This window comes from Notolabrus celidotus, chromosome 24 (assembly GCF_009762535.1).
Source record: "Notolabrus celidotus isolate fNotCel1 chromosome 24, fNotCel1.pri, whole genome shotgun sequence".
Classification (NCBI taxonomy): domain Eukaryota; kingdom Metazoa; phylum Chordata; class Actinopteri; order Labriformes; family Labridae; genus Notolabrus; species Notolabrus celidotus.
Window position 1 is genome coordinate 3,342,568 of NC_048295.1, and position 70,580 is coordinate 3,413,147.

General features: G+C 43.9%; 4 protein-coding genes across 5 annotated transcripts in view; all 4 read left to right on the forward strand.

Moving 5' to 3' along the window:
* Positions 1-15,851: 15,851 nt before the first annotated feature.
* Positions 15,852-20,593, forward strand: lancl1 (LanC antibiotic synthetase component C-like 1 (bacterial)). Of its 2 annotated transcripts, none has more exons than XM_034677301.1 (10): positions 15,852-15,974; positions 16,297-16,418; positions 16,519-16,636; positions 17,353-17,563; positions 17,668-17,815; positions 18,038-18,184; positions 18,298-18,480; positions 18,856-19,032; positions 19,648-19,720; positions 19,947-20,593. In XM_034677301.1, the coding sequence occupies exons 2-10, from the start codon at positions 16,332-16,334 to the stop codon at positions 20,021-20,023; spliced, it is 1,221 nt and encodes a 406-aa protein (XP_034533192.1). In that variant the 5' UTR covers positions 15,852-15,974; positions 16,297-16,331; the 3' UTR covers positions 20,024-20,593. The 2 variants fall into 2 exon arrangements, with proteins under 2 accessions (XP_034533192.1, XP_034533193.1); XM_034677302.1 differs by having other exon boundaries at positions 15,879-15,980.
* Positions 20,594-20,702: 109 nt separating this feature from the next.
* On the forward strand, positions 20,703-26,729 carry mylz3 (myosin, light polypeptide 3, skeletal muscle). The gene is made up of 6 exons (XM_034677303.1): positions 20,703-23,093; positions 23,560-23,587; positions 25,101-25,244; positions 25,739-25,909; positions 26,031-26,108; positions 26,200-26,729. Exons 1-6 carry the CDS (start codon positions 23,091-23,093, stop codon positions 26,226-26,228), a joined length of 453 nt encoding a protein of 150 aa, XP_034533194.1. The 5' UTR covers positions 20,703-23,090; the 3' UTR covers positions 26,229-26,729.
* A 1,234-nt stretch (positions 26,730-27,963) lies between these two features.
* acadl (acyl-CoA dehydrogenase long chain) lies at positions 27,964-32,663 on the forward strand. Its single transcript, XM_034677668.1, has 13 exons — positions 27,964-28,208; positions 28,488-28,627; positions 29,196-29,375; positions 29,756-29,893; positions 29,971-30,135; positions 30,224-30,290; positions 30,375-30,539; positions 30,627-30,728; positions 30,844-30,957; positions 31,113-31,240; positions 31,325-31,411; positions 31,520-31,609; positions 32,645-32,663. Exons 1-13 carry the CDS (start codon positions 28,194-28,196, stop codon positions 32,646-32,648), a joined length of 1,395 nt encoding a protein of 464 aa, XP_034533559.1. The 5' UTR covers positions 27,964-28,193; the 3' UTR covers positions 32,649-32,663.
* A 19,420-nt stretch (positions 32,664-52,083) lies between these two features.
* LOC117808137 (microtubule-associated protein 2-like) overlaps positions 52,084-70,580 on the forward strand; it is a 28,808-nt gene continuing 10,311 nt past the window's right edge. Inside the window, exons 1-5 of the mRNA XM_034677667.1 lie at positions 52,084-52,158; positions 59,717-59,782; positions 65,427-65,602; positions 66,428-66,502; positions 68,860-70,580. The exon at positions 68,860-70,580 is cut by the window's right edge and continues 838 nt beyond it. Coding sequence (XP_034533558.1) covers positions 65,464-65,602; positions 66,428-66,502; positions 68,860-70,580 — 1,935 coding nt within the window. The 5' untranslated portion in view covers positions 52,084-52,158; positions 59,717-59,782; positions 65,427-65,463. The remainder of the gene's footprint in view (positions 52,159-59,716; positions 59,783-65,426; positions 65,603-66,427; positions 66,503-68,859) is intronic.

The window sequence follows — 70,580 nt, forward strand, 5'->3', positions numbered from 1 at the left end:
CCCAGTGGGGCGGCAAGCATCCACTCTGTCTGCCTGATACTGGTGTCACGGCTGCAGGGAGAAGCCCACTGCTCATCGCTCTGACCGCCAGTTCAGTGGAGAAGACCAGCTTTTAATACCTGCACGTGTACACATGAGGTGTTGTGACAGACTATTAAAGTTAAGAGTCTTAATTGTTGGTATACAGCTTTTAAAAAGTTAGGTTGTTGCATCCAGCTAAAGATAACAGCATCCAACCCCTGAGACGAGTATTTTGAAGTCCTTTGACACCCTGAGACGAAAACAAACCTTTAGTTTGTCTCCATAGTTGATGCATTAATTTTTTACCCCCCAAAAATCTTTATTAAGATAATTAAAAACCTGATCCTGCTCTAAACCACATGCTGGAAATTCATTATCTCCAAACAGAGTGGCAAAGCAAACACGTCTCAATCATGCTGTTAATAGTGAGCAGTTCAATAATTTTAATGAGTAAATTCTGATGTTTTAAAGACATGAAGTGTGTCAGGAGGCATCAGTATTTTAACTTGTTTACAGATTTTGTTGTGTCTGGCGTATTTAATGTAATATTTGTTGTTAATGGTTCTCTACTGGGAATAGTTGGTGCTTGAATAAGAAGAAACTGGTGCAGAATTTTCACCCTGCAATTTGTTGTAGTCCACTTAAAGCTCCCATTTGCCATTTTTGCCTACTCAAAACATCACGCCTGTCTCCTTTAACCTTCCCTTTGAATGGCGCAGCTGCTGAACACCACATCCCAATCCCATCTGAGGCCGTGTCTATGAGTCAGACCAAACAACTTTCCCCGACATCGCAGCCTGTTCGGACTGTAATCAGGGACAGAGCCTCTGAAGCACAACCCCCACTTCAAAACACTCAACGTAAGAGCCGTAACCGGGTAGAGCGATTCCTCGCGCTGTCTTCGCCGCTCAACGCCGAGGCCACAACCAGCAGGACGGTGGCCCCTCCGCCGACGACTCAGCGTGGGATAATCAGAGAAAAGCGGCTGCCGGGATTACGGTGGGAGGAGTACAGCGGGTGTTGTGGGCTGTGGGTGAGCAAGGTGACGGCGTGTGGGAGAGGAGGGGTTCTCCCGGCCATCAGCAGACGCAGCGTGAGACGTGATAATCACCGACCCACCGTGGCCCCCAAAACCAGGCCGCTAACCATCCCTTATTGAGTGCAATCACGAAGAAGGGAGGCCCATCAGGACGAGAGGAACAAAAAGACACATCTGGGCTCACTTTTTGTTGTGAGAGAACACTTTTGGGGTGAAAGAAAGAAATGGAGAGTTTCTGAGTTTTGCAGAAGCCAAGAGGAAATCTGTAGGGTATAGGGACAGGACAGGAAGACACATTTCATGTTCTGGACCAAGAGAGAAGTAGTGACCATGTGTTTTGTTTTCATGATAGCTATCTTCTGCACACAATATATTAACTTGTGCATGCAAGATTATTAATAAATTATGATTAGATAATATATTATTTATATATTACAGGTTGATATATAAGAAATATAACTTTTCTGACTTCAGGGCTCTGTAGCTTAATAACATACGTATCTGATTTTGGCTTATCTGTTGCCTTGACATAAGCCTAAACATAGCAAGTGTAAGTTTTCCTTTGAAAAGCACTGAAATCCCTCACACAAGAGTTTTTTTTCTCTCCTTTAATGTACCTAATTGCATCGCTCTTCCCATCTGAATGCACACAATAAGAGCCGTTTTGTTATATAACCGCCAAACGTACAATTACCAGTCCCATTAACATCCTTTTGAAAAGACTGTAGGTGCACAAAAGAGATGGAGTGAATATGAGAGACTAAATTACAGACAGCAGATACCCCTTCACATTGATTGTCACATTAACACAATGAAGTCTTAAGTAGTTTCACGGGGGAAACTAAAGGAGAGGTGTTTCTATCTCTAGAGGTGACCAGGCAGGAAGAGGTGGGGGTCATTTTAAATCACACTTTAATTCAACAGAAGATGACAGCCATTGTCAACATGCTTCGTATCCAGTTTAATCCCTGCGAGGGAAAGTAATTTAGTGCCTGGGCATGCTCGGGGAGGCGAGTGGCTGATTTTTTATTCACTGTATGTGTGGTAAGTGGGCGGTGGTGGTGGGAGATGCTTTAAAAGTCTTTGAGTACAGGCATCTATCAGTGGCTGCAGGGATACTTTACATCCAGCTTCTAGTGTCTGCATGATTCAAGATGAAAGAAGACGAAAACATAGGATATAATATATATATATATCACACACTGTATGGAATAATATTAGGCTACTGAAACCTTTGAATTTAATTCATCAGGGTTTGGCTGTTTTTTTTCTTTGTAGGACATCAATCAATCAATCAATCAATCAATCTTTATTGAGGATAAACTTCCTTTAACAGGCAGGAACATCAAGCAGGACCAGACTCATGTTACACAGCCATCATGCATTGACCGACTTGGGTCTTGAAAGAGGGATAGAGGGGAGTAAGAGAGAGAGGTGATAGTGATGAGACGAGTAGTAGAAGCTGTTGCCGCTGGAGGCCAGGACGTCCGCAGCAGGAGGATGCTTACGGCAGCTCAGAGGGACCTACAAGACAAGGGAGCTCAGGGACTCCAGAAAGGTCTATGGTTAGTAACTTTCTATGGGACAGGCAGAGTTAAAGTAAGTGATGAAGGGTCGGGGGGATGATTATATCCTCAGTAACAAGGAGTTAAAACAACTAAACTTAAAGCAGCAACTCACCTTCAATAACACACAGCAGTCTAAGAGCTACAAAGAGTCGAGATGCTGACGCAGAACAAGAGCAAGCTGCACAAAGCTGCACAACCTCATGGGTGTGTTTGCACTTGAATGTCCTTAGCTCAGTATGTTTTGTCCATGTTGACACTCGAGCTGTTTTTCTCCAGAATATCTTCAAACTTTGTTTCTTATTGTTTTGGCAAAGTGGCTCTTCTCTACCTTTTTGGAGGGGAGTCTCATTTGAGTGCGTAACAATTGTTAATGTGCACATGTATTCACACTGTGGGATTTGTGAGCTCTTAGTGAGCTGAGTCATCTCCTTAATTCCTCTTCTGCTAGTTATTTCTTTGTGATTGCACTGCTTTCCTTCAGTGAATCATGCCTGTTGTGGGAGCAAGAATCCAGAACATTTCTTCCTTAGGCGCATTTTCTTAGATGAACTTTCAGAAAGTTGTACTTGTTGTGTGTCTCAGGATATGATCATGCACTCATACTTCCTGACCTGATGTGCGAGTTGACCTCTTTTTCTGCAGCCCTCATAATATAATTTAGAATGATTAACCTCACAGTGAGATTTGTCAGTGTGGATGCAGCAGCTCAAAATGCCACTTTCACCTGTTTTAAATGCGGCTTCTGTAGCGATGAGCTGTCTCTTTTTCTATCCTTTCAACTGTGTCTGCAACAGTGTCTGAATAACTTAAGGACATATCAAAACATCTGCAGGATTTGGGGTGTTGACTTTGGGAGAAAATATTGCAGCGTTGTGAGCTGAAATTAAATTAAGTATTGAGTCTGAGAGCAGGTATAGCAGAGGTCGGTTATGTTGTGCCGGACTTTATTGTTGAGCTCTAAAGCATTGTGGGTTTAAGCCAGCGAAGCATCTGTGAGCCACACATGAAAAGAGTTTCTGAAAGGAGGAATAAGGTCTTTGAAAGTTGGAGGAAAATGGGCTCAAATGTCCTGAATTGAATAAGCAGGGATGGTGGTCGTGATAGGGTCAAAGTCGGCCGCATCACCAGTGTCCAAAAAACAGATTAGACCTTGAGAGAGATGCGTGTGTGTCAGTCTCTATTTGGTATTGTGAGCTCTCTGTGTGTGTGTGTTCGTTGTTGCAGCAATTTGTTCCACACAGAGAAATATTAATGAATTCTCATCGCATCTTTGGCAACAAACCCAGGTTTAGTTTTGTCGTGCTTTATCAAATATATGTGGATTTGAAGTGAGGTATTATACTCTCTGCTGACATCAACATGTCTCATGTAAATGCTCCAGAGATGCACATATTTCTAGTCTGGGCTACACCTTTAAATCAAGGCAGTCAGTTCTATATTTTGTCAGGTTTTCAGAAGCTCCAAGAAGAAATTATCTGATCTGATTCCCCAAAAAATGACTCCCTATAATCCAGGGATGAGAATTAAAATGATTAGGCAGGAAATGAGAAGAAATATAACTCCGGACAGCTGGTGCTTGCATGAGATGTATGAATTATGACAGGTCAGTCCTGCTCTGAATATGTCCAATTGAATTCCCATCATTCCCACAAAGTGATGGATTTCCCTTCCTTTGACTACATTTCAGAGACCTCCTCGTATTAAGTCTGGTTTGCTTCTGTTGTGAGACACTCTGTATGTCACCTGTGCTGCCCTTCATGTAGCACACCCTCAGACAGTGTCTCTGTCTGACAGCAGAGATAAGGCTCCTCCATGTTGAGTTGTTTTTGTATCAGTATGCATCACTTTCAGCAGGCTGTGTTCTCACAGTGGAGGCAGGATATCAAACGGCTCAACCTGTCCTAAAAATGAGTACAGACAGGGCTAAGTGTGGGGAACAATCCCCTCAGTGGTGATGCTGAAATACACTTTGACTGTAGGTGTTTGGTCGTGTAGCTTTAATGGAAATTGAATGAAAAGCATCAAACTCTGAAGTATGATTTGACCTACTTAATCATACTTCTTTGTAAGTGTGTACTAATCTTCTCATCTTTGACTTTACCTCATCATTCAAATTCAGGGTACAGTATTGATCCCTCTTTCTCTCTGATGATGCTCCTTTAGAAATATCTTCCCAGAGGATGTCTTAGATATGAGGCACATTTGTTGTCTCTCTTACATAATCCTTTCATGAAGCCAAACCTTTGAATTTTCCGTGAGTAGGTCAAATTTCCACACACTCACATCCTCATACAGCAGAGAAAAGAAGAGACAGGACCACACCTCATCCTCGCTCATTATTAATGAAGGGGGTCAGCATCGACATGAGCGCTAACCTCCACGTAACACAAAGTGAGAAAACATGATATGAATTATGAAAAAGTGAACTGACAGAGTGAGTCGAGCTGGCTGCGGTGAAGCAAAGCGCTCAGACTAATGAGTCGTCCTGTGCTGCTGTAACATCACTGTTTCACATGCTGTGATGTGTGTTTGGTCAACACGCCTGGAAAACTCATAATTGGGCGAGTTGGTGCTTGTGAGGAAAGATAACTCCAGCTGAGCCGGGCTCTCGGTGCTCTGCGGCTCCTCAGCAGATAATGAGAAGTTTGTAGGGAAAACAAGTTGGGGCCAATTTTTAATGAAATAGTACGTTTTGGGAAAGGGTTGAGGTTTGCTGTTCTTAAATTAGACGAGTAAATAAATAGACTGAATGTTTGATGGTTCAGTTGAATACTAGCCAACATACACTGATAGTAATCCACACACTGATCAAACTTTCTCTCAAAGTAGTAGTAGGATAACTCACTTTATGTAACGTGAAGTTGATTGTCCACAGACTCTGGTGACAAACAACACGAGGGTCCTTTCCCCCTGCATGCTAGCAGGGGTCCTCTTCTCTGCTTGGTACGTTGGCTGAGAGTAAACCTCCAGTCTTATAATTCCCCCCACGTTCTTCAGATTCACAGCCACTCGCCGATCAATAGCGCTCTTTGAGCAAAGCAGAGGCCCTATTGTGGCAGCATTTGCCAGGGCCAAGCTGTTGGGCCGCCCATTGGTGTAGCTAAACCATGACGGATTCATCCCGGCCTGCTTCTCCCATTAGTCAGCCACTACGGGTGAAAACACGGACCTGAGGGTCCCCTAATGGGAATTTAATGCACTTCAATGTACCTGCAGCCAAATAGAAAAGAAAACCGCCGCTGTTTCTCCTCCGCAGATGATGACTCACGGCGGATATTAGATCTCCGCAGTCAGCGAGGCCGGCATGTATCATAAGCGGGGCCGTCTTTGTGTGCAGAAGCGGCTTCAAATTGTGTGCACCTGTGTGCCGCCGTTGGGAATATGGCTTAGTGGATGGATCGTTTCTTTTACTGGGAAGGAGGAGTGTGTTAAATGTGGAAGAGGTGTTGTTTTTGTATGAGAGTGTGTGTCAAGGTTTACCTCTTTGTTACACGTGCATGTCCTGTGTTGCACAAATTAACCTTTACCATGAGTTTGTGTAACCTGACATGCAGAATAAGCACAACACTCCTCGTTTCCACAAATGTTTCCCCATTCTTTTCAATTTGGCATACAGCATATAAATTATCTACACGGATTAAAGCATCACTCCGCACATCCTTAGTGTATCAACTGTGTAGGCTTTCCCTTTCTTCACATAAGAAAGATCCCCTTTCTGCCTGAGGCCTTAATTGATCTAATTACTCGCTCAATTTGACTTTTCCGATCCAAGCAGCCATTGAAGAATCCGTCTTTTTTTTGTCGGATGTTTTAATGGTGTCCTGGTTTGAGCACAGAGGCGAAAGTAAACAGTGTTTGTAATGCTAAATACTTAGCTGCTTACAAAGTATTTTATACCCACAGACACTGTATGCTCATTTGCGAGGTGCAGCCTGGGATTTTGCAGAGCAGAGCGTCTAAACAGGCTAACGAAAAATTAGCATTTTAATACTTCCTGGTGTTTAATTTTGTTCTTTGCCAGTTCTGTTGCACTTTAATGATGTTTGGAAAGTGAGAGGGAAATTACAGTAGTGGCGACATGGCTAAGAGCTTCATCCCAGTACATTTTCTGTCTGTCAAATGTTGCAGTAGGAAGGCTAAATTTAATCCTTCAACTACCTTTTCATGCTATTATCACCTGATCTTCATTAACATCTCCTGTTTCTGCAGAGGAGCTATTGATAGTCACCGGATAGAAAGCGAGGCTGCTTTATTTTGTGCTCTGTTCATGTTTTAGAAACCATATTTACTCAAATCCTAAGATGTGCAGACAGGCCTTCCTCACAGTGCTTTGGCCCCTTTGTCCCAAAAACCACGACCCCAACCCTCCAGCCATTAAACAGGAAGACCTAGCTAGTGGTCATAACCCCTGGACACACACACACACATGCGAACACACACCAACCCTGCAAAGACAGATATAAAACATGACAGTATCGGCAGGTTCGGGGATGGCTGCGCCTCCGAGGTGTTGGGATTCATAATGACCCTGTTCTCTTCTATCTGATGTGTATTGAGCGCTTGTGACACATAAAACTGTCGCGGCCGTGATGAGAAATAACCACTGTCAGCACGCATCTGCGCTTCAAAGGATTTAAGCATGGATGGAGGATGGAGGATGGAGGAGAGGGGGGAGGCAAAGGGCAGTCCGCATGGCAACGCAGCGTGATTCATACGCCCGGCTGCAGGACACAGGCGTCTTCAAAAAACACACTTCTGTTACCACGGCTCCGTCACTGCTTCTGAATGATGCTGAAACAATGATCAGGACGACAGGATGTCCGGTTCATGGGAACACTGCAGAAACTCAAATCTTAAGAAATGTATGGGTCTCATTTCTGGTCATAAATGTCCCAATAGAAGTCAAGATGGTGTGGCGTGGGGCAGATGCACAGCTGAGCTTTGTGCTCGTCCTCTTTGTTTAGTTTTCCATATTTCTGCATGTTTTCTGGAAGCTTCTGGACATACAGCACTACATGAATGATGGAGGCAGTTTTGAGCAGTGTAGCCAACATTGTATGAGTATAATTATACCTTAATCTGGACAAATGATTGGTCATCTCAGTCGTGGTTGAACCAGACTCTTCTGAATGAGTTCAGTAAAGCAATGGTGGATGTAAGTTAGAAGTTAGATGGTATAGACACAAATACCAGTGTCTGTCCTCTCATTAATAGTAATGAAGGCCACAGTCTAATTTCCTGTGCAGCCGTTAAACATGAAAACAGTCAGCCATAGTTTGTGCATCTCATTTAACACGGTAAAGCACAAACAAACAGCCTCCCATTCTCTCTCCTTCCTCCACTCTTTATGTTTTCAGGCACGGCAGACTAATGTGATTTTGAATGATGAGACACGCTCAGTGTGTGGTCCAACTCACAGAGGGGGTTTCGGGTAGTTCTACCTGTTAGCCGGCAGTTAGCCTAAGTGTCTGAGCGGACCGCCCGCCAAGAGGCAAGAATTTCAGTCCGGCAGGGGAGGAGCGGAGGGGAGGCGAAGGCGATTAGAATCGTGTGCCGCCTCCCAATCGTGTCATCAGTCTTTTGACATGAGGGGAGGTTTGTTAGACTCTGCACAAGTCAGACCAACTACATGCCTGAAATGTGAAATGTGAAATGTTATTCATGGATGTTTTCATTTTCTGTTTCTTTTTCAATTTAATAAAGATGTCTAACGAGGACTTCAGACCTTTGTGGAACAAAAAGGTTTATTATCAAACTTCTACAGGATTCAAAGTCACCACTCTGACTTCCCTGTTACCCTGTGCTTCAAGTATAGAAAGATAAATGCTGGTTCTCTTCTTATTTACTTGATGACATGTGTATTATGAAGTTTGGAGCCAGGCCAACATTATTGACATCTCCGTTCCTTCTTTATCCAACATTATGGAGACACATGGAGTCGTAACGCCTTCGAAAGGATGCAAGTGTCCCCTGATGCACTGTGGGTAATGTATTTAAGGTGCTGTTATGAGCTGCAAAGAGAAACAGTCATATGGAGAAGACAGGAATGGGTACTGGACTGGCAGCTGGTAAGAAGTCCTGGACACAGAAGCCTGCTGAAAAGGTCCCCACAGGGTTATATTCGCCATAACTGCTGTTACCTTATTGCACACACCTCCACACCCCTGCATCATGTCTTGACTTCATCTGCTTCTTAGTTCTCAGAGTAACTTTTTAACTAGTTTTGTGTCTACATCTTTGTTCAACAGAAGAGGATCTCAACCCCTCCCTGAGCTTGCTTCTGGAGCGACTCCATCCCTCCCTCGACGTTCGAAACCATCCCGTGGTTGCTGAGTGAGCGAGGAAACAAATCAAGGACAGGAGGCATGCATGGTGTTGTTCGGATGGGTGCTGTTGTGGAGGTAAGAAGGGAAGGGGGGGCGGGAGGCACCAGGGGTCTCATGCCTCTGCACAATCAGAGCGGTGCCTGGTTTTAATGAGGCGCCTGTTTATTAAGTCCACTCAGGGAGGCTGTGCAAGTGCTTAGCATTTGCTCTCTAATTAGGAAAGCTAAACAGTCCCTATTGCTGGGGATCAACCATTTGAGGAGGGTAGGGGAGGGGGGCTCGGTGAGACTGTGCATGGGGTGCAGATTGCTCGGCCAAAACAAATGAAGGAATGAAGGGAAGAGGAGGAGGAGGAGGCGAAGAAGGGAAAGACGAAGGGAAAAATAAATAGGTTTTTGTCTTTGCAAACAATAGGCTTAGATTTTGTAAGGAAGAGGAGAATTGATTTTCACACTCGAGGAATGATGAAGAAACCAATAACTTGGAGCGTTAGCAGGTGCTCCTATATGTGGAGGTGGATTCAGCATGGAACTCACTGCAAGGAGTCCCCCTAGTGGTCATTTAAAGAACTGCACCAGACAATCTCTTATTTTTTTACTTTCTTTGTTTGTCTTTTTTTCTTTTGTTCTGAATTCAAGCAGATTTGAAACATTTCATCACCTTCATTATGCACAGTTTCCTAAAACATGTGTTAACCACCAATAACTATGGAGTGACCATATTTCCTCTAAGAGTGTGTGTGGGCGAGAAAAAAAGTGTTTCCAGAAGCAGCACGACAGCCATGATGAGGATGTTGACAGGGAAAACAACACCATCCTGCCACAGCTCCTTTCCATCCACACAATAAATGCCTCCCTGATTACGCGCCTCCCCGCCTCGCAGATTGCTGTTAAAGTGCAAGAGGAGACGGAGCGTCTTTTTAGATTAAGACCCTGATCAAATTTTCATAACTCAATTTTAGTTCAGAGGAGGGGAGGGGGGATTTGAACGTGTGTGTGTGTATTTGCTGTAATCAGTTTTTCATTTTATCCAAGGCAAACTGTGTCACTGATGACAGAGTCCTGACAGACTTCGGCTTTTAGAAGTCAACGTAAGAAAGCAGAGGAGATTATTTAGTTTGAAAATGTGCATGAAAGTCACAAAAATAAACTCTACCTAAAGGATCACTTTATGTCATCAAACAGGGACTCATCCCCTCACACATTATCATTTCACTAATATTTCATCTGCCCTTTAATCAAGGTGAATGCTGAAGAGAGTAGTAATAGGCCAATATTTGCATGCCATGATGCAGTGTGATGAATAAAGCAGTATTTGTAGAGTGCTGCACGGTCTGAATTCTGCAGAACTTGAGACCATAGTTGAAATATCCAGTGTGACATGAAACCACACCTCCAAACAACACTACATTGCCAAGATGTGTGCGCATGTTTTTGATGACGATGGCTTTAAATGCATCAGAAGTCCACAGGAGGAAAAACACAAACATGACCCTACCTGTCGCTCCATTTTTCTTTCTGTCTCAGCATCTGCGTCCTAGTCTTCGTCAGTCAGCATGATGCTCAGTCTGTGTCAACCTTGAGATAGACAAACACATCAATGGAAACCATCGAGGGGACACAGTGTGTTTGTATATTCTTCCAATTATGGCTCTTTCCAAAACTAAAAAACACAGGCAACCACATCAGACGGTCTGTAGATTTTCCAGACTAGACTGACTTAAAAACATCTCAGCACATGAATCATTTTATTGTTTTTTATGGGACGTACTTTAATGACCCGTACCTCCAGGTTAAACCGGACTGTGTAGTCTATTTAAACAGTAAACACCTCCATTACAGTATTGCTGTATTGACTGGCAGTGCATGACCTTTCAGGTTGTAGCAGTGTGTGCTAATGGGAGTTTACACTTCATCTAATAACTGATCTTTAATGCCTCTTAACATCCACTCTCCATCTCTATCTCTAAAGCTTCGAGATGTGTCTGTCTCTGAGTCTGTCACCTCTCTCTCTCTCTCCTCCTCCCGCTCTCTCCCAGACAGTCGACTGGTATGGCGACACCACCAGACTGCGTGTATTTTTAGCCTGGCCACAGATGGGGGCCGTGGCAGCATGTCAGGGACTAGAATGTTCTTTATCTCAGCTGTCAGGCCAAAGCGGACCCTGTTCTCTTGGGGGGAGAAGATGAGAAAGAGGGGAAGCTTCTTCTTTCCCTCCCCTCTTTTCCTACACACTTCAAATTGAGGGGTTTAATTGGTCTTAAATAACTCCTTCTGTTCTGTTCTGAAATGGAGATGCTAGCAGTTGCTGCATCAGCTTCAAAGTGGGAGCTGAATCCAAACCTGTGATCAAGCAGAGGTGAAATTACAGGCCAGACTCTCTGAAAGGGCCGAACAGAGCTGATATGAGGACAAATTACCAGGTGATCATACTCTAGAATTACTGCCTGGTAGTTGTATGTCTGTGCCAACCTGTGAAGTTGGAGTATATAACAATAGGAAGACCATAGATGCAGACATGTTTGTGTATGGAGGATCATTGTATCAGTCTTTTAATCCGACTGCATGTTGTGCCAAATTTGAAAATATTCCCACTAGCAGATCATCTTTAAAGACCGGGACAGACGGACATCTTGAAGACAAAAAATACCCAAACATGCCACAATATGAGGAGAAGCAAGTTCCAGTTTTTCTTGTACTTGTGATATTTTCATTTCAAATAACAGCTCTGTCCTAAGCTGTGACAAAACTTGCTCTTAGAAAACCGAGTACACTTCCAACCCAGGCTTTAGTCACGGCCCAAATCCTGCCTCTGCTCTTGTATGCTCAAGACACCCCCCTGGTAAAACACTCAGCTGGTAGAATAACCATTTGATTCCCTCACGTCCTCCAAACACAGAGCAGGATGGCAGAGAGCAGTAACCGGGCCATCCAGACGATGAAGGCTTTTTTTTCCCTCTGCAGAGGGAGTAGAAATATATGCTTCAGGCTACAACTGCGGGTCAAGTGCTCGGCTTTGTGCATCACAGTTTGGAGTCTGCTGAGACTCTCCTCTGGCAGCGTTCACACACTCCAGCAGCAGGCCGGCTGTCCGCGTGAATATCAAGGAGGGCTGGGAGGGAGACGGGAAGGGAAGAGGAGGCTGACAGGGAGGAGGTGGTGGTGGGAGTGAGTAATGGAGGAGGTGGGTGGGTGGGAGAGGCAGGGAGAGGTGAGGGTTGAGAAGTCAGAAATGATCCAAGGTTCGGTTTGTCGGGCTGTCAGGTTTGGTTTAGGTGCAGTGAGCAGGTGTGTGAGAGGTTAGGAATGACTTCATATCACCTTTTTTACAAAATCAAGACAAAGAGAATTCACACACACGGAGTACTACCCAGAATGTGGAATTACAATGCCTCTTCTTAATGCATTTCTTATCTCATCAGAATGTAAACACCCACAATACATAAGCTAGTCTCTCCTGAGGATGTCTGTATGTGTTGACTCTTGATGCTCTGACACCAGCCTCAGTCCTTTCCTCACAAAGTTTACCAAGGTCTTGAATTTTCTTGACAGTCCTCTCAAGGCTGCGGACATCCTTTTTTGCTTTGCACACTTTTTCCCCATCACACTTACTTTCCCTTCCAGTCAATTTTCCATTGATATGCTTCACTACAACACTCTGCGAACACCCGGCCTTTTCAGGAACGACCTTCAGTGGCTTACCCTCTCTGTGGAGCGTGTTGATGCTTGTCTTCAGGACAGCGACAAGTCTTCCCTTTAAATGTAGTAGACCGAAAGAGATATAACTCTCTGAAACTTTAATATTCTAGTTGTATTTTATCTGTAGGCCTGAATGGAACTTGTGCATGATATTCTGATGTGTTGAGATGCATCTGTTTTAATATCTGCAGCTGTCTCCTTCAGAAGTCTGACTCTCAACAATCACTTCAGCCTTTAAAAAACAAGAAAAGTAAAGTGTATGATTTGACAGCAATCTGCAAGATGTGGCCTGAGCTTGGATGTTTGCTGTGCTAGGAAGAAACGATGATCAATATCACCTCTAATTAATATTTTTTTCCCAGCGGCGCAGTCGGAGTCAGACTCGGTTCAATAACGTGTCTTTCAAAAAGCGAGCTCTAATCAAGCCCGAAGGTCTCCCTCTGAATTTTTTTTGTTTGCATTTTGAGCCGCATTTCCATTTCCCGTCCCTTAAGGCAAGGTAAAACAGTCCCAAGGTATACCAGTGAAAGCTCCATACTCTGTACCGCATGACTGGCCTTCACCTGCAGCTCGGTCAATTGATATGGAAATGACAGGAAGTCAAGTTCCCCTGACTGAAGGCTAAATAATCGAGTACAAACGCAAACAAAACAAAAAGCAGAGAGGTAAACATAAAAAAAAAAAAAAGAGGAGTGACAGTGATGACTGCAGCAGTTGTGCCGCGTTGGCCGATCTAATTGTCAGCTTCATTTGCACTTTTCAAACGCAAGGTTACACCTGTCATCAGCGAGGGGAGCTTCAAATGGAAACCTGCAAATAAGCAACTCAAACTTTTATACATTAAAGTCAAGAGTGTTGACACAAACTTCACACTTCAAGGTTAGAGAGGCTTCAGTGTCATCTTTAAAGAGTCAGCAGTAAACACAAGTGTTATTTAAATAGTAGTTCTGAACCTGTGGGCACGGCTTTAGGAGGGTTTAATGGATCAAACAGGCCAGAAGCTCTGCCCCCCTTATTGCAGCTTGCAGGGTTGACAGGTGGTCTGCTCATTTATATGGGGTACCTGTTTAGAGCCTGTACCCTTCTTTACTTCATGCACATCACTGCACTACCTCTGGTCCTCGGTAATAACCCGCCAAATTGATCACATGAACATTTCTCATGTTCTGCACAGAGCACAGAGAAGCTGTAATTAGACTACAGACAAAGATTTCTTTTTTTCTATTCTCTCTCTCTCTTTATCCACTGAAGGTTGTCTTCATGATAACACGGCTACACTCACACAGTTGCCTTTTTGTAGGGAGACTAACATATTTAGTCCAGAGCCGTTTAATTAGGACTCAGTTTTGATGATTTTTTCCAAAGAGAGAAGCAGAAAAGCATCAGAGAATCAGAATGAATCATGGGAAACAGAAGGAAGAGGAAGCAGTTGATGCATATTAACAAAGAGAGCCGTAATCAAAGCCTTCAGAGGATGTATCCCATTGCACTCTGGTTTGTCAATGTGAGATGTCTTGCTGCCACAACACTGTAATACTCCTTCTCTTTATTGAGCCGTTCACAGGAGCAGAACAGTCAAAAACGAGGAGATTACAGGGCTGCTGCAGCTCCTATCTCTGCTATGAGTGAGGAAGTGGAACACCAGCAGGGAGACGCGGCAGTGTGCCAATCAATACCGGCCCCATGTTCTTCACGACTACACCAATTATCATCACCATCCACAGGAATGACACGTTGTTTGGGGGCTTTGCAGAAGGTCAGCGGCAGATTGGTGACACATGATGTTTCCATGGTACAAGTGTGTATAAATGATCCTCCGCTCTGTGATCATGAATTTACGCTTGTGTATTTGTTTACTAGTCATTAGCATCACACCTGACAGCGGAGGAAATGCTCATGACTAAGATTAGACACACAGTATATGACACAGGGCTCATATAGGACCAATCTGTGTCTATGTCTATACACACCTCTTTAAATGATCCTAATGTGTGTACCAGAGCATGGATCAACACTGTATGACTCATGTTACAGTTAAAAGCTCACTAACTTTACTAACTTACTGTCTTGTTGTTTCCTTACTGTCTTGTTGTGTCCTTACTGTCTTGTTGTGTCCTTAATGTCTTGTTGTGTCCTTACTGTCTTGTTGTGTCCTTACTGTCTTGTTGTGTCCTTACTGTGTTGTTGTGTCCTTACTGTCTTGTTGTGTTCTTACTGTCTAGTTGTGTCCTTACTGTCTTGTTGTGTCCTTACTGTCTTGTTGTGTCCTTACTGTCTTGTTGTGTCCTTACTGTCTTGTTGTGTCCTTACTGTCTTGGTGTGTCCTTACTGTCTTGTTGTGTCCTTACTGTCTTGTTGTGTCCTTACTGTGTTGTTGTGTCCTTACTGTCTTGGTGTGTCCTTATTGTCTTGTTGTGTCCTTACTGTGTCCTTACTGTCTTGTTGTGGCCTTACTGTCTTGTTGTGTCCTTACTGTGTTGTTGTGTCCTTACTGTCTTGTTGTGTCCTTACTGTCTTGTTGTGTCCTTACTGTCTTGGTGTGTCCTTACTGTCTTGTTGTGTCCTTACTGTCTAGTTGTGTCCTTACTGTCTTGTTGTGTCCTTACTGTCTTGTTGTGTCCTTACTGTGTTGTTGTGTCCTTACTGTGTTGTTGTGTCCTTACTGTGTTGTTGTGTCCTTACTGTGTTGTTGTGTCCTTACTGTGTTGTTGTGTCCTTACTGTCTTGTTGTGTCCTTACTGTCTTGTTGTGTCCTTACTGTCTTGTTGTGTCCTAACTGTGTCCTTACTGTCTTGTTGTGGCCTTACTGTCTTGTTGTGGCCTTACTGTCTTGGTGTGTCCTTACTGTCTTGGTGTGTCCTTACTGTCTTGTTGTGTCCTTACTGTCTTGTTGTTTCCTTACTCTCTTGTTGTTAAGCACCAGTGTTCCAATCACCACGTCAAATTCCTTGTGTGTGCAAGCTCACTTGGCAATAAAACTTTCTTGAATCTTGAATATTGAATAAATCAGTCATGCATTGTAATTATTTTTTTACCTTCAAAATACTTTTTAAATTAATTGTATTTTGCTGATTTTTTTTGTTTAGTCAGGAGTATGTGTTAATTCTATTCTGTAAAATATTTTAATTTCACCAACTACTATTTCCAGTGTTTTTGTGGGAGCCTTCTTTTAGCTCCTCCTGCTGAATTTCATCATTTCATGTGGAGCTTGCAGTACCACCTCCGAACCACTAGGGGGCAGCAGCGTGCCAGCTGATGCTACGTTACTTATAGATAATTACATCGACGAGGAGTTCCCATCCCCAGAGCAGCTCTTCTAGAGGTAAATGTGCGTGTTTACATGTCCAGGCTCGTGCACAATCTTTCATTTGTGTGTGAAATTTATGAATGAAGTCTCTGATGTCTCATTTGGTGATAGTAGGAGCATCAACAGTCGTTAGCCGTTAGCTTGAGCTCTGCAGCTAAGCTATTGTAGCTCTGCAGCGAGCTAAGGCTGTCAATACTTAAAGTGAGGGGGTGTGTGTCCCTGCAGAGGAGCGTATAATGTCTCTGAATGATCTCCTCATGCATCCCCTTTGTGTGCATCATGCTCCAGCGCCTTATATTACCTAACATCCTTGTACACTCTTTCCTATGTGACCCAGATTAATCGCAGTGCAGCAGTGAAGCTGTTGAAAAGATGGACACAAGAGCGTTGAGGAATCCTTATCATGACTATGATGGGAACCCTGCGTCCACACAGGCTCTGTTCGACGGTCACGGGAAGGTAAGTGAAACATGCATATTGCAAGTGGACGCATGTGTGTGTCGTGGAACTTTCCTGATGTTGATTTATTTATTTATTTATTTATTTTTTGCACCCTCAGCTCACATTGGAGTTTGCTCAGAGGCTCAGCAGTAAGGTCAGTGAGCTTCTGGCTGTCATGGAGAATGGACTGAAGTCGGCTGACCCCAGAAATTGCACCAGTTACACCGGCTGGGCAGGTGATGAATGCACCATTGCACATCTAATACAACATCTGACATCAGTGACAGCATATGGTCCATTGCAAGGAAACACACTAACCTGAATGAGCAGCAACAACATGTCAAGGAGGAAGGCTGTGCACATGTAGGTGTCACACTTCTTAGCCTGCAGATATTACAGATGACCATCACATTTAGAAAATAATGACCTTTCAATCAATCAATCAACCTTTATTTGCATAACGCCAAATCACAACAAACCTTATCTTAAGACTCTTTTACAAACAGACCAGGTCTAGACCACTCTATGTCAAATTATGAACACAGACCCAACACCAAGACAGGATCAGACTCAGTCTGACCCCACCTTAATCCAACATGAGCATTGCACCTTGCAATATTTAGCCAGTTACAGTGGCGAGGAAAAACTTCCTTTTAACAGGCAGAAACCTCGTGCAGAATCATGCCATCATGCTTCAACCGAGTTGGGTCTGGACAGAGGGATAGAGGAGAATAAGAGAGAGATGGAGTGGTTATAGTGACCTTTAAGGTTCTGGAACACATCAGGGTATTTTGCTCCATAAAAACAATAAATAGAAGTCAATATATGTTGTTTTCACAATATTTTCATTCCAGTCTATATGCTTCTTCGAGTATCCGTACTAAAACATGCAGCTGTGCTTCAGGTTACTGCACGCTGAATTTTCAAACAATGCTGATGCTTCTCTCCACAGGCATAGCTCTGCTCTACTTGCACCTCCACAATATATTCGGGGACCCCTCCTTCCTTCAGAGAGCCTTGGAGTACGTCAGCCACAGCCTGAAGTGTTTGACCAGACGTCATGATGTCACCTTCCTTTGTGGGGATGCTGGGCCTCTGGCTGTGGCTGCTGTGGTCTTCTATCGCCTGCAGAGGGCGCAAGAGAGCGACGAGTGCATCAACAGGTCAGTGTTTGTTGTTTGTTGTTGTCCTCACTCTGAGAGTCTGATTCCTTCACATCTCTTCAGTTTGTGATTGTAACCTTGTGCCCCCTCTCTCTCTCACACAGACTGCTGCAGTATCACCCCTCTGTAGTGAAAGGCGCAGGCGGGCTCCCCGATGAGATGCTTTACGGGAGGATGGGTTATCTTTACGCCCTCGTCTTCATCAACCAGCAGCTGGGGCAGGACAGGATCCCGCTGCAGTACATCCAGCAGGTGGGACAGAAACAGGATCATCTTCTTATAAGTACACTGCACCTCAAAGCAACATCAAATTAAGGTGCTGCAGGATAATTATAATCTTGATAAGCTATTGGGCGCTCATTTTCTCGCTCCTCTGCTTAACCATGTCCACTTGCAGTCCTACGTCTCTATTGATTCCTCACAATCCTACAGACTGTGTTTTTGAGGCTTTATGTGTGACCTGTCCCTCCTCAGATCAGCGAAGCCGTTCTGGCGTCCGGGGAAAACCTAAGCAGGAGGTTCAGGGTCCAGAACCAGAGCCCGCTGATGTACGAGTGGTACCAGGAGCAGTATGTTGGCGCTGCACACGGCCTGGCAGGAATCTACTACTTCCTCATGCAGGTAAAACATCTCTCTGTTTCCTGGAAGCAGCCTGAGTCTCCTTTTTGCAGCTTTTTAATATGAAACTATCTTCGTCATCCTCTGTTAAACTTGCGTCATTGTCCTCCTCACAGCCGGGTTTCGTCCATGCCGAGGACTGGGTTCACAGGCTGGTGAAACCCAGCGTGGACCACGTCTGCCGCCTCAAGTTCCCAACTGGAAACTACCCACCCTGCATGGGAGACGACCGGGACCTGCTGGTGCACTGGTGCCACGGATCCCCCGGGGTGGTGTACATGCTGCTGCAGGCACACAAGGTAAACTGGGGAAGATGACTTCTTGAACTCTTCACTTTGGATCCTTGATGTGTTCCTGAACTTTAGGGTTCATTTGTAGAGTCACAGTGCCCTCTAGTGGTGACATCACGTCATGGTTTGTTTACGTTGTGCTGCTTGAAATGTCAAATACGTCACGAAGGATTAACAAAGACCTTGCGGCTTTCTTTGTGCCTGTCTTTCCTGGAATTAAAGGGCATTGTTGCAGAAACAGCTTTGTTCTTACACTTGATGTTTTTGTCTATCATGCACATCACCTCAATTATACTTTCACTTAATTACACTGTTGCATCTTCAACTTTCAACCAATGTATTTGCTTTTTGCTGAAACTCTTCTCCTCTTCCTCCCGTCCTCAGATCTTTGGAGAGGCTCAGTACCTGTCTGACGCCCTGCAGTGCGGCGAGGTGGTCTGGCGCTACGGCTTGCTGAAAAAAGGCTACGGCTTGTGTCACGGTGCGGCAGGAAACGCCTACACCTTCCTGGCTCTGTACCGGCACACGCAGGACCCCAAACACCTCTTCAGAGCCTGCATGGTGAGAGTGACATCACGATGTAATACATGCTCATTATTCACACAGTGCAGCAGCCAGTGAGTGACTAAACACAGCAGGTATTCATTAGTGGCTCTGCAGTTTGACACTGAGGAAGTTTGTATCCTTAACTTGATGTTTTTCAGGAATTAGTAAACATTTATTTATTTCCTTTTAAGATACAAACTCACAGAAAACATCCTGCTTTGTTTTCACACTTGTTTTGAAATCTTAACCAGCCTCAGCAGAGTCTGCCTCTTGCCAAACTTAAATCAAAACTGATTGTAGACACAGAAGCCATCAGAGCAGCCCCTCCTTGGATCCACTCCAGGTGGCAGCGGTCCCACGTGTACCTTTCATTAATATGAATCTATTCATAGCGGATGGAAACAGACTCCTCAGATGTCTCGCCTGGGCTCTGTTACCCGGCATCAGAGCAACATTGTGGTCCTAATGTGAGACCTCGACAGATGCTCGGATTTCACCGAGCCGAGCGCAATTTTTAGCCGTTGTTGACATTGCTCGCTGTTCTCCTGGGATGGCTTAAATAAAGTTCACTGTGACAGACGTGTTATTATGAAACAAGCTCACTCTGTGCTTCTCTTTGTCTCTCTGCAGTTTGCAGACTGGTGCATGAACTACGGCAAGCATGGATGCAGAACACCAGACACTCCGTACTCTCTTTTTGAAGGTAATCACATGACAAACATGCTCAAGGAGATTTATGTGTCAGCTCTGATGTGTCCACTGTAGGAGCTTTCCAGTCAGCACAAGTAATCAAAGATATTCACTCACCTGTGCAGACTTACATTATCTTCATTAAGATTAAAGCTGGAGCTGTTGGATGATTTAAAGTGTCACCAGTCAAATAAAAAGCCTCCAAAGCATCACTCTTAAGGTCCTCTCTGTCCTCACAGGCATGGCGGGCACCATCTACTTCTTGGCCGACATCCTTCAGCCGATGAAAGCGAGGTTCCCCGCTTTTGAAGTGTAAAAAAAAGTCGTCACAGGTACTCGTCTAACACACACTGCACGATCGTTACAAGAAGACAACAAGAGGAAACTCTGGGGACTGACTGTGACTCTGGCTTTGGATGTTGTGCCATATCTTTCCTGCTCTCTGTTCTGTAACTTTACACGTTATTAACTATGAATCCTACGATTACATTTCAACTATTTCAAAAAGGTGTTTTGAAGAATGAGAGCTGCTCTAGCTTTTTTTTTGTGTATACATCTAACTCCAGCTATCGCTCAGCTTGTGACGTTTAAGCAGATTCAAACAAAAAGAAAACATTGACCTCCAGTTCAAGGCTGCGAGGAGACAGAACTGTGATTCTTTTAGCACTTAAAACGTTTATATCGTCTCTGACTTTATTGAAATGGGCGCTTTAGTTTGCTATTATGTTTCTTTATGAGAAAGGTCAACAGCAAAGCTCGATACAATGCACTAAAAATACTACAGTACAAGCTCTGTCATGTGTTAAGGGATCAACCCCTGAGTGTAAACTGTGGCCCGTCCTTTGCACTGTCTGAGCAATAAATCATGAGTCTTTGTACAGCTGTTCCTCTTGTTTGGGCGTTTTTATGCAGTTACACAGAAGAGCCACAGGGGGGCAGCAGAGAGCTGGAGAGCTGTGGATGAAAGTCTGACTTCCACGGGGGCAATTAGGCACATTAGGTCGGTCAGCAGGGATAGAATCACATTGAAACTCCCTCAATTTGTATTTCACACTAAATTTCAGAGACACAAATTTAAAGACTATCTCTAATTTGATCGGATTTGGCGTCACGTTGTTGAAAATGCAGCCGAAGTCCACATTTGCTGCTAAACATGCTCTATTTCTGCCTCAAGCTTGCAACCGCAGCCAAATATTACACCATCAAGTGACTCAAAATCCTCCGTCCAGCCCTCCACGGGGCCACTTGGCTCGACCACTCTGGTCTCGATTCCAAATAAGGCTCACGTAACCCCCTCTGAAAGCAAGCGGCGACACAATGCCACGGCTCTTTTTTAAGCCCCTGGTCCATGCGTCTCTATGACCTGACGCCAGCTGAGGGGAGAGAGGGGGAGGGCTTGGTTTGCAAACGCTACAGAGTGAGAGGGGGTGTAGCTACTGTAGCAGAGTCTTGAGAAAGCAGGGGCGTTCATCGGTTTTTCTCCACCCCCCATCTCTCAAGCGTAGGAGAAACCCAACACCTCAGGCAGGAATGGGAGTAAAAATAGAGCTTTGGGGTGTGGTCTCCAGTCTCACAAATGTCCTCCAGGGCTTTACCTCTGCACTCAAACATTACTGCTGTGTGTTACAAAGCTGATGACAAGACAGACTGAGCCTTGGATGCATGCAAACAGCAGCTATTCACGCTACAAGGCGATTATATAATCCTGGAGTTTGTCCGTGTGATTTGTGATGATCCTCCTCTCAGCTGTGATTTAAAATCAATGGAAACAAAAGGACACAAAAGATACTTTAAAAATATAAACACTTAATCTTTTGACATATTTTCTTAATTTTTGTTCCTTAAAAGACATCAGAGAACGTTGTTAAGTGCAAAGAACACAGTAAAAAAAATCTCTGCTCAATATCAGGCAATATCAGCAGCCTTCACATTTTTAAAAATACATGCTGAAACAGTTCTTCACTGCGTACGAGGAGGCCTCTGTGTGGGAACTAATCATTCACTGCAGTGATATTTGTGACGCAGACTGCATCCCAAACATTCAGTGCAGATAAAAATCCAGCATATGGTCCAGAGACATAAAAAGGAGCAGTTTCAGAAGAAGGGAAAGACAAAGAAAGACAGGGGAGGTGAAGGAAGAAAGACTTTTACCTCCCCCTGAAGGATATCTCGTTGACTGACAGAGTCTGGATGTCATTCCCAGTCTTTCTCCTTGTACTTGGTGCTGTAATAAATGTACGAGATGCACCTTTAAATCGCTTTGCAGAAGACGAAGAAGAAGAGTGGAGTTGTTGTGCATAGAATCATTTGTAATGAGACATGTTTTTGATGGTCATACTCATAATGCATCACATCCATCAGCTCCACAGTACGGTCAATTAAAACCAAACTGAAATAAACGTGCAGTGTCTTTCTTCTGCACGCCTCTGAATGTGTGTGTGATGGTGTTGCAGTTCTGTTTTTTATGCATGTACTGCTTTAATAATGCACCCTTTATCCACGCTGCTATCAGCACCATGGAGAGCTCTGATGGAGACAGAAAGGTTAGTGAAGCAGCGCGGTGCTCCGGTCATTAAACCTCTATTGAGTGCTCAGCTGAGTCTTAAACTCTGCACAATATGACGTATTAAAATCATTTTCCACCCCTAATTTCACCCCCATTAACTCTCTTTAAATCCAGCTTCATACTGAAGGTGTAAAAGTCACTGATTTATTTTAAGGTGAGGTGTTCATTACACTGCTCAGGTTAAGTTTTCAGGACCTGTCCTTCAAGAAGTCGCCAGAATCCTCCTGAAGTTCAGATCTTGACTAAGCCGAGGACTTCTCATTCACATATCTGACCGGAACCAACTTTCAGGCTGATTTTGCTCCGCTGTTATTTAACCATAAGAGGAGGAGCAGGGTTTAAAAATACCAGCTTGTAAATGATCTCTCTGGGATTGGAGCCCCTCTGAAGCGGGACACTAGGTAGCTGAGTTTCTGCATTTTCTCTGCTACTGCAACCATGCCCCTCCGCCTTGAACCGGACCCTTTAAAATCAAATCAATTAAGCGTACTTTCGTTAATGGGAGTGAGTTCAGAATGAGTTTTAAATCTTAAGACTGAGCTCACAGTCTTGACACAGTTAGTCCTCAGTCTAAATTTAGCCCCGTCCCCTTCTAAAGGCCTACTCCCACAGCTCCGATGGCGCGCAGCTCTCCTTTCCGTTTGCCCTAAGAAAGTTAAAGATGTTCCAACGTGTCATCTGATCCGCCTCATTAGCATACGTGACATCACATGCCCGGGATAAATAAGAAGGGGGCTCCAACCATGGCTCAGGACCACTCTGTCTCGGGAGTCAAGCTTCTCTTCTTCTCTCTTTCCTCCAGTGCCAACTCTCCAAAATGGTGTGTACAAAGTTGTGTGTTTTTGGACCTCTTGGGGGGGCGGTTACCGGTGGAGTTACTTTTTTCGGCTTATTTGGATGTTTGGATATATATCTCGAAAGTTGCCATTTGTTGGCAACACTGAAACCAACTAACTCATAACTTCCAATGTTTAAAAAGCATGTTTAAGGAGTGTTACATTGACAATCACTGTTTTATGATGGCTGCATGTGTCGCCACATATGTAAAAACATGATGTTGCATTTAATTACATCCAATTGGTGCAGCTTTGGAACATTTACAGCAACAAAACTTTTAAATTATTGAACATTTGAAGACATTCTGCAGGATCTGTATTCTGTCTGTGTTTCATTTCTCATCACTCATGTGTTTTTTATTCATCTCTCTGTGTTCTGTGTGTGTCTGTGTTTGTGAATGTGCAATTTGTGTGTCTATATGTGTGTTCTTGTGTGTTTCCACGTGACAGACTGAGTTCTCAGCGGACCAGATTGAGGGTAAGTTGAGAAACATCACAATTAATCATAACCCCTTTCAAATATCTCAGCATGTAAAGAATCCCCTTTCTGCTGCCATCCCACTCCTGTTTTCCTGCAAGAAACTCTCCCACAGTGCTCCCACTAAAACAAACAGATCACAGAGTTAAACCGTTAGTCCACATGAAACACTAAAAGGTGGAAGTAGGGGATGAAGATAGCTTCAGACTCAAGATCCTCCCGCCCCTTGGACATGCTGTGCCACGGTCTTGTGCAGCTGTCGTGAAGGATTTGAGAAATGTCTATTCTAAGCCGACCTAGCCTTGTCTTGCAGCTCTTGCAGAGCTGAGGTGTAAATTGCCGGGTCAAGGTTTAAGATGCGTCCAAAATGTAATCCCTGAGCTTCATCGCTGAGGCTTTTGTTCACTGTGAAAAGACGTGTCCTCTATAAGTGGACTGTGTTTTCAGTAGAGGACGTTTGTTTTGCTCGTCCTTTGGGTTGTAGATTGGAAACCCAAACCATGCAGAGTCCTCCACAAAGCTTAATCTGTGATTGTTTGACACATCTGTGTTGGTCTTCTAATTGGTGCACCATTTTTAGGCTTGTCCTGAGCAGGGATAGATAAACTTTGTTGTGACACACGCCAATTTTGAAGACCTGTATTTCAATATGTCCCAACCTGGTGTGTTAGAGCTGCAGATAAAAGCTAGTCATGATTTCCCAGGAGAGTATGTTTGTAAAAATCTGCCATAAAAGCACCCACAAATGTAAAAAATGCCACTTCTGCGAGTTCTTGGACAGCTACAAGAGTCACTTACAGTCTACAGTGCAGGACCCAGTTTTGATTACGTCGCGGTCAGCATTCTTATGTTTAACTCACCCAGGGCCACGCTGTCATGCCTCTATATGGCAGGGGTTACTCTGTCCGGGGTGTATCAGCTTGCACCCTTAAATTCCTCCCCAATGCAAGTGGAGGCAGGACTGGGTGGGGGTGGGGGTGGGGGGGTACAGCTGCTCCTGCTGTTCGGAAGCCACACCAGAGCAGTAATCCATCAAAAAGGTCACTTTGAGGCGGCTCCCCTGGTAGGATACAGAGACCCTTGTTCAGGCCCCAGTCTCTACCTTCCTCTACGCTGCTGCTTGGGTTCAGCTGTCGCCCCCAGTGAGCCGGGAACAATGACAGAAGTATGTGGCTTCTGCTGACTCTGATCCTCCAGCACATGGCTTTCTTAGCTGACTAAGATCCCTGATATAGAGAGAATATAAAACCCCAAAATGTTCTGCTAGCACTGGTGTCAAACCGGATACCAAATATAACTTCTTGATGGCAGCATGAAAGGGATTCTTTCCTCTCCAGTTGTGACTGTACTAAGGTCTTTTTCCAAAGTACCTTGTCTCAACATGACCTCTAACTCTCTTGAGCGTGTGGAGCCTAGAACACTTTTTATGACTCTGTTAAATTGTTTTTCCAAGCGATATCTGCCCGTCTGTTGTAACTCACAAAGTTCTCTCGCTTCTCTTCTTCCCAACCAGACTTCAAGGAGGCTTTCGGTCTCTTTGACAGAGTCGGTGACAGCCAGGTGGCCTTCAACCAGGTGGCTGATATCATGCGTGCTCTGGGCCAGAACCCCACCAACAAGGACGTTGTCAAGATTCTGGGCAGCCCATCCGCTGATGGTAGGACCCCCGATGCAAACACGCAATGTCCAGACAAAGACAACGCTACGGGGCAGTTATAAGCTGTAGAAAAATGATTTTATAAAGTAGAAGCACAAGAAGAGAGTCCTGAATTCTCAGGCTAAGCAAGACAGTAAGAACCCTGAGTCTGTTTTTATGTGGAAGTCAGTCAAAATGGTTTTACAATGCCGCCAAAATGTGGTCAGCCATCAGTCTACCTTCACATTTTACACACTGTGAAGACAAAATAGCCCAAGCAAGGTTATAGTAAAATGTGTGTACTGTAAAAACTGTCCAACACTGTCCTTTGTTGCGCCAGAGTATCACATGAAAGCTTCAACAGGTTAAAAGAAATTCTGAAACACCAGAAAAGGTTCCTCAAGTTAGCAAACCTTGAAGCTAGAATGTCAAAAAGAACTCCGAGTCTACGTTCTTGCATGTAGATGGCGTTTATAGCTAGGCTGTATTTGAATCTGTAAAAACCGTGCCCACAGACATGGCCAACAAGAGGCTCAACTTCGAGGCTTTCCTGCCCATGCTGAAGGAGGTCGACGCCATCCCCAAGGGCTCCTACGATGACTACGTTGAGGGTCTCCGCGTCTTCGACAAGGAGGGCAACGGCACAGTCATGGGCGCTGAGCTGCGTATTGTGCTTTCCACCCTGGGTGAGTCTCAAGTCACCTTCCCCAAATATAGAGGCGCACAAATATAGCTTGCTTAGCATGCAGAGTATGCTAGCATGTGAGTGAAATACACCTCCTGACATGGACACTCGTGAATCCACAGGAGAGAAGATGACTGAGCCCGAGATTGAAGCCCTCATGGCCGGCCAGGAGGACGAGAACGGCAGTGTGCACTATGAGGGTGAGTCTTCACTTCTTCCTTTGCCTTTCTCTTTTCTTTGTGAAGTTATTTCTTTCTTATATTTGAACATGTTATCTTTGTTTCCCTCCAGCTTTCGTCAAGCACATCATGTCTGTGTAAGAGGCCAGCAGGAAGAGTGCTGAAGAAACTGTAGCTCACCTACAGACAGCCGACAGTGTTCAGGACATCGACGCTGTTGTCAAAGACCAACCAAGGAAAGACAAGGACTATGTACAAGGGATGTTGACGCAAACCCATCTTGTTGTTTTATTTTGTTTTCCTTTCTATTCGTCTCAAACCCTCCTCTATCTCGGGACAACGCCATCTCTCCAATGTAGACCCCCATCACTCGGCCTCAACTCCCCCCCACCCCCGGGGCACGTCTCCACTTCCCGCATGAGGTGAGGAACGGGGGAGAAGGGGTGACCGCTCATCAAGTGAGGGTAGATCCCTAACCTTCCCACCGCCACCTCATTCAGTCACGCCATCACTGGCCCAGCAATGCCAAAGGTGCTGGAGAAAGTTTGTGGATAGACCGCCAAACGTCTCCCACTTCCCTGACAAGTTTTATTTATTGTCACTCTGTTCATGTCAGAATAAACTTTTCCAACGTACATCCCACCTGAGTTGGTTCTTGATCTCTCATTGTTCACAAACAACCGTAGAAACACTTTAATACAGATGCTGAATGTAGAATATTAAAGCTCCTGTGAGGCGGTTTTGACTGGTTATGAAACAGACTGAAATTAACAAGGATGCCTCTTTATGAAACCATTAGAAAGAAAATTGATCATTTAGTTTATGTATTTGTGAATGCATGTAATGCTGCAGGAGGGTAGGTGTCCGATGATGCACTATACAGCTCTTAAATAGGTATTCTGTGTGACCTTTAAACACATAATTAATCTTATCTGTTGCAGGGTCAGCTGCAACTCTGCGAAAGTGCACTGTGTAGCATTAAAGTGTGAAACTTAATCATAAATATAACTTGGAAAAAAATTTAATATCCTTATAACACTGGCTCCTGATGATAGACGGAAGAAAACACCATAGAATAGAGATTAACCTCCATCTTTCACTGCTGCGTCTTGTGTTTAATGATGTAATTGGTGCCTTCTAGGATCTGCTTAAGGGCATATATTGTGTCTAAATTGATTATAATGCAGGTGATGCCAATCTAAAGTGACACATATATATTTTCATGACAGAAAACCTAACTCAAGGGGTCCCTACATTTAAAAAAAAATGTAACCCAAGTGTGTTTGACATCAAATTATGCATAATGCTGTCTTTTGTGCCTCTTATTGCTCATATATTAAAAGGATGTATGGAGACATGCTTCGGTTGATATTGGAGAACCTATATCTTCATTAATCCTTCACTTTCTGCAACCCTTGCTCATCAGTGGCTATGTGGATGAGCTGCAGGAGGAATTCTGCCATGCATACACAGGACTCTTGCAACCTCAAACAGTAGCCTGTAATGTGAAAAGAGACTTCCCTCTTGTGGTGCAATGAGAACACCATCAGAGTACACCCTGTTCCTTTTTCAGAACACTCCAGAGAAAAGCAAGAAACAATTCATGTGGTTTTAATTTGCAATCTGTTATCAAGTCATCAACATTAATCAGTCCAACACACCTGCATTGGCACCTGATTGTCTGCCACACCCACACTCTGCAGGGTTGCACAACACTACAGGAACAATTCACATCAAATATGACCCAGGTAAGTTCCTGAATACATGCTGTTGTACCTTTATATATCCTTAGGGTTTTATATTTGTCCTGTTTAGACACATGGTGATTTTAGTGCCTGATTTTTTAAGCTATCTGTTGAAAGCTGGACTTAATGTGACTGTGCTCAGGTATTTCTGTGCATCTTGTGCTGCAATACCTGAGTTTCACCACGTGGTGTCACTAGAGAGCAAGACTAGAATTAATTCAAACGTAGAAGAAGAAACGTTTGCATGATGTCTCACTCTGCTGCTTTTTTCTTGGACGAGACTTTCTGAGAGTTTATTGTAGATTTTCTCTGAAATAGAGATGTAATTACATTTAAATATTAACTCAAGCACTTATTAGACATGTGTTTACTGAAGGTGAGTATTTTTGATGTTATGTAACTTTATGGTTTAAGCAGTGGTGGAAAAAGTACACAGTTTTATTAGTTGCTTAAGGTAAAGTAAAGATACTCCAGGTCAAATAACTCAAATAATAACCTGACAGAGCAACTTTCACTTGTATTGGAGTAATATTTGACCTGGAGGCTCATAACTAATGAAGGTGTGTACTTAGTCCACCTCTGGGTCTAAGTACCTGGAAGGAGGAGCTACAGATTTAGGTACCAAGTAACCCATCTCCACATCCTTTTTCCTCAGAGGATCTTTGTCCTGTTTGTGTGTTTCAGTCTCCTTGCTACTTTGTCTCCATTTCTCTCTGAAACAATGATCAAAACTGGACTTTTGGGGCTGAGGAATGTCTTTGGACGTGGACAGGTGCTTTCTGCAGCTGCTGCGAGGTAAAATACAGAGATTTATTCATGTTTTTTGAAGTCATATGTCGCGTGGAATGCAGGAATGTGTGACATACAACAAGGGAAGTATTCAGTTTGAATGTTATGCATGTTTTGGTTTAGTTAGATTGAGTAATCAGCCAAGTTAGCTCACCTTTCTTTAAGACATATTACCTGTTTATCATTGTACTCAACGACCAGCTAACCCTAGTTGACCTTTGGCACACTGTCCTCCTCTGAGGGGCCAAACTGCTATAAAAACTTTATACATGTAACACAATGAAGGAAGGAATTGTGTAAGGTGTGTTGACAAGGTCCCTAAGGGTATTTACCTTACCTACTATGTTTCAGACTTACAAAACCTAAGACAAACACCTCCACTTTTACATAAGAGTACTCCTGTTATGAATGCAAGTGCCGTAAGTCAACATCAGTCAACAAACAGAAGGTTAGAGTCTAAAAATGTGCCTTTAATCGCCTTCTTCTTTTCAAAGTGAGTCTCTTTGTCATTTCTCTCAATCAGGCTTCTCAAAGGACCACAGTAGCTTGACCTAATTCCTCCTGTCTCTCTTAGATCCTTGCACAGCCAGGCCCAGCCCTCAGGAGAGCATGTCCCCCCGGCACGTCCAGAAACCTCCAGCGCCAGGTCCATGATGGACTTCGGGACCCGCCGGATCTTCAACGAGGACCACGATCTCCTCAGAGAGAGTGTGAGGCGCTTCTTTCTGGAGGAAGTGGTTCCACATCACAAGGAGTGAGTTGGATTACTGATGAACCAAACATTTCAGAAATGACTAGAAACCAACACAAGAGACTCAAATGGCCACTCAATGCATGAAAAATGACCACAGATATTTAAGAAGGGGCACAAAGCATGTCTGGAAACAACCACAGACTCAATCTGAAACATAATAAGACCACAAATGGACACAAAGCTACCTCAAAGAGATGATAATCGCATTCACAAGCACAAACAGATACACAACAACCATAAGCACAAGACAAAGAGCACACAATGAATCTAAAGCACACCCTGAGAGATGCTTAATGGACACTAAGGGAGTGAATACATCCACAATCAGCAAAAAGAAGTGTTCAAACAGGATATTTTATGCCATCTTTTCTCCTCTCCAGGTGGGAGAAGGCCGGCCAGGTGAGCAGGGAGGTGTGGGAGAAAGCCGGTGAGCAAGGCCTCCTGGGAGTGATGGTACCAGAGCACCACGGCGGCATTGGAGCTGACCTGTTTTCTGCTGCGGTCACATGGGAGGAGCAGTGAGTGTCTCAGCCACACATCAAATCAAACACTTATAAGTGGCTTTGTTTTGTTAATGGGGTTTTGTTTTTTGCAGGATGTACTCCAACTGCACAGGCCCGGGTTTCGCCTTGCACTCTGAGATCGTCATGCCTTACATCGTCAACTACGGCAGCCAGGAGCAGATCGATCGCTTCATTCCTAAGATGCTTTCTGGGAAGTGCATCAGCGCGATTGCAATGACGGAGCCAGGAGCAGGAAGGTTAGGGATTCAAACTTCAATCATGACAGTGCAGAAATCAGCAAAGTGTATCCCTAATGACCCCTTCACCTTCTTTTTGTTTCATCAGTGATCTTCAAGGTGTCAGGACCAACGCTAAGAGGGACGGCAGCGACTGGATCCTCAACGGCAACAAGGTGCAGAGTTGTTCAAGTTGAAACATCACATCGCACCTCAACATCAGCTTGAGCTCTCATTCATTTTTCGTGTGACTTCTTCAGGTGTTCATCACAAACGGTTGGATGGCGGACCTTGTCGTGGTGGTTGCTGTGACGAACCGTGAGGCGAAGACGGCGGCGCACGGCATCAGTCTGTTCCTGGTGGAGGACGGCATGAAGGGATTCCATAAAGGACGCAAGCTGGAGAAGATCGGCCTGAAGGCGCAGGTACATTATTTTCTGCTGTGCAAAATGACGACATGAGGATGCTGTTATTTATGTGGTTTCACAGTTTTCTTCTCCCGTCTCTTTCAGGACACGGCTGAACTGTTTTTTGAGGATGTGCGGCTTCCAGACAGCGCCCTCTTGGGAGGCCTCAACAAGGGTTTCTACTACCTGATGAATGAGCTGCCTCAGGTACAAACAATGATCCTATTCTTCTTGTTTAACAAACACGTTTTCAAACTCTGGGAGTCGCAGGGGACACATTTAATATGTGAACTTGATGGAACCATCATTTTTTTGTCTGTAGGAGCGTCTGATGATCGCTGACATGGCCATAGCGAGCGCTGAGTTTATGTTTGAGGAAACCAGGAACTATGTGACGCAGAGGAAGGCTTTCGGCAAGACGATCGCTGACCTGCAGGTCTGTGTAACGCCTCATTTAGTTGTCATAGTTTGCTCATAAACTAAGTCAGTCTTTTCCCTCCAAGTGTTGATTTAAATCTTTTCATGCACTGGAGCAGAAGTCACAGTCTTCTTTAGGAGGAGAAATATCATAGCATCCATTTTCCTCCTCAGACTGTGCAGCACAAGCTGGCCGAGCTGAAAACAGAGATCTGCGTGGGTCGATCCTTCCTCGATAACTGCCTTCAGCTCCATGCTGAGAAGCGTCTGGACCCCAGCACAGCTTCCATGGGCAAGTACTGGTAAGAATCAGTTCTCATGTTCACCACTTTAAAAAGACCGGCCTCATTTCTGCAGTGTGATATCACCTGTTATCTGTTCTCCAGGGCATCTGACCTCCAGAACAAGGTGGCCACTCAGTGCCTGCAGCTCCATGGAGGGTGGGGCTACATGTGGGAATACCCCATTGCCAAGTAAGAGGCATCCATGTAACCTGTGACATATTAGTTGAATGTGAAGCTTGCTTTGGTGTTTCAGTCGTTTTAACAAGTTCCTGATGTCACTTTTCTCCATCCATTCAGGGCCTTTGTGGACTCCCGCATTCAGCCCATCTACGGAGGCACCAACGAGATCATGAAAGAGCTGATCGCACGCACCATCGTCAGCCAGAAGTGAGAATTTTGGAAGTTTTCACGGTGGAGGAGGAGCACTGGGGAAAAGAGGGGCGGTGTACAGTGTGCACGGAGGATCTCTGACGTTGTGAATTTCTGTGTAAATGATTTTGAGGAGCAGTGATCAGTTGAGCAAGATGCTCAAACATGCGCAACATGTTCCAGGGGATTAAATACAAACTTTGCAACTTTGACAGAAAAAATTTCATAAAGGAGAAGTTGAATTGATTAACAAAAACATGCACCTAGAATTAGAACAATTCACTTTCAGGGGAGGGTGCAGCTAAAGCTGGACTCTCTCTGGTGTGACCACTATAGGATGCAATCTTATGTTAGCAAACTCAGCATGGATTTTGCTGTGAACTTCCAGACTTTAAAAAATCTTTCCTACTTCTTCTGCTCTCATTCTATATTGTAGAGTTTATAATCGTCCAGTTGTGGTTCTGTGTGGCCACCAGGGGGGCGCTATTCTGCAGAACTAACAGCTTTTATAGATTTAATAAAGAACTGATTGAGCTTCTTTGTAAATTAGACACATGTATTCAAAGTCTATTTTAACCTGGATAACTCTAACTTTGAAATCACAATGTTTCTCAAAGTAATGACTTATTTTTATATGTCCATGTCCGACTCTTTGTAGCGTTAGCTGTGTGTATATATTGCTGTGAAAATAAGAGGTTTAAAGTGGAACGCATTGCAAAAGAATGTGCCATTAATAGCTTCTCTGTTCGATTTGTACTTGCAGAGTATATTTATTTATCACATCCATATGCCTTTATTTCAACGCTGTGAATCACAAGTTCATTAAAATAAATACAGACCAGTGTTCAGAATCAAACTGATAGATTAAAGGTGTTGCATCTTTTGTCAGTATGCAAGATTTGAATGTGAAATTAAAACTTGCACAGACTGCAGATCATGAGTTTGATATTGTTACAATGCTTTTGTTTCCTTACTCATGAGCACCACGTGATATGAATCTTAGAAATGAGCTGAGCTAAGATCCTTTCTTTCTTTCCATATGTGTGTTTTTAGGTGAGAACAGGCAGGAGAGCTGTTTGGAGTAGGCAAGGCAAGGAAAAGAGAGTCAAGGTTGTTCATCGATACAGGTTTGCTGCAGGGCAAGATGAAGGGCTTTACATGAGACATCAAAAGAACCATGATACAGGGCAGGAAGAGACTTAAGAGAGCATTCAGATATAAAAATAGAATCTAATATTTAAAATATATAGGAGTAAAGTTACTGCAGGGGTGTATAATTAGAGCAGTTAGGCAAACACATATTTTAAAAGGGTTTAGGAAGACTAATTTAGGATCAACTACATTGAATTGATGGAAACCAGCATTAAAAAATCCCCTCTGCAGTGTCTCCTTTTGGCCAGTAGATGGCAGCATCTGCATGGATTAAGCTGGCACAGAAGTGACAAATAACCATGCTTCCATTTGACACTGTTGCAGCACAGAGAGCAGCAGGAAAAAGCAGACTGTTGAATGTGTCTGAAGGATTTAGAGCATCTTAAAGTTAAACCTTATTGTTTACAAGTGAGGCATGATTATAACCACATTATTACAATTAATTAACCCTGATTGATTCCATATTTTACAACTGATTTAATGCAAAGTGATTGCATTCTCTTGTATTTGCATCCAGTGCTTGTTCCTGTAGACACAGAGCTCACCAGTCTGTCACTCGAGTGCAAACCTTCTCATAAAACACATCAGTGCCAGTTTTTGAAAGCAGACAGCCTCTCCACTACGCCTCACCTGGGGGGGGGCGAGTGCAGCCACTGCTCACTGATGCAACATCCACCCCTCCCCTGTAGTCTCCCCTCCCTTCCTGCCTTCCTCCCTGCCTGCTCTCCCCCTTTTGGCATCACATCCACATTATTCCCTTCCCCTCTCTCTCTCCCCTACTTCTCCATCTTTCCTTAGCAACAGCCACACCCCTGTGCTTCATCAGCTCACTTACACTGCAGACAGAGCACTTCACCTTTTTTTCAGCAAAGACACTATAATACAAACTTCACATTTCACTTAGCTTACATAGTGTGTGTGTGTGTTTTGCATTTATTGCATACATTACATGCCAGCACAATAAGGGATTTGCTGGCATGCATGTTGCAACCACAAAATCTCCTTGCGCATCCACTGCTGCACTTACGGTAGTGATGGGAGGGATCAGAGGGCCCCCATACCGCTCTCATTGTCACTCGAGCCTCCTTCACACACAAGGGTATTAGTGCCGCTCAGCAGCCTGACGCTCCAGGTAAGAGCTCGAGCTCTTTGTTTATTATTTAGCAGAAAATAAGACTATTTGGACGTTAAAACCTGCATGAATATGGAGTTTAGAGCATTAAAATGCATCACAGGAAGCTGTTAAGTTTATACAAACAAGTCAAAGTGGGAATAAATGTTGGAGGATGAGAGTGCATGGTGTGATGTGCAGTTATGTGTGATTTTTGAGATGTGGAATGAGGGAGAATTTATATTATTTCCAGCCCTGACTGTGCGTAAAATCTGTGAATGCGCATAAGAATAAACATGTTTCATATTTTAATTTGCGCTGTCCAGCTGCGTACTTTCGCGACGCGCTCTTGCTGCTGCAGAAACCTGCGCCTTTTGTTCTGGTCCACGCCTGGATGGTGCTGAAACCGGCGCTGCTGCCGGCTCCTCACTGCAGCACTAAGCTGTAAAGAGAGGCTGTGAATTAAACATGAAAGAGGTGCAGATTATTCGAGTCATCTCTGTGCGTAAAGACGCATGGACGCAGTTTTTTCTCTTGGACTAAGGAGATGCTGGATATGGGAGTTGCCCGGCTTGTAGTTGGCATCTTGTCTGATGCCCTTGCAGTTATTACCAGAAGGGAAGCATGACTTGCCTTTACAGTATGCAGCCTTTGAATCATAAAAAAAAATCCACTTGAATCTGCTTTTCAGATCAGATGGTCACATTTTTTGCAATTACAACAAAATGCAATTAAGAAAGTCAAGCCCTGATGACTTGCAATTACATTTTTTGTATGTATCCAGCCATGAAATTATCTGCAAACGCCCAGACTTTCATTAAGCATGGATATATTCTCCAGACAAGCCCCCTTTCAGTCTCCCCTCCGCCTCCAAACCCGCCAAGGGGAGGCCGGAACTGTAGATTTCCCATGTCTGGATGTGAAAACATTCCTTTATGAAAAGGGATTAACATCGCATGAAACTGCTCTCCAGTTTTTCTGCGTTGGAATAGCTGTCTCATATTACTGCATGTGGATGGATGTATAAAACAAAAACAACACTATACTGGAGGATATGCAAATCAGGACCGGGTTTTTGTGCAAACAGAGCCAACATGCCGGCTCCCCAAGTCAAAGCACTGCAAACAACTGGCTGCAGCAAGAGAAACATTGACTTATTAATGCACCCATCGTTCAGCTCCTTTCCCAGTTAAGAGTACTTCTGTTAAATATTATTAAAGGGACAATGCTTCAAGGTTTGTTGTCATCAATTAACCTCACATTGAGTGGCAAGAAACATGACCACACTGAACTGGTAACTCCTCTGCCCATTACAAAGCAGATTATGTGTTTTTTGGCTCCAAGCAAATAGAGGTTGACAAAGTGCATTACACTGGAGACGTGTGTCAGGTATCACCTACTTCTCCTGTAAGAACAAGCCTCTATCAGGCCAGATTGGGCTGAGTCTAATCACGGGTGGATGGAGTAATTGAAATGACCTTAATCATGAGCCAACAGGTTGGGTTTGTGTCTGCGTGTTTAAGCTATGAAAACACGACTTATTCAAATGTGAAATGTAACTGGAGGATGTTTGTGAGCCATACGTTTTAGCCACTTCTTGATTTTTCCGACCGCTTGGAAACACAATCCGCTCCCCTTGCACCACGCAGGAACGCTAAGCACATTTCCCAACGTCAATTCTGGTTAGGTGAGTGAGTCGAAGTCACGAAACCACAGAACCACTGTGCGCTCCACTGAAATTAAGACATGCCATTTTGGCTTGTGTTTTCCTATTGAGGAGGGAACAATGTTTAGAGAGGAGATTTGTTTGTGGATGAATGTAAACTGCTTTGACTCTTTGCTTGTTTATGAAGTGATTGGTTAAAGGGGTTTTGGAGGTACTTCAGCAGTGATTTGGTTTTTCTTTTTCGTGCGTTTGCATGCGTTCTAGTTGAGTGTAGGTGAAGCCGGTGGAAAAAGAGCTTGTGCAGGTGTAGTCGCAGGTGTTCAAGGACTCAGGGTGCCTCTTTGTCCCCTGCCGCTCCTTCCTTTAGCGCTACAGGTGTCTAATGTGAGCTGGCAGAACTGTGCTTTAGTACACGATTAAGTCCTGACTGTGAGAGGAACCTTAATCTAATTCACATACGTCATAGGACCCACACGGCCCACTGACCTGCATGGGGAGCAGGCAGACACATGCACGCTTTTCCAAACACACACACCCTGCCTATTTGGCAAAGTTAGGTGCAACTCAGCATTGAGGAGAATTTAGATCAGTATATAAGACTGTTTTGTTGCAATGTCTCAGTGTTGAGATTCTAATGTTCCTCAAATAATATATAACATAAGTATTTGTGCCGTTTAATGCCCTGTCACTGCATCCTAGATTCCTTTAGATTATCTTTGTCCATCAACCTCTCTTTTTGAGGACACAGGTGTCAAGTTTATTAGGTTTACTAAACACTGATAATCTGGTGTTAAGATCTCCCCAGTGACCTCCCCTGTACAGGACGGCCTTCCTTACACTTCACCCACCCCTCTCGTCTATGAATCAAAGCTCCATCCACGGCTCACTAGCAGTAAGTCTCTCAAACAAGCCCTGACAGCCAGTGTCTCATTTCATTCCTCACGGGAGATGCCCCTCGACAGAGAGGACACTCATGCGGGGCATTCTTACTCAGATATTGGCATCAATAATATTCTCTGCTGCCTCAAACCCATTCCCCTTTTCTGGAAGGGCTTCTTTTATTCGGAGCAGTTTTTCGTGGAAGAGTGCCCAACAACAGCACATTCCAAGATGAAGAAATTGGCCGGTTGTTCACACGGAGCTAAAACAGGAAGTTTATACATCTTTCTTTACAGTACTGACGCAAAGTCCAGCTTTAAAATAGCTGTTTGCAGTTTCACACTCCTAATTGGCGTATGAGCATGCAGGCATTTGAGCTGTTGACATGTTCTGGATAATATTATGGTGGTGTCTGTTGCTGTATGTGGCCAGCTGGGTCCCAAAGCAGAAACACTTGGCTGGGCTTTTATTGGCTTTGCAGCTCAAAAAAAATGTGTAGACAATTTTAATTGGGTGTGTTTTTATTGCAAAACAAAAAACAAGTTTGAGGGTTTAGAAAAGATGAAGTCAGTTTAACACCAAATGGGTAAAAAATCAAGTTTAATTTTATGTCTTTGAGGCTGTAATTCTTGAAAACCCAATTTTGGTTTATCCCAACACTTATGAGCCTTAGCTTCTTCCTGAAGTGGCCAAGAACCTGCTGTTTGTCTGGCGTAGCAGGTTATCCATGCAGCAAATCAATTCTGTGTATTTTTATAGAACAACATTAAGAGTTGGCAGATTTAGGAGGTTATAATGAAACAGGAGAATCCACTTCTATGACAGACATACATTAATTCTTCATAACCGATTGAGAGTCCAACTTGTCCATCAAAGACAGAACTATTTAAAGATTTAATAGTAGCTTACATGAGCTGCTTCGAGCAGCTTTTCTATGGATCACGGCCTGGTTCTTCGGACCCTGACATGCGCCAACGGTGGGAAGAAACCACTAATGAGGCTTAGCTTCTTCCTAAATGGACAAGGGACCTCCTCTTAGCCTCGCGTAGCGGCTAAGCCGTGTATGCGCTGAGCTTTTTATGATTTCCAGATGTTGAAGCCAAACAGCTAGATTGTTTTCTCCCACACCAAAATGCACACTAATACATCAGGGTGAGCGCCACTGAAGGAATCAATGAGCTCCATTGTTGGAGGTCCATGTATTGTTTGAACGCACAGACTCTCTATCAAGTTACCGCATGATTGAGACTCTTAGTTGCTTTTTAGTGAGTGTGTTTCCAGTTGATCCATTAGAGAAAATGGGTTTTACCAACGACAGAACCTCCCAAGGATTCAGGATGAATGGCTGCTTTGGGTCTGAGGCTTCCTAAACGAAACCAGAACATCTACTTTTCTGTTCCACTGTCTTTCATTCTTGTAACTGTCCATCTCTGTTTCTGTGCGCATCTGCTTGTCAGGCCCTGATTCTGGATGAATGGAAACCCCCGAACTCAGAGGAAGTTCGCACACAGCAGCTCTGTAAAGCCAGTGTGAAACTTAGTAACAGATGGACGGCATGAATGCATTTGATGGTACATCACGTTCCTTGGAGTCTGTTTTTTAACTGGACTGGAGAGACACAGCAGCCGAGTGTGTGTACGTGTGTGTGTGTGTGTGTGTGTGTGTGTGGAGAACCTCCTGGCCGGCTTCCAGGAAGGGTTTTTACTGTGACCGCCACTGAATATGTCTGAAGAGGGACTTACAGCAAATCTGACATCCTCACTTTAACATAAAAGACTGAGACATGAGCGCTGTGATCCAGGGAAGCCCTCCAATGATTGCACTCAGCCTACTTTTCTCAGCATTGTTGCACCTTTCATCCAAATATTGATTAGATGACTCGATCAGCTCAAACAATTCGCCTCGCTTGTAGCTGGATGTCAGAATATTAACTCCCTGAAACGAGAGACGACATATAATCACATACAGCACAGAACAACTCTCATACTTCACTGTGGTGGGTTTCTCATTCACAACTTTCCTCCTATCCTGACTCTCTGTGTTGTTCAGAAGTGTTGACCGAGCCCACTGCCCCATTGGGACTGTCAAGGCCCCCCTCACCAAGGCAACCCCTGCCATGGAAACTAGCCCTCAAAGGAATGACCCCTTTGAGTACTAGTGTGTAGAGCCTCTGTGTGGTGAGGGGATACAGGCAGAAGCCCAGAAAGCGTCCATTTTTCACTTCTCTGTTTGCCATTTTCCCCCATTCGTATTTATTCTACACTTTAGACCTGGGAAGAACCCCAATCAGGACGCAACCTTTGACCCCACCTCACACATACTCATTTAATTGGCATTATTTATAATCCATGCAGAGGAGCTTCATCCTGAAACAGATGATTAGAAGAAGGGGAATCTTTTGTTGTGTCTGTCCCCGTTTGAGATGTATTCCTCCCATTTGATTTGACACCAGTCATGTGCAGCATCCAAGGAACCAACCATGCCCTGCCTATAGCATAAACAGACCTTATGTAAATGTATGTCAGCACTTGTATCCCCTAAGGATCAGTCTAGTGGAGGCCTGGTGGGAGACTCTCCTGCCTCAGGTCACCTCATTAAAGCAAAGGGCATAAATCCTGGTGGAAAAAGGGAGTCGATGGTTTTACGTAGGAGCATCAACAGATGGTTGTGAGTGGTCTCCAGGGAGGGAAAGTGCACTCTTTTTAATGCTGACAATAGCGGGTGATAAAGTGGGATATAAACTCAGGCTCACAGGATGAGATCTCTGTGTGCTAGGTCTGTGTTGTTGTTGTGTCGCCTCCAAGGATTGAGATGGGTTAGCAGTCTACCTCTGTACCAAAACTGAAGCACACTGCAGTTTGTGGTGTAGCTACTTTGGTCCTGAATGTGTAGCAAACACTGGAACTCTTGTACCTATCTTGTTAAACTCTAAACTAAATTATTTATCATGTTTCAGAGCAGAAGAGAGTACGTTACATCCTCTTACACACGGCTGTTTTATTTTACTGCTGCTAAATATCCTGGCATATATCTTCCGCCAACTGTAGCCCCAGACCCCTCATAAACTTTTACATTCAGTGTTATTCATATCGGGTTTTATAGCTTGTGCATTTCAGTTCCTGGTCTCTGAAGAACCGCAAACCTGTCTTCTGAGTTTTACTTCTTGTTCCTAAGTGTTGACATTCTGCACAGATATCTGTAAGCCAACATTTTACGACAGCAGAGAGATACATCTTGCAGAGCTTAGCGTCTGTAAACAATGTGACATGATGTTTTCTTTTTGCACCAGATACATTTCAAGTCATGTAAGACAAACCACTCTTTGTTGATGCCAGCATGTTTAGTCCAAGCATTGCAGACTTGAACTTCAAAGCTACGTCGCTCTGTATGTGTCCTGATGTTATCTCTGTTGCTGTCATGTCTGCAGGAGCTTCAGCCCTGATTCATATCTGCTGCTACTGTCTCCACAGGCTTGTTCCTGTAGTGTATTTGTCAGATCTTGCATGCCAGTCCTCAGCCACAGAAATATGAGTTGAAAGTTTGAGGCGAAAGAATATTCTCAGTCCTTAATTAGCTGTTTGTCTTGTGAGATCTCTGCTGTGTAAAGCCACCAGCTTTACGCCATTTCTTTGTCCTAGCGCCGTGGGTTGCCAATTATTGATTTTGTCGCTCCCAAGCCTTCTTTTCCTCAGCTCACCTATCCCCCGTGGGGAGCTGGGATGGGAGAGAGAGACCCCCCGTGGATCTGCATGTCCACATTCAGATGCTAATCTCCCGCCATCTGCTTTCTACCTCAAGGGAAGGCTGCACCACGTGATCACTCCTTGTCCACGGTCGCAACAAATTGGGAGGAAAATCCCTGAGCGTCTTGTGCCTTGAGGGCTTTGCCAGGCTGATTGGCACCTCTGCACCCTAATCACATTGCACCCCCAGTTTGCCCCTTTTCTGCTCCCCCAACCCTTGTCCTTCGCCAAACAAGGGGTCACCCTTAGAGAATGCTACGAAAGAACCCAAAGGAGTTACTGCCTTTATTCTCGGGTAATGGACCCTAGCATAATAGACCTCTTTTTCCACATGACCCCGTCAACGTCGGCTGGTCAAAGAGGCTTCCGGAGAGATGAGTTAATCACCGTTGCTTCGATGACGTAGGCTGTTTGGGACCGTCAGTCCTCTAACTGATCAAATGAAGCAGACGTGATTTACACGAAAGTTCAGGATTGTTTGAGTTTGGCTCCCACTCGGTTTGAGTGGGAAAGCTTCTCAGCCTTGTTTTTCTGAGTGGCTGCACCTCAACTGGCTTGTGTGGGATCAGGCTTTGGTTTTCAGCTCCAGAGTGACATAATAGAGTATATTTTGGCTGCTGGAAGTTCCACTTTTTGCTTGACGCCTGTGTTTGAAAAGCAACTCTTTCTGGAATATCAGTGTTTGAATTAAAAGTATAAAATAAACAGGCTGTAGATTCATATTAATGCTCGTATATTCACTCTTCCAGGAGAACTTTAGTAGATGTTTAATGAGCAGAAAAGCTCTGACAACATCTGATAAATGTCCCTTAAAGGTCACAACATAATTGTTGTGATGAAGCCTCAATAGATAAGTTAATACAAACAGGAAAATCAACCGTCCCCCTCCCACCAGCCTTTATCTCCAGTGTTCTCATCACTGCTGAGTCTCAAACCCAGAGACACAGGCTGCATTTTATCTGTAGTAGCTCCTATGTTCTCGAGCCCAGCTATTTCCTGCACTCTGCAGCGTTCCCGTCAACAGACATGTGAACCAGCTGTGATTGGAAACCGCAGAGGGACTGAGCTGCAGATTCAAGGTGCTTTAATCTGCGTCCACATCTGAGTAATGAAAACACAAAGCTGGGTCTGGTCAAGCCTGCTCTGCATCATTCTGTCTTCGTGTGAGCCGGTCTGTGTGAATTCCTGCTTCTTGCAAACGGGGGCTTTTGCATACGCGAAAGTCAGACGCTGTTCTTAGACGATGTCGCTCTGCGGCAAGAGCGGCGAAGGATGCTCGGTGAATGCTGATGATGCACTGACACAAGCACTGCTCGGTGTCCCTTTCCGTCAGAGCAACCCTACCTGTGCTGAGGTTGGGATTCTCTCTGGCTGAGTCATCACTTTCACTGGGCATACATAACGAATGACTCACGGCTGTAATTTATATTTCTGTCCAATTTTAAGCACAACCTTTGATACAGTTAAATAGCAAAGGAGGAAAATCTTAAATCCTGCAGCCTTTATTTCTGTGAGCAGAGTTCCTGACATCACATCTCCACCAATAAAAAGCTTCACCATCACAGTTTAATTGACTTTGCATCCAGATGAACTCCAGCCTCACTGTCATCAACACAAGCATTGTCATAGCTGCAATAACAGCAACCTCTTGATCCCTGCAGAGACGTATATCCTACAGCTTTAGAACATAAACCTCTCAAATGCACCCTAGACATGATGCAGATCAGTTTTCATTATGTGACACAATGAAAGTTTTAGACGCGCCATGATATATGCGAGACATTGCAGAAGCTGCATGTGTATGTCGGGGGAGTTAATGAAGAATGACCTCATCTGTAAGTCCCTCAAGTCCAGACAGTCATTATTCCTCCAGTGCATTAAACCAGGGGATGCTACTCGCCTCCTCTTGATACCTCAAGCTCCATTCATCTCTCTGCTCACTCCTCTTAATGGAAACCAGCACCAGATCTACTCCCAGGCAACAAACCTCTCCCTTTATTTGCCTACTTCTCTTATTAAGGGCCTCCTCGTGTTATTGCCTCCCCCCCTGCATGCCGGTCAGACTCCCCCCTCTCCCTCTAACCACAATATTGCTGTATCACTTACACTAATAGCGTGCACTTAGAGGACGTTGAGGTGGAATGCTTCCTGTCGGCGCCGGAAACGTGTGGAGGGATTGCATATTTGGTTGTACGCATCTGCTGTTAAAATGTTGTTAAAAGGCAGTGTGTTGAGTTGATTGAATAGTTCTGTTGGGTCTCGTTCATTTTCACTTGTAGAAGCCAGCTGGACTTGTCTCTTTAAAGCTTTACCAGACCTTGTGTGCCAAACTGAATATCTCCTCACTCCTCATGCTAGTTTTTAAAGTGGTTTCAATGCTTTAAAACCTCCAGCTCAACATATATGAGCATGGGCTGGTAGCTGACATTACCTGTGTCCAAATTCAGGGGCTGCATGCTTCGAAAGGTGCATTTGGAGACTGATTGCACCACAGTGGCGTGATGAAGGCTGTCCTGTGAACCCAGGCTGCAAGAGCGCATCAGGTGCATCCTTGGCGTCCCAACATATCATGATTCTTTGCAAGCTTCTTCAGATGAGATGGCGCACTGATATGCAGTTAAATATACAAGCTGACGTCGCATCGAAAAATTAAAGGTAGACGATTCTGTCATGTTTTGAAGTTCATAACTGATTCTGAAATTTGAAGCTTGCAAGCTAAACCAACTAGCTTCCCTTTTAAAACTTTAAAGCATCTAGTTAAATCACTTTGGCCCAACTTTTCACACTGTAAACCTCAAATCACAGCATTAAATACCACATAAGTGCAACATTAGGAGAAAATGTGACAAACGAGATGGAGTGCTGTGGGAAACGGGAAGAAAACAAATTATCCCCTCCACACCGGTACTTTGCAATTCATAAAAAGTTGACAGCCAGTTATAGAGTCTATCATTGTACCTCTCCATGCAGAGCCACATTCCATATTTATTTTAACTAGCCTATATTTTGCTTCTTGCCTACATGATACAGCAGCCCAGCAGTGTGTATTTAAGCTTCAGTAGGTCTACATTTAAATGAGGAAAGATACTTAAATATAGGAGTTGCAGTAGCAGTTGGCTCATTCAGGGCTCTTGCATAAAGATGCAGAAAAACAAGCAGTGCAGGAAAGAAGAGTGTGCACAAAGCAAGGTTAACAGTGAGTAATGAGGGTGCTGATTGTAATACTATTTGGGAATGGATTGAAAAAAATTGCTTTAAAAAAATACACCCCTAACTTAATTTGAAGTAGTGTTTGTTTGGATTTTAAAGTAGCAGCTGAAGATTTGTTTCCAATTAAAACAAAGAAGCTGCAACATTACACATCCTCGTACATTCATCATGAGGGTGTTGCTTGCTTGCTTGTTTTCCCCTGCACACAGCCGCCAAAAAAATCAACATCATCTTTATTCCTGGGACTCAAATCATGACTCATACTTTTTTTTTCTTGGAGATGGGAGGAGGTGCCTGCTTTGCTTGTTTTGGATGTTTTACTGACAGGGCGGTTTCCCATGCCTAGCGTGAACAACGGAGCCGCCCCGTAAGTCTTGACAGCTGTTGACTCCAGCTCAGGGATGTGTTTCTCTTCCTTTGTTTGTCATTTATTGGTGTTTACACTCGGCGGGATCGAGCTGCGTGTCAGCGAGCAGGGACACTGACCCGCCAGGCCAGGATGTGGGCCTGTGCTGACGTCCTTTTCCCTTGTTGTTTTTATCGCCAAGTGGTATTTATGTATGTGTGCATGCTACTATATGAAACTACAGTATGTGTGCGTCTCCCTCTGCTGCAGTAAAAGCCCTGTGCAGCTGCTCCTCCTCCCTCCCTCCCTGCCTGCCTGTCTGTGATGACTTCCAGAAACATCCGCTCTTCACTCAGTCTCAGTGACACGTGTGTCCTCTCCTCCAAGCATGAACGCCACAGTGACTCACAACAGGGCCTGCATGCTGCTGTGCTCTCTTCTCTGTGAAGCAACAACCCCACATGTTGCATATAATTAAAACCCAACTCATATAGCAATGTCTGGGTAATGTCCAATCTTATTTCACTATGTGCAGTCATATTTGAATTAATTTTGAATGTACTGCATCTTCCACTTTGCTGTTATTCCTCCGTTCTCTCTTAAAAAGCGTGGAACTTTTTTTTATTTAGACCCAAAAATGTCAAAAAGCCAAGATAGAAATATGTGCAATAACAGGAAAGAGCTGTGCTCCTCTTCCTGTGCTCCTGTTGTGTCATTAGTCTGATCTCCAGCCGTCCTCTGCTGCTGGAGCTTCAGGACCTGAAACCCCGACGTCTGACCACTGATGCCCAGATCACAGTGCTCCCTGTGTAGGTGCTAATTTAGAGCAGATGGCCTGTGGACGCCATCCTTCAGAACTCCCAGCAACAGGAAGTGGCTTTGAAACGAGGGACATCCCTGCTACAAATCACAGCCTTCCTGACCGCTGGCCTGCCTGTTGAGTCATCCACTGAAATATAATATCATTAAACATCAAGAGACAGCAATAATAGGATTTATATACCACTGTTCTGGAACTTTGATCTGTTGTTTTTTTATTCTCATTGAATTCTCTCTCTTTCTGTGCACTCTGTAGGCGTGAGTGCATCATCCCCGACCTTTTGAAATCTCTCCCTGTTACTTGATGAATAATTTGTTTGCTTTGCTTCGCTCAGACACCCTGCAGCTGCAGATAAGGATCTTAGAAAATCCAGCAGAAAAAGCAAGACCACTTCTGAAGAAGAAAACGAGCACCTGAGGCTGGAGTTCTTCAAGTGGTAGCAGCAGGAGCTTGTGGAGCCAATTAAGTTAGGCCAGAAGTTGGGCCAGATATTAGAGAGATAACTCAGCAGAATCAGATCAGCCAGGTATTATAGACATATGTTTAGATTGAATATGATGCACACTTACACAGGTTTTATTTTTATCTGAACTTTATTGTTAATAAACTTGAACAAATCTGATTTATATTGAAGGGGAAAAAATACAGAACTTGCTTCAGAAGCCATTTAAAAGTTTTCTCCTGAAACCTCTGAAGCATCATGGGAGTTGTGGTGTCAGTCCCATGCATTAAGAGGCAGGATCATGCACACTTTCAGAGGACATCATCCTGCAACTGCAAACCTATAAATGCTTGTGATGAGATAGTTTACTAATTTAATTTCCCAAAGCATCATGGGAAATGTAGTTAATGTGTGCAAGACTTTGTAAACACCTGTTTTGGAGTAATAGCAGTTGCTTAATAGTGTGATTATGAGATTGTTGATTATAATTTTAAGCAAAATTGGCCAGAAATTAACAATTTCTAGCTTCTTAAAGCTGGTAAAAATGCCACTTTCCTGTGCTTTATTTAACTTTAGTTCTATAATAAATGAGTGTTGGTGTTTCCGGACAAAACAGGAAATCAAAGCAGCACATTGAGCCAGTGGAAATGTGCTATTTTCTATCAGTTTGCACACTAAATAAGGAATCTAAAATATAAATTACCGTCATCTGTTGCCCGTCAGTGCTGCTTCTGCTTTCTCCACAAGTGAAGATTTACAAGGGCAGCAGAATGAGAGGAAAGTATTCCCTCAGTGTATAAATGTTGTGTTTTTTCCATGGAGCCATATGCCATCTTGTACGGTAGCCCGTTTGAGTTCAGCCCAGGGTGTAAGGATGACTTCAAAGGCGGCGGCGGCTACACCCTGTGGTTAGCGTGAAGCCAGGCACACTCGAGCCGGAGCGTATACACACAACTTGGCAGCCGGTTCTGTGCCATGCACTGTGTACAGTATATTGTAAAGCAAGCACACGCCCTCAGACAGGGCACACATTTATTTAAGTCCATAAAAACAGTTGACTGTTGAGTTCTCACCCCCTGAATTCCCCCTTCCCCCTGCTGTATAACACACACACACACACACACACATACACACACAGACGTCAGCTCCACTTCCTGTCTGTTTCTTTCCCTCCGAATCACGTCGCTGTTTTAAACGGGCCTCTCAGAGGCATATTTCACATTTGAGGAATTTCCTGTGTTCTGCTTATAGCGAGGAATGACAGTCCAAGAACACACACACACACACACACACACTAGCTATCTTTATCCTGACAGCATGAGAGAGTGTGTGTGTGTGTCTTCATGTTGTATACATGCATAAGAATGTGAGTAATGAGAAAATGTGCACCCTGGAGAGGCCGTCTTGCTGGGAGGTAGAAAGTAGGGATTACTTTCTATCCATCAGAGTTAATATCCTATCCGAGGAGGTCCAGCTGTAGCATACAAAGAGCACTGGACCGGACCGGTCTCACATGTTGTTGGTTGTTTTCAGGGCCTGTTATGAATGGCAAGCCAATGGCTCACTCTTGGCAAACGCGCAGCCTCGGCTATTTGCTCGTGGCAGATTGCGAACAAGGAAAGCTGCATTTCAGAAACCACTTACGTTTTTATGCACTCAAGTGCTTTTCACAGGCCTTGATGCAATCGCGCTCGCCGGGTAATGACAAGCAGCTGGGTTGGTGGGTAATAGTGTCATGTAAAGTAAACTGTTGCTGGAGTCTGGTGTTTTTGAATAAATCATCCATCTTTGTCCTTCTCTCTCTGAATAGTGTTTTCTCACCTGAAGAAATAATTGAATATTGATTTTCCGTGCTTCCAGCTTTTCTATTAACCACTTTAAAGAGTAAGTGTTTGGAAAGACTTTTCAGCAAAGAGATCAGAACAGAGCACAGGAAAGTGTTGACAAGTTTATGAAAGAGCTAATCTTTTAACACCAAATCCCAGAGCTTAGCTGAGTCTACTGAATCACAAGTGTCAGTGAGAGGATCACTTGGTTGGAGCCTGAGAGCTCTGAAAGCTTTGTTACCACACCAGTTTAGGACCACTGGTTTGATTTACACACGTGAAGAAAGGTTTCTTCTGTATGAACACTTTGCATCATAACTTGAGGGTTACTTGTCCTCCTTGCAGCACGTTCTGTGAATTGCAATCATGTGAAAAACATCCACACCGGTGACGCCATCTTTACTCCGTCGCCAGCTTGTCACTGCTGCACTTGGAAACATGCATTTAAGTTACATCACATGAGGAGGAGTAAAGATACAGAAGCCCAATATATTGACTATTGGGTGACTCAGCTTTTATAACTCCTGATAACTTCATGTTGTCTCTCATGGCCTGATCCTCCTGTTTGTTTTTGTGACCTGATCAGCAGGTTGAACAGGACAAAGTGCTCTGGCTTTTCGTGTATAGCGCTATATGCACAGGGCTCTAAGGGGATGTAGAGGATCAGCTTCTGTGTATAGTCTGTCAGCTTTGTTGTCATAGGTCAAAGGTCAGACTCTCTGAGTCCTCAAATAGCTTATGAACAAACAACAGTGAGTGTAACATCCCTTGAATGCATCATATGTCTTATTTTATTGACCAAATTTCAACATCTGGAGAAAAATAAAAGCAGCTTCATTAATCTCATAAAAGATGCCTTTGTTGATGACTTAATACTAATGATATATTTACTGACTGACATCACCAGCTGGAGCAAGACAGCCAGATCCTTGCATATTTGTTTAATTAGATTCACAAGGTCTTCACTGATGTACTGTTGTGTTTAAAGCACACAGAAAAACAAGCAGGCAGCACTGTTGTTTGCTGCAGTCTCAAGCCAATTGGAGCAGTTGTTGTGTGAATTCATTGGAAGTCTTCCTGGTGCTGCGAGGAGATTGCTCTTGTGAATCCTGCGGGTGGCTGTGGTGGTGATCCACTCCTTAGTCATTAGCAAGCGTCTGCCAGTGGGAGAGATTACTAGGTCCATGTCTGGGTGAAAGTATTAACATGGCATTGAGTGCACAGCTAACGGTTTTATGTATACTGTGGCAGGACGGGAAGGAATGTGGTTCAAGCCACAGATGTGGGACGCAACAGGCGTGAGTGGGTCAGTGCAGATCGTTGTGATGATTTGGCTTCATGGGAGGAGATGGAGGTGTGCCGTCCATGTTTATATACAATCCATGACCCATACTGGCTACCATGGCCTCTTCTACATGAAGTATGACCTTTTTTTCAAAAAGATTGAAGGACCCTTGAGCAAATGTGATAAAAAGTACATTTTAGCTTTAGTAATATGGAGCTTTTAGTGACTTTACCAGAAATTCCCATCAATTCCAAGAGAAAAACTGTTAAAACTCCTTTATTTTGATGGGAATATTGTGTTAAAATGACCTTATTATACCCTCTCCAAAGTCAAAACTCTTATTCTGCCTTAAATGAAACACCACTCTGTGTTTTCTGTGATCTGTCATCCAAGATGATCATTTCACATCCTCCCCTGTCTCAACTTCCCTCAGCCTCCTCACCCATTTTGTCCCCAAAGCACTAACCCTAATCTTTAATCAATATCTGTGTTCATATCAACTGCTCTCTGCTCTCTTGTAAAACCCACAGAAAGGTCAAGTTTTATAGTTTTGGTACTCAAACCAGAGCTGGAATAACATCTTTAACGACACTTTAGTTAGATGATGCAGAAGCCACTGAAGCTGTGGAGGCTGTTGATTTGTCCTCAAGCACCTGCAGTAAATTTGCCCAGCTGGTGCTAATGCTGCATTTTTTAAAAAGCTTGAGTCATGCTTGCAGAGGGAGTCCTGAGAGGGGACAGCATTTTGGGTATGATTACACAAGAGCTAGAATTGGAGTAATGGGCGGAATGAACTTCAGAATCAGTCACTGACCGCTTTCCTGAAGAGGCAATTTAAAGCTTAATGAGGAAGAAAGAGGATAAAGTCACATAATAAAACATAATCACTGCTCTTTCTGTTGCCTTATTCACCTTGTTTTGTATTTCCTGTCTAAGACACTGTTTTTTTTAAGTCTTCAGTATTGCCTTGAATGTGGTATCTGCAGAGATTTGAAACTTATAGGCCTCAAAAAAGATCTTCATCTTCTCAAAAACAGTTTTTGATCTCATTGGGGTTTTCGTCGTAGTTTTGGGTACAAATTCAGGCCATATAACAATATAAACAGCGATTAAAAAATCTGTATTTAGCTATTACACTGTTATTTGTTGGGGTTCTTCTTGGCATAGCAACTAAATTAAAACCAGAAGTTAAAAAATAGATGTCAGCTTCGTTTTGAAGGCGTTCTTCATTCTCCATTTGACTTTCTAAATGTTCCGTCCAGCCCTGAAATCTCCAAATCTGGATGAAGGCGTCCAGGCAGATTACACCCCGAGCTTTTTCGATGATCCATTCGGCTAATCCTGATCATAGCGAGTTGGCGGTCCCCCCCTGTCTTACTGCTTGGGGGGAACAGGCAACGACATCAGGCTTCAGAGGGTTGACCCACAACGGCCGATTCCAATACAGCAATGAGATTGACCTACCTTTTAAATATGGGATTAAATGTCAGGTTTTATTTAGGCCCATGAGAATATACTGGAAAAACAATATGCAGTCATCTGATTAAACATATTCCACTGATGTCCTGGGGAAATGTATTTATTTAACTGTTTGTCAATTGTTTATTTGGAGTTTGAATAATCTTAAGTATGAACTTTAACACCAAAGCATGACCTGCATGTCTTCACCTTTTAGTAAGTGTGCGTCTGATGTTTATCTGTCCATATGTTCTGTTCAAACAGTGGGTAAACAAAACGTGTAATCTGGTTACAGCCAGTTCAGCCTGCTGCTGGGTCTGTTGTCGGCTCACTGGTGGGGAGAACTGGCGTTAGCCGGACTAGCATCTGCTTTCTGGCAGCAGAGAAGCTGAAGGGAGATTAAAACGTTCGCATCTATGCTAGCTGGCTCTGCAGCTTCGGCCCAGACCTCGTTGTCTAATCAAGGCTGGCAAAAGGCCTCCCTAAAGACGGCTGGCGTTGACAGGACTGTCTGCGCCTCTTTGAGCTCATGCTCCCTCGCTCTCATGTCACCAAGCCTTCCTTTCTTCTCCCTCCTCCTCATCTTCTCTTTTTCTTTTACCACAACATTTAAACTCAACAGGAACACCCATAGCATGTTGCTGTGTTCTTCCTTTAGACTGAAAATTATCTTGTAACTCAATTCTACAGTAATATTATTTCTCTGCTGATGCTTTAAATGTCTCAAGAGCTACCCTCCATCCCCTTCACTGACAGGTTGATTACAGTCTTCCTCTGATGGCTTTTACAGACCCTTCCAACAGGACAAGCTAATGGTGGGACTGGGAGAGGATGTGATGTGGGATGGAAGGAGCTTGCCTGGTTTGCTCTTTTCCGTCTTTTCCTTTAATTTTTTAAGTGGTTTTTGAGAAGCGTATGACTGCGTCCTTTGTGAGTCAGCCTCGCATCAACCTCAGAGGTCTCTGTGGGGTTTTGGCCATCATGTGAGGGAGTGCATCTTAACATTGGCTTGGTCTGAATAAATGCTTTCGTGGGCTTATTTATTTCTCTGAGATCTGTACTGCGTGAGGTTTAATGTAACTTGTATCCCCTTATTTCCTGTTAATTTGTGCATGCTGGTTTATGAGCTAGCTTTTACATACGAGAACTGGTAGACTAAACCGAACAAGACCTGCAAATTCTGCACTACCTCTCCTTTTAGCTCCATTTTGGTCCCCACCAACCTGTGAAAATGATAAGTGGCTCAAACGCTCGGTCTTTCAGGCGAATTTCCAACTTCATGCCTCTCTGCCATTTGGTTCTGGGTTTGATGTTCACATTGCTCTTCCTTGCATGATTTAGCTGCTCCAAACTTTCTCCAACAATGCTAGCCAGTGCAGTGGGAGTCTTGGCGATCAGGTGCTGGTCTATTCTTGGTGTTGTGTTTGGCTAACGAATGTAGAGGTATCTCTGTCCCTTGGATCCGATTTCCATCCCTGGCTATGTGAAAGGAAAGAAGGAGTTCTGTACGGTAACTTTATGGCGAGTCTTGAGGGGAGGAATGATTACAAAGTACAAGGATAAAAACCAAACCCTCCTTAAACCCACATAATCCTAATACATGTTAATTTATCCAGCTGTCCAAGCTTGCACTCATTCATTCTTTTCCTCATCTGCAGGGCTCTAAATTCTTGTATTTATTCACAGCTCTGACAACTGTTGTACTTTGTCTGACGGATAGCTAAACACAGGAATCATTGTGAGCCTCCGGACTATAAATATATTTCATTTCATGTGGTTTGAGGCTGGAGTAAGGAGCGGGGGAATTAGGCTTTCTGCAGTCAGTGAGTGCTACTGAGTTGTGTTCTTTGGATCTGCTTGTCTGGCTTCTGCAGTCTCTCTCTCTCTCTTAGACCCCTTTTTTCCCCCTCTTTTTTCCTCTCTCTGCCTTTGTTTCAGTGCTACTGCTGCAGTGGGCCATGCCTGCAAATGAGCACAAGGACAGAGCAATTATTCAGCATGGGGGCAAGCCCAGCACCCCTCGTTTTGTACGCACACACTCATGCTACTCTCTGTCATGTTCAAATGTGTCATGCATTCATTACGTCTGCGTTTACACAAAAGAGAAGCATTTTTATGGATCATAACACTGATAGGTAAATGAAAACTGTCTCTGATGGAGCGTTTCTCTTGGATCTTCACTCCCTCAGGGGTGCACTGGCTTCTTATCCATTTCAAACATGAATTAATGAGACTGACACATGAACACAAACATACACACACACACACACGTTCCTTCCTCCCATCCCCCCCTTTTCCATCCCTACCCAGCGCGTTACAGACACTGGTTTGGTTGCAGCGCTGGTGCAAGAGAGTCACAGAAAGGGGGGGGTGGGTGGAGATTTTTTTTATCATGAGACAGCATGCCGGTTGGCTCGGTGTGTGTGTTTTCGTGAGCTGCTTGCCGGCACGGCTCGCCGGGCGAAACAGCATCCTCTCTCTGTGTTCGTGTGCTCCCCTGTTTTCGCTCCTTTTTCTGTCTCAAGCTTTTTTTCCTCTCTTGTCTTCTCTGCAGAAGCCGCTGCCTTGCCCTCCCCTTGAGCCCTCTTCGCAGACAAAAAACGCTGGAGTGACTGCCCTTCCCCGCCAGGTAAGACGCAGTTTGTGCTTTAATTGTTTGCCTTTTAAATAATAACAAGCACTCTTGGGCCTTGTTTATTTTGTACTCTGTATTCACATTCACATCCACAGAATATCTCCTCCTATTGTCAGTAGAATCAGGGAGCAAAGAGCCATCTCCCCTTCCACTCTCCCTTTCCTCCCTGCGTATTATCTCTCATTTGTTTGCTTGACTTCTAATTACTCTCCATATTTGCTGACATTTCAAACACAATAGACTAAAAGAGCTCATATTCTGAAAAAGCCAGGGGTCTGTTTCTGTATTTTGGTGACCTATAGTATTTGTGACGTACCACTGTCTAGACATCACTGATTATTCAGCCAGGAGGATGGCACATTTCACCCTCAGAGCTGGAGTGCTGCTGTGTGTAAGAGCAAGACACATAAAAACCCTGAGACCTGTGAAGCATCATTTCAATTCGAAACAATAGGATTTGGGATATATTTGGAGGCTGAGGCCGGGGCTCTGTTGGCTTAGCGAGCCACAGCCAACAGATTGTTGGTGGTTTCTTCGTGGGAGTGACGACAAGCCAAGCGAGACCGCACGACACATTGCTGCCTGTCAGCGTACGTGTATCTGGCTGTGACAAGTTTGCTGAAGGCAGGGTTGGGTGGAGTTAAAGGGTGGATGGTTTTGATCTTAGAGTAAGCGTCTGGTCCAATACATCACCACCTGCTGAGTCCCAGACTTCACCTTCTGTTCTTTTGCTCTTTATTTTCTTTGTCCCACTTTATTTATTCCTTCCATCCCTATATTCCTCTCGTTCTGTATCCAACCTGTCGTTGACTTTTCTGAATTTGAGTCAGGCTAGTTATTACTGACCTGGGAGATAACCCTGACCAAACAGAGGATCATTGTTAACATAGAGGACATTAAGAAGTACAGCGGTCGTCATTTTGTACGTCCTCAGCACACGACTGCTTCCTAATCTGTGCTGATCTTCATTATGACTTGTCTTGTGAGTAAACACAGGATAATTTATTGACTTCTTGTCCCTTTTTCCCTCTCATATCTAAGAGAATCCTCAAATGAAAGCTTCCCATCAGACTGCGGTCAGTCGAGGTTGAAGTGAGGGAACTTTCGAGGTTTTAAGGCAGACCCTGTTGATCCTTTCCGGCTCCTAATTCATTTCTGTCAGTCTCCAGTTTCTATCTATGACACTGTGCCAGAAGCCACCAGAATGTCTGTCACATCCACATCGACGTGCCCCCCAGTTCACCTCCACCCCCCTCTCTCTCTCTCTCCATCTAACTCTGCCTCCGTCTGCCTCTCTGGTTGCTGGGCAGGGCAGCTCCAAGGCGAGCTGTCTTTTCCTGGGAACCAACTTTGGATGACATGCCATGGCGTAGGAGGAGTGGGGGCATTGAAAGGGGGCACATGTGCCCTCTGTGTCCTCATTCTTAGGGGTTACAAATGGAGTCCTGTCCCCCCCAATTGTTCCATCTCCCCCTCTTCCTCTTTTCCTCCATCCCTCTTTTATTTCTGCAGAGCTCGTGCCCTCAGAGCGAGGTCGTGTTTGGCACGGAGGCCACCAAAGCAGTCGGTTAACCAACTGTTGAGGTGCTTCCAGGGCAAAACCAGTGGGAGAGAGGGACATTGTTCAGGAGTCAACATCGCCCCTGCTTCCAACCGCTGTTTGTCAGCAAGACATTTGAATGTAATGGAGATGAATGTAGGTGTCACAGAGGTCCCAAAATGCCAAGTGTGAAAGAGACGGCCTTTGTTTGGAAGGCTTTCTCATCTTTACTTTGTCAGCTGTCTCATGAGACTCTGTATGCATCTAATTATTGGAGAAATACTGTTCTGTAACCGTCAAGGTATTGAATACCTATCAGTGAAGCATATATAATGAAGGTTATTCAATAGAGCAAAGTACATGAGAGAGGGACAGTCAGTGGAGTTAACACTACCCTCCACTTTGACAGAATGCCCTTAAGAGTCTGTTGAGAAGTGATACTTGATGGCTGTGCGGCTGGATGTCAGAGTAATGAGATGACTAACATGAAGTGAGCCAAAGAGACACATGCAGATGAAAAAAAACAGACAAATTTTTAGTATCGTCCACATTCTTGAGAAGTCCAGAGCTGTAAATACGTAGCCTGCAGCCTCCCTTTCGGACGGCGTTGTGCTTTCGTGTTGATTGATGAATGTGTGTGTGATACTCTGAAGCCACTCAGAAACATACATGCATATGAATACAGACCAGTTCTCCCACCTGTCTCTGCTTTTAAGTGCAGCTGTCACCTCGGGGGCACAAAAACCTGCACCTGGTCCTGCCTGGTTTACATAACGCTGCAAGGGAAAGTTCTGCTCGCATGTGTTTGAGCTTGTAGGTTATGTGAGGGGCAAGAATGTTGGGTAACCAGGCCTAAATATTTAGCTTGAATTACTTTATTTTGAAAGAGAGAGAGAGAGAGAGAATCGGTGTCTAAACCTACTAAACTCCATCCATTCTCCCCGAAGCTTCAGTTTTTAGCCCATGAGATGACAAATCATCTCTGGATGAGCAGACTTCAGAGTGACATGACTTGCAGGAGAAATACACAAAACATAGGTCTCCCTTACCTTTTAGTATTTCTGTTCATCCCTCTGTCATTTCTTAAATGTTGTCCTTAAACTTTATATTTGGAACTCGCTTACAGAAAATTAGGACAGGGTTTGTAAATCCCCAAAGTTCCCAGTAAAGATGATTCTATAATCAAAGAACACTAGCTTCTTTATAAGTTGAATTTTAAGCTTCTAGGATGATAAATTTCCCAATTTTGAACGGTTATCTCTGCAGCTGAAACTATTTCTTTTCAGAAGTTTACTCGAATTGATTCACTGGAACTCCTCCAATTCATCACGGTCTCAATTATTGTCGACACAGAGACAAATAACGTTCCTGGAAACTGTTATTTAGGATTTCATGTCTGCTCTTTGACAAAGAGATGGGCATAGCTGCGCCAGTATTGCAACCAAGGCATAATACAAATATCTCTATGCCTTCTTTATTATTAAAATATTGAATATAGAAAGAACTCTTCCAACATCATCCTCCACTGACACAAATATGAAAGCTGTAGCACGTCAGCTAACGTCATAATGTCGGATTTTAAAGAGGATTTGTTGTATGTTTGCATACTCTCAGATCAGCACGTCTGTTGAGGGCAAACAACTTTGAATGCAGCTAAATTACAACAGTAAAAAATGTTATAAAGCAACATAATGGTGATTATGTTTTCCGTTCACGTAATGAGGAAACATTGGCGTGTAATTGATCTGGTAATATGCAGAGTATTTGAGTGTTAATGGGCAATAAGCTCTGTTTAATCTCCAGCCAAAATAAATGCAATATCCTCTCACAGTTAGCACAGTGGATCTGTGTTTTGGTTGTGTTCAGGCGCTGATTATGATATATTTCATAGCAGTAAAAATCTGTTTTATCTCTCTTCAAACTGTTACTCCAATCACATCTGTGGTTGGTCTATTATCTTCCTCTAGATTAATTTTCCAGCCTCTCTCCCAGCAGATTTTGGCTCATTAGATGTCCTCGTCTGAACAAAGTGTCGTGTAGAGAGCGAGCTCCTGTCCTTTTCTCCCTCTCTCTTCCTCCGTCCACCTGTGAGATTGCCGTGGAGGCCTCTGCAGAACAAAGGAGGGTCAGGAGTTGGTGTGCGAGTCGTGATTAAGAGGAGATGAAGTGAATCATGGATGCCATTACTCAGAATTGCAAAGATGATGAGGAGCTATAAACGCTTAACACCACCTCTGCTGATTGATCTTATCTGTTAATCTTCTCAGATGATGTCTAAAGGAAACATTTATAAATGCAGATTTTAGTCCAAAAACTTCCTTTAATATTCCTCACCTTGACTCCACTCCTCCCGGCTTTGATCTATTAAACATGTGCGTGTTTGTGTGTATTTATTCAGAGGCCTGCAGTGGCCTGAGGTAGTGGGTGGGCGTGTGTTTGTGTGTGTGTGTGTGTGGGAAAAGAAGAAGGCTGTCTGTGTGAATTATAGATGAGGAAATGGGGGGCGAGCGCCAACTTAGACAGGGATGCTCAGAGGAGATGCTCCACCGAATGTAGAGGCCGGTCCCCCCGGGTTGGACCTGAACACTGTCCGAACAAACCCAAGCAGCTTGAACCACAGCACTGCTGGCTTTGACAGTGTGATGTTTGGCTCAGTGTGTTCTCCCTTTTGTGTTTCTTCTGGTGTGAAAATGATTGATATTGAGGTTTGTTCAGTAGAAGTCCTGCAGGATGAGCTGGATGAGATCAATACGGCAGAATTAAAGGATTGCCTCTAATGCAGAGAGAGCTGCTCAATAAAACTGAACCCAATAATGCTCCAAAAATCTTTCCATGATGTTCCTCTTTATCTCTCTCTCATCTCTCGCTCATTGCGACAAAGTTTAGGAGGGTTTATCGGCCTTTTAACCCATGGCTGAGATTAGGATTCATTTCCTGTTCGTCTCTTTTTGATGAAGTCAAATCTGTGGATTAGGTCAGTCTTTGACCTCCTTACCCTCTTTCCAATATTCTTGACTTTTCCTTGACTCTGTCTTTTCTGTCTCTGCGTTCTCGTTGACCCATTTGGCCCTTCCTTCCTCCCTGGAGAGACATGGAGGTCAGGCGGGGAAGAAAAAGCATCAACTGTGATTGGCTCTTTTCTGGGGACTCGAGACAAATCGCTTCAAATCTTTTGCTATCAACCAAAAGTATCCTCATTTAGTCCTGGAGGAGTCGCAATTAATGACTTTGGAGTTGACACATTATCATCAAACAAGTCAGGGAGTCACATGAGCAGTCAACAATAAACAGACAGAAGAAGAAGAAGTCATTTGGTAGCAGTGATTACATAGAAGGAATTGTTTTCATTAATCCATTATTTCCCTCCATTTGCAGTAAATTTGCTTCTTGTTTTGGATAGAAATCACGAGTTCCACATGTTAATGACTTTCTAACGAGAGATAAAAACATTGTCCCTCTCTCAGGGCATGAACGGATTATCATTGCTTTGCAGAGCTTCATAACAAGAAGGCCACAAGCTGTGTGAGCGAGGAACTATAACTGTGACGGTTAAAAAAACTCAATGAGTCTGTTCCTGTCACACTACTATATTTTTCTCCTCACATGTCTCTGCACATCCACCCCCCTCTTCTTGTCTCTTTGTTTGTCTAAGCTAAACTTCCCTGACTGGCCCCAAGAAGAGATATTACCGCCTGTCTGACCTTATTTTCTCTCCCTCTCTGTGTGTATCTTACTATATTCCTCCCTCCTCACTTCCTGTGGCTCAGTCTATAATGTCAACTGTTTCCCTCTCTGCACGTGTCTTCCTTCCTCTATAAATACTTACAGATGACAAATTAGAGGATGAACTTTTACAAATGTGACAAGAAATAACAACCAGGATCTGTTGAAGAGGTTTTGCACGAATTAATCCATCTTTTGAGGGAACAAGTAAAGCGAAGACAAGCTGCAGCCGACTGTCTCTTTTAAAGCTCCAGTGGGGAGTTTTTCACTGATAATGAAAAGGAAAAAAGTCCTTAAACTTAGAGGACAAATCAGCAAAGAGATAAAGATGGGGGGCAAAATCAACTCAAAGAAATGTTCCTCACATGAGTTAAGGAGTAGATTTTAAACCTTGGGTATATAAGTCATTAAAAACACGTTTAACGCTCCATCTGTCATAAAGAACTCACCAGAAACTTTGTCTGTACTGCTGCTAGTTCAACACACTGTACCTTTTAAAGATCTCAATGTTAAGTGTTCCCAGCCTGTGGTTAATTGGCTTGAAAATGCTAAATCACCTGTCATCTCTCTTTACAGGCGATCGCTTCTACAATTGAACATTTTTGGGAGATTATTCTGCTCGAACAGACCTTTTAATGTTGCCAAAGCTTTAATGAGGTTTAAAGCATCAAAGTCAGCCAGACCAGCATTTTGGAAAATAAGCAACTTAAATTCTTTCAATCCACCAGCATTGTTTCCATTCCTTCCCCATACTCCGGCCTCCTTCCTGTAAGCAATGTCACAGAATATTTGAAAAGCTGTCATTTCAAAAGGAGAAGAACAACATGTTGTTTCTGGAAAAAAAGAGTCATTTGATAATGATAACAATGCACAACAAGAATTCTATTGGGTTAAATTAGAAGCATGTAAGTGCGGTTATGAAAACAAGTTAATGAGAAAAGCACGACCGCAGGATCACGCTTTTACGAGTACAACAAGCAGAGAAATTAAATTTAAGTGCAACAACAAGAAAGCTTCTGCTCATTGTGATCGTGAAGAAGTCTCAGAGACCCTTTGAATAAGAAAACTCAAGGTCCACTAAGACCAGGCGATGAGCTGTAACTATTTCTGCACAGGTTTTGAGTTTAAATCTCCAAAATGAATCAAAAGTAGCAAAAATGCAGAAATCTCCTCTGCCAGAAATCTCCCAATTTCCTCTCCTTCTCCACGTTTCCTCCTGCAGACCTCTTTCTCCCTCCTCTGTAATAAATCAACCTCTTTCCTGTTCACTCTCCTCTCCTTGCGCTTCTCTTTTTCATCTTCTATCTCCGTCTTTCTGTCCAACTTCATGTTTTGGCGCCAGATCCTCATTGACCGTCCCTTCACACTGTTTTAATGTCAACAGGATTCTCTCTGTATCTTTTTTTTGTTTTACCTCCTTACAGACTCAAACGCTGGCGAGATGTATGTGCAAATCTGTCTTTCTTCATGGCTGACTTAAGCCTTAACTCATCCCCTGGCTCAGCCCCAACGCACCAATCCAAGAATTTGACAAAATCTCAAAAACAGCTCACTCGTGGAGTCTGTTTTTTTCTTGCAAGCAGATGACACTTCACTTCTTATCACTTGTTTCTGAAAAATAATCACTTTCTTTCTTTGCTTTGGAGGCCTTGGAAGCTACCCAGCTAACCTCTATTCTGTTTTCCACTTTGTTTCAGAACATAATTTGACATTTGGACACATTTTTGTTCTTTTTTATGTGCAAATACAGCCAGTCACTGATTAGCACAACCAAGCACAAGAAAGGAAATTGTTCACCTGGCTCTGTCCACAATAAATCAGCTTAAAATGAATCAAAATTCATAACACAGCCCCGCGATGACACCCCTCACAGGACGAAGCATTGTCACAAGAAATGAGATTTACATGTGAATGCACACTCATGCACGGCCTCTTAAAAGATGAGATTGTCCTCGGCTTTGTTGTTGTGTACAGCTCGTCACAGGGGGCTTAGAAGAGACACATGGCCGCACAGAGGTTCGGATTAATACTGCCTGCAAACTCCAGGTGACAGAGCAAAGCTGTGTGTGCATGCAACGCTCCCGAACAGCTGTGTTTAACAGAAGGCTTTGAGATGTTCTTGTTTAAAAGTCTCTCTGAACTAACCTTGAATCAAAAGGTTTGAGCTGAGAATGGTCTGTGAACTCAGTGAGCTTCAGCTTTGTGTCCATGACCATGTGATAAAACTCTGTATTGATTTGATTCTGTTGAAGTCCTGACATGAAGTCCCTTTCTCTCTTTTTCATGCAGGTCTGAGCAGACCCCTCATCCCGGCCGTTTGTCTGTTTCATCCAGAAGTGAAGGCAGCACTTTGAGGTAGGTAAGCTTACAGTTACACAAGCACTTGTAATGATATGGCTTTTTTTATTTTGTGCACATTTGTTCTCCCTTCAAAACATGAAAAATGTTGAGAACTTAGCATTTCACCGCTTCCCTATCAAACAGACACTGTGAAGTACATAGATAGTGAAATACTTTGACCCTATTTTAAGGTAAAAGATTCAAACTTTACCAGCTACCACCAGACAACATTTAACATCTCTACAGCTTTAAAACATCATCATAGAATATGCAGCTCCCACCCTGAGGTTGTAGCTTCAGAAAAATGGACACAGTGTTGTTTTAAATTCCATATTAAACCATGAAAGTGGTTTTAGGGATCCTGTTTTGCTCGAACACAGCTTTTACAGAGCGATATTTTCATCTCACATCACTTTAACCCCCCAAAACATGTACGTCTGGACCGCTGCCAGATGGTATACTATGCTCTCCTTCTTCTCCATGACATTTCACACTCACTGTTCCCATGACTCATAGGGGCCCCGGGAGTCAGATCTAAGTGTCTGCACTCAGCCAGATGATTAGCTTGGCTCTTTGTGGATATGTAATAGTGGGGGAATTACACTCTGCAACATGTGGGAAAAAGGGAGAGAGTGGACGATGGCTTTTTTGGCGGTCAAAAATATCTCGAATGACATCAACCCCAAACACTCGTTAGGATGAAACTCCAATCTCTTGTTTTGGAGCTTTGACAGAGCGGGAGGCTGAATAATGGATTCAGTTGTACAGTAGTGTAGTAACTTCTGTGTCTATTTTCAGCTCGTTAACAATATGTTTGCTTCCAGTCTGGGAGCTCTGGGTTCAGCATTGGGAGGTGTCAATGAGAGGGTGCGTTTGTTTGCATGTGGTGCAGTTTTGAGCAGAGAGTTTGTTTAGGTGTGTAGTCTGAGTTTGAAGGGTGTGTGCAGATTGATTGATTGGTCTCTACTGCCTTTATTACTTGGTTATATGAGAAGTTGATAGAAATTGCAAACACAGAGAGCTTTGGGTTCATTCTGATAGACACTACTTTGATTTTAATGTTTTTCATTTTCATCCAGGGTCGTCTAAAGTTGATTTTGTAGCTTGTCTGAAGTTTTTGCCTTTGAAAACTATTGATGTTTCCAACCTTAATACCGCAATGAAAGCCTGAAATTTAAAAACTGTGTGGTTTTGAAATCCTCATCTATATTGCAGCTTTTGTTCCCAGCTTCTATCATTGTGTGTCATCAAAACAGTGCTAAACCAGGATACCAGCTCCCTTTGCAGCAGCAGACTAAAAGCCTTAAATTACATCACCAGTCGACCAGCCATCAGTGTATCGATGAATTTAAAAGGCTTGCTCCCATTTGTGTCAGCGCAGAGTTGTGGGACGGACCCCCTGGGGCAGCGCCTGCAGTATCTGGTGACCTATTTCAGGATCCATAACATGGTCAAAGTCCGCTCTCTGCATCCAGCATCCTCCTCTGACCCCTCCCACATCACCATGGGAACAATGACATCAGAGAGGGGCGGGGCTGATGTGTGTGTGTGTGTGCCAGGAAGCATCTACTCCTCTGATGAGATGGGAGGCTGCAAGTGAAGGGAGTGAAATACATGCAATGAGAAGGGAGTAAATCTCAGCTGGTCAGATGGAGTCTCTTTAACTTAATTCAGCTTTTAATTGTCTTTAATGAGCAAAATTAATTATGATTAGAATTAAATAATCACTCAAACCATTAAAAAACAGTCAATTAATCCCAATAAGACAATTTACTGGTTACAGAGTCTTCTTCTACTGCTGCTGCTTCATCGTCTTCCCTCTTTTATAGGCTGGTTTTAACAAAATATGAATATTTCTTTGCTGTTTTAAGACGCTTCTTGTCCTTCCTGGTATAATGTGATGGCCTTATTATGCACAAGCTTTATCTAGGTGATACATTAATTTAATTGCAAGCATTTGAAGATGTTTTAGGCATGTTAAAGTCCTGTTGAAGACTGTATCATATATTTCAGTCCCCTAATCCCAGTGCACCCATACTGCTGTTATTATGGTACTTAATCTGCAAGGCAAGAAAACATCCCTACACCTCTTATGCATATGTGTGTTTGTGTGTGTGTGCACGCAGGTAAGCCTGGCTAGTCATGCTGCTTGTGTTCACCATTTACACACTTCATTCACACTCCGTTTGCAGCGGCTCGTTATGCTTCAATCCCCCTCCCTCCATCGTGCCTTGCTGAGTCAGTGAAACATAATCCTGCTGTGGAGGAAGCTGCTGGGTCCTGGGTTGATTACAGGTCACAGCAACCTTGACTGTCATTCTTTCAGGACTAGTGTTTAGTGTGACACTCGGCCACCATTCACTGCCTCTGAGACTCTGTTTACAAAGTGTTGACTGCTGTTTGTCTGATGTTTTAGAGCAGAGTCCTGTCATTTAGTAGAATTGAAGAGGAAGGAGAATCAGGCAGGATTAGAATCATTTTCTGAATTTGCATTGAATTAATCAGACTTCTTATACTGTTAATCACTTCATCAATGATTGAAGTGTACAATTCTATACCTTGGATACAAAGCTGATCACCGGCTGACACACACTCGCAGATAAGGACTCACTTGTGCGTTCTCACAGGGGGGGGATTAAGGCCAGGTTGGCCTACTGAGACGGCCTGCCAGAGATCCCAGCCTCCCTCATAAATGGATGCTGACATTCCGATGTGAGCGCCGCTCCACAGAGGCGTGATGACTGACCCAGATCGGGGTGGGGTTGGTGGCAGGGTGAGGCGCAGATGGGGATGGGGAAGTGAGGTCGGATTAGGGACGGGGTGGGGTGGGGAAGCTGGTATTGGGAAGACGGATGCAGCGGCATGGAAGGTAGAGAGAGGTAACACCACTGGCAATGAAAGACAAAAGAAAAGGGAGGAATTTAAGGGCCCCCCCTTAGAGTCAGACAAGCCTCAGGCCTCCCTCTGCACCTTCTAGTCTTTTCTGGGAGAGATCACGCTGGCAGGTTCAATTTGAGGCATCAACGCCAAGACTTAATGAGATTTGACGTTCCTTTTTTGGACTCCTGGTGCTGTTGGTTTAACCCTTTAAGATGAGGGCAGTGTGATTGTTAGACAAGGGCTAACTGCTGGGCCTCTTGGCTTTCTGGAAACAAAGTCAAAGCTTTATTAAATCTGAGGTTTGAGATGAGAGGATGACTTCTTAGAGGTTGTCTCTGATGTGACAAGCGAACCGCAGCTGGTTGTGGGTTGTAAACATTTATGAGAGAGCTTGTAGGGTTGTTTTTTTTAGCTGTTGTCACAAAGAACATTGAAAACTTTTGCCATTTACATGTAAATGTATGCAGAAGGACTGAGTGGCAATCTTGGGTATTAAAAAATGAAGCCACTGCAAAGTGCAGTTTCTTGAATGTCCACTAGAGACTTGCACCAAAAGCCAGGGGAGCCCAATTAACACCCATATTAAAGTGCCCTTGTTTGCAGCTGAAGTTAACATGTTTAGAGGCGGGTACAAACAAAGTTATGGTTTGAATAGCTCATGTCTTTACTTGTGCACACTTTACACATGTTACAGTTTTATTACATCTATTTTAAAGCTGTAATAGCAGTCTCTTTAAAGTCTTTTTTTCCCCATAATTCACCTCTAATACAGTTAAAAGCTAACTTATATAGATTATAAAGGAGGTCAAATGGCATGTTGCTTGTCACAGATGCCAGATAAAAACAGGGGAATGTTTTGTGATTTTATAATCTGCTGGTAGGGAAGGCGTTAATATACAAAACACAGTCACTAAACCATAAAAAGTCATAATAAAGACATATTTTAGTGGAATCTGTTCCATTAGTGTGGATTTGTTTGCAGCAGGTGTTCTGTCCTTGTCTTTCTTTGTATTTAAGAGCCTCTTCATCAAATAACAACACAAAGGATTTATGTAAGCAGCCAGGGTTTATGACACTCTTTTGTAAGGACAACGCGTGAAGTGTGGCACAACATTGCCAAAACAGCAGCTGAAAGCAGGTCAATGCGATTCAAAACCAGCATCAGCACAATGTGTCTGTCGGCGGTGGCGGTGCACCGGTTTTCTTCCTTAGCAACAGCTGGGACCAGACCCGCCTCTGACTGAGCCCAGGGCTGAGATTTTCAGTCTCAGACAGTTTGGCCCAGTATATATTAGAGTGTCAGTGGGTCTCTCTCTCCTCCTCTCCTCCTCTCGTCTCTTCTTCTTCTTCTTTTTTTGTCTCGCTCTCCTCTGATCCTCGCGTCTTCCCACTGCAGCAGATATTAGCCGGGATCACTGTGAGCCTGTCGTCATGCAGCGCTGCAGGGGAAAAGATGAAGAAGAGGAGAGAGGAATGAGGAGGGGAAGCTAGAGAGAGACGAAAGAGTGGGAGATATTTCACAAAGGATTATGCTAATATTTGGGGTTTCTGTATCTTTGAATTAGAAGATAAGTTTTAAAAGAAAAGTTCTGTATAATACTCTCTCTTTGCAAAGATTTCTTCCTCTAACCATCACACTATTCACACAGCTCTCTTGCCTGAACATGTAGCTTCATGGCTGGTTAACATGAGGACCTAAAACAGAGGAATCCAACCTTAATCTAAACGTCACAAAATTCATAATGATGTTCCAGTTTACGCCAGAGAGAAGATGATTGGCTAAGAAATAATTTCCCCAGAGTTCTGGCTTTTCAGCTGCAGAAACCTGAGAAATAGAAAAGCTGTATGTTTCAGAAGAGAGATGAAAAACAACATGCAGGGAGGAGGAAGAAAAGGAGCCACGGTGACAATGCGATGATGAAATTAGCTGCAGCTGTTTGATGATAATGAAGCTATTTAGCTAGCCTGCCGAGCGAGGCAGGGCCCCCCCTGCTAATCCTGTTTAAAAAGCAACACTCTGTGTTTCCTCTGAAGGGAGAATAGGTCTCCTTTATGAGGGTACATGCTTGATTAGGTTGTAGATACTCGAGCAGAGCATACTTGATTGGGTTTTGTTATTATAACAGGCGGGAGAGAGAGAGAGAGACAGTTGCTGCTGTCCATCATGTGATGCACTTGTTTGTGTAGCTCTCTGTGTGTGAGGCAGTACTTTGTTTAGTGAGCAGGGCAAGCCGGTCAAACCCATCTGCTGGACCCCCATAAGACCTGTTCTGGTTGCCATGGTAACAGCCTCCTTATCACTGGCGAGGGGGGGAAATGAAGGGTGTGTTCAAAGGCTTTTTTTTTCCCCCTGCTGCAGTGCACCTTCACATTTTGCCTTCATGACATAATACATATGATTTATGGATCATGTTGATAGATTTAAACATGTTTGTTTCCTGGATTGATGCTCATGTTGAGCAGGTGATGCTTCATGTGTCACATTTACTGATAGTAGACGCTTTTAGAAGACACTTAAGAAGGAATGTGTCAAACATCCACTGAAGAGGTGTGCAAAAAGTAAGAATTGGTTGGTAAAATAATCTTCCTCCTGTCTTAACACGTGGATGCCGAGACAAAGACGAGTGCCGGCAGAGGAATATGTTGCATCTTACTCCCTCTGGTGGTTGATTAATGCGTCATGTTAACTCTCTTTTATAAGCATCTGCACCAACACTCTTTTTCCTGATTCGTTTGCTGCAAAACTATAATTCTGCTTCCTGTTCCTGTGCTCCCACAGGTGAAGCGTCCCCTCCCCGGTGTCCCAGCAGGCAGGCATGGCAGACGGACGGCAGCCAGACGAGCACTGGACCTCAAACGGCCAGGAGAATGGCGAGAACGGCTACTCCGCCTACAGCTCTGCCTACAGGGAGAACGGATACCACGGCGGGGCAGCTGCACACCCTGGAACGACAGGTAGGTCCACAAACACAGTGTGTGTGAGAGAGAGAGTATGTGTGTGTGTGCAGAACTGGATTAATGACATTGATTGGATGGGTCTGCAGCTCTGGGTAAATTTGATTGCCTCCATGGTGCAAAGCAAGGGCAGTCAATCCCAAAACAGATTCATGTGGACTCGTATTGAACAAAGGGCATGAGTAGTTTGCTTTGGCAGTGCTGCAAGAGCTTTAAAGATAAAGCTATGTCCCATTAAAACTTCAAGTTATGGATCATTTGCTGGTTCAGCTTACAAAAAACTATGTCCACTTCATATTCACTTTTATTAGGAATAACTTAAAAACAGAAAAACAGGGGGATAGGAAAGAGAAAGTAGGTGTTAAGAAGTTGAGAGGGGTCAAAGTGGAGAGAAATATGCTCTGATGATGTGCATGCATCTGTTGTATCACTTTTAAGATCATGCAGCGGGTTACTTTCATCAATAATTGGATTTTTCTTCAGGTTGAATCTGAATTTGAGTCTTCTATAGTATGTTTTATTATCATGTGACACCATCAGAGGTAAGTTCTCTGTCTACACCCATCTGCACTGGATATTAAGCCCAAGCTATCCTATAATCAAACCCTGGAGGAGCGTGGGATTTGCATCAACAACTCATCAAAGACACACACACACACACGAAACAGGGATTGAGTCAAACACAAAAGCGAGACCACCCACAGAGATAAGGTCCACGGTGTTATTAGTTTTTCATTTCCTTCCTCCCATCCACGTCTTGTCTCCCCTGTGTTGTCTCTCTCTCTTTCTCTCTCTCTCTCTCTCTCTCTCTCTCTCCCTTCGCAGTGGATGACTCAGCCAATTTGCCTCCCTCCCCTCCCCCCTCTCCATCCGCTGAGCAGATTGGGCCCGTGGCACAAGGTACACCTACACACACTCCTGACCGCTCAGACCATTCAGAATGAGAGAGTGAATGGTGGTGAGAGTGGTGCCAACATCTCAACAGGACAGAGTCTATTCTTCTCGTCCTTCAGGGTTTAGTTTCCACAGTCTCTCACTTCGCATGTCATTTTAATGTCCACTTCAGGGAGTCTGCAGCATGTGCAACACTGTCCTGTCTTCTTCACACACTTCTTCATTTTTAACAATAGTTTTAGAAGTACCTCTCTAACACATTATAGCATTACATCGGTGAACACACTCACACACATCCTTTAGCACAACCTGCCACTGGAGCCCTTCATCTCACCAATCTGTTTTCCCCTCAGATCATCTCCTCTGTTGTTCCTTTCTTCGGTCTGTCTATTGATTTTCTCAAGAAGTAAAACATATTTATCTTCAGCGCTTTGCTCTCAGAGAACAGCGCAGTCTGTTTTCTCACAGTTTCACTTTATGCATGTGGCATGCAATCACGAAGATGTAGATTCAGATAGTCACACTGCATGGCTCAGGGCTGCAGCCTTTTATTTATATTACACAAATAACTCTAAGATAAGCTTTGTACTTTATTCAATTTGTTCAGTCAACATATGCATTATGAAAGAAGTTCAGCAAAGACAATATATTAGTAAGATGTTTAATGATGTTTTCCTGTTTAAAGTTAATTAAAATATATGTTTTAATGTTAAGTATTGCATTAAAACTAGACTATCAGGTGCTGATTGCATCACATGCATCTCCATCAAGCTGAAAGTGTCTTGTACCACAAGTAAAGTTGTTCCGATGGCAGTATCAGAAATGTCTTTGATACTGCCTGGATGATGGTAGCTGCAGGTATTCTGTTAAATCCACTGATATGATACCAAACTCAACACAAACACTTATACTCATACTGCAGTGGTATACATGTAACTATGTAGAAGAATCAGTATCAGGAAGAAAAGGAGATATCGGAACAACTCTACTTGTAACCCACCCTGTATTACTGTCCTCCATGTCTCATCCATGTGTCCCCCCTTCCCTGATAAAGTAGAGGTTGTCAGTGAACATCAACATGAGGAAGAGGCTCCCCAAAGTTACCCCGAGGAAGTGACATATGAGCAGCCTGGAGACTTGCTCTTAGAGCAGACAGATTATTTATCAGAGCCCCAGACTTTGGGCTGCCAGCAAGCCCTGACACCCGAGGTCCTCAATGGAGGAAGTCATCCAGTTGAACACAGTCCATCACAACAAGGTGTGTGTGGTTATTTGTGTTACATACTGCTTGTGTGAGTTTACTGTACATCCTTTGTTTCTTAAAGCGTGTTCGGGTGAGTGTCCATCCACTACAAAGACTTTCCTCTCTTGATTTCTAAACTGTGATTTGTTTTCAAGCTTTTGCTGCCAACTCTCCTTGCAGTTTCTCGCTTCTTTAATCCTTCAGCTTCTGCTTCAATACCTCAAGTTGCCATGTGCAAAACTATGTGGCAGTTAAGCAGTTTGATTTTGTGCTTTTTTCATGCAAACATGACCATTTGCTTTTCATTGGAGTGACATAAAAGCACCTGATCAACCACACTGCAGTTGATCATCTCAGCCACTCTTGTATTGCCAGCTACATTGCAAATGCAAAATGTCACCGTCTGAACTGTGGAGCATTGTAGACTTGAATGTTGCTGAAACAAGTTGTCTGTATATTTCTGTGTGGGTTCTGCTGAGATATCGTGTGCAAGAGAGTGTTTCTGAGTACACCCACCTGTAGGGGTGCATCGTGAATGTATTTAAAGTCTGTTGTATTTCACTTGCTTTGAGTTTCAGTGTTTTCATTTCATGCCAAGGCAAAGGATAACTCTGTTTTCCTATTGTTCCTAAGAAAACACACTTTGGGCATTACAACCCACACTCTTTAGCAATGTACATTATCTCCATCCTTCTCTATTGGACAAGTTAATACAAAAAAATAACCTTATTCTTTTACACACACAGCCTGTTTGTACTTTAGTGGAAACTTTCAGCCTCCATTAACACAAAAATACATGAGATATGTTTCTTTATATACTTTGTCTACTGCAATAGGAATTCAATAAACTTGTACATGTATTTCTTGTCATCTAAAATCATGCAACTCATTCCTCCATTCCAGTTCTGCACGCAACCCTAGGTGCTGTGACCCCCCCCCCCCCTGTGCTGTTGTGGCCTGCTGCAAAATACACTGCGCTGTGTGTTTTGCTTGGAGAGCTACTGTATCTATGTGCAGACAGCCTCGGCTTGTGTTGGCTAGCTTTTGTGGATGCTTCCAGTAAAGCTTTACAGCTAATGTGACCTAGCACAAGGTTGTACAGTATCCTTCAAACTCACAGCCCAGCCAGAAGAAAGTGTCAGTAAAGCTACGTGCGAGTCGGCTGCCGCGAAAGAAGAGGAAATTGGAGTGGTGTCAGCGCAGCAAGAGGCGGCAGGTGAAGGGGCAGAACTTGAAGGCACAGATGTAGCCTCGATTGAACCCTCTCCGCCCTCTGTGGAAGAGAAAGATCCCTCTGAAACCTGCTCAAGTGAGAAGCAAGAAGGTCTGTTAAAAGAATCTGCAGAAAGCCATGTGGAGTCCAAAGCAAAAGAAGTAAAACAGACTTCACAGGCAGGAGAGTTATCAGATCAAAAGGAGGATGAAAGAGAGACAGATATCGCAGCAAGTGAATCAGAGACTCCTAGTGTTGAAATCAAGGTAATAAAAGAGACAGTAAATGAGGACGTCCAAGTTAAAGACGTCACAGTGGATGATCCTCAGGTGAGTGACACTCAAAGGCAAGAAGAAGTCAAGTCAAGTCCCACACCTTGCACAGAGTCTGAAGCCAAAGCAGATATTTTTCCAGATCAAGATTCAAGAGCAAAAACCTACTTTGAGACATCCTCCAAAAGCAACCAAGAGGACTCACCGCAAACCCAAAGCTATTACGAGCTCAGCACGGCAGCAGAGACACAAGCGCTTGAGGAACAGCAGGAGACGAACGCAGGAACGACTTCTTGTAAGGAGTCCACGGAACAAAGAAGCCTCTCCTTGAACGTTCTGGTTGGATCCTCTGAAGCACAGATCGAGGAGGGAGAGAAGTCAAAGGCCTCACCAGAAAGCTTGGGTCCAATCAGTGGGAGTTTTGATGAACCTGAGGTAAATCCTTCAACACCAGCAGCAGAAAGCCAAAGTCAGTCTCCTCCGGTTGTCTCCATCACCCAAACTACCACAGAGTCATCTGAGGATGTCTCCAACAAGGAGGACACGCCTTCCAATAAGCATGATTCTGGATTTGAACGTTCAGGGAGCCTCTCTGAGATGTTGGACCTGGCTGGAGCTCTGCCTTATCCGTCTCATGAGAGGAAGGAGCTTGACCACATGAGACGAAAGTCCATGCCCTGCAACGTATCCGCTCTGGTGGGAAGTTCTCTAGCCAAGCTCGCCTTGGGGGATCAAACAGTAGAGGTAATAGGAGAAAGCCCGCTTGAGGAGCTGGGCTACTGTGTCTTCAATGAGTACTCGGGACCCATGCCTTCACCTGCTGATGTACCAAGTCCTGGGGACTCCCCGCACCAGCGTTTCCCTTCTGCAGAGAGTGAAGTTGAGGAAGAACTTGAGGCCAAGGTGGTTGAAGGTGTTCAAAAAGTAATGCAGCAGCAACAAGACACTAAAGGAGTTATCCCTGAAATCACTCAAAAGACAGTGCTAGATAAGAAAGATTCACCAAAGAAGACTTCCATGATTCTTGAAAGAGCTGTCACAAGTGGAATAAAGCCGGACCGCCTAAGAATCCCGATGACTTCCACCAAAGACAGACTGACTGAGTTTCGTTTGGAGACTGGCCTACCTGGTGACATAAAGATCCAAGCAATCCCAGAGGTAGAGATTGAAAAAGACCCCTCCAGAGAGGCATCTCCAATCCCACCTGACACCTCCTTTACTTTCAGTTCGGCTGAAACTGGAATCGGGACTCCCCAGACTCCAACCACCCCTAAATCCCCAGTTGAAACCTCCCCAGAAACCAGAGTCAGTGAAGAGAGTGCCTTACAAGAGGCCAGGGCAGAAGAGAAACCAGAG

What these genes read in the sequence shown, in the direction of transcription:
- acadl (XM_034677668.1), top strand. An exon ending in GTGGTTCCACATCACAAGGA is followed by an intron (nt 29,376 to 29,755) that starts GTGAGTTGGATT and finishes TCTCCTCTCCAG; the next exon opens with GTGGGAGAAGGCCGGCCAGG. An exon ending in GCGGTCACATGGGAGGAGCA is followed by an intron (nt 29,894 to 29,970) that starts GTGAGTGTCTCA and finishes TGTTTTTTGCAG; the next exon opens with GATGTACTCCAACTGCACAG.
- mylz3 (XM_034677303.1), top strand. An exon ending in GGGCAGCCCATCCGCTGATG is followed by an intron (nt 25,245 to 25,738) that starts GTAGGACCCCCG and finishes CCGTGCCCACAG; the next exon opens with ACATGGCCAACAAGAGGCTC. An exon ending in TATTGTGCTTTCCACCCTGG is followed by an intron (nt 25,910 to 26,030) that starts GTGAGTCTCAAG and finishes GTGAATCCACAG; the next exon opens with GAGAGAAGATGACTGAGCCC.
- lancl1 (XM_034677301.1), top strand. Translation starts at nt 16,332, where the DNA reads ATGGACACAAGAGCGTTGAGGAATCCTTATCATGACTATGATGGGAAC. An exon ending in AGCGACGAGTGCATCAACAG is followed by an intron (nt 17,564 to 17,667) that starts GTCAGTGTTTGT and finishes TCTCTCACACAG; the next exon opens with ACTGCTGCAGTATCACCCCT. An exon ending in TCCGTACTCTCTTTTTGAAG is followed by an intron (nt 19,721 to 19,946) that starts GTAATCACATGA and finishes CTGTCCTCACAG; the next exon opens with GCATGGCGGGCACCATCTAC.